This window comes from Serinus canaria, chromosome 7, assembly GCF_022539315.1.
Source record: "Serinus canaria isolate serCan28SL12 chromosome 7, serCan2020, whole genome shotgun sequence".
Classification (NCBI taxonomy): Eukaryota; Metazoa; Chordata; class Aves; order Passeriformes; family Fringillidae; genus Serinus; species Serinus canaria.
Genome location: NC_066321.1, coordinates 16,347,445 through 16,411,923, shown reverse-complemented (window position 1 = coordinate 16,411,923; position 64,479 = coordinate 16,347,445). Strand labels below are relative to the sequence as shown.

The following is a 64,479-nucleotide window of genomic DNA, read 5'->3' as shown; positions in this document are numbered from 1 at the left end:
AACAAAGATAATTTCAGTTATTTCTGTGGTTACGTCTGTGTTAGGGAGTCGTACAGTCTAGGAGGAGTAAATGTGTGGGGCTAACTTGGTGTGGTATATTTCTGTTAGCATTTTCTACTTTGGATAGCTCTACTTGTGTCCCAAGGATGAATGCCCATTTACAACCAAATTATGTGAAGCACGTTTCTGCTCTGCCATTTTTCAATGAGAGAATCTACTTCCAGCACTCCCAAACTTTGGTTTGCTGCTTTGAGGGTTTTGGTTTAAAGGCACACTCTGGATGCAAACTTAAACAATCATGTAGATGTATGATACGTGTAATCTTTTTTTTTAACAAGAATCAACCAACAATGTGTAAAGATAACATGGCACAAAGCTGGAGAAGAGTGAAATAAAATTGAAGAAGGTGAAGTCCTCCACATTGCTACACATGGCATGCCCAAAGCTCTGGGTATATACAATATGTTCTATGGAGAGCCTGAGGGACCTGTAAACTGCTAGATAAAAACCCATTCAGTGAATATTTTGATCCTCACAAGAATGTCACTTGGGAAAGGCACATTTTTTGCAAGAAACCAGCTGCCAGATGAGACCATTGACCATTGTTAAGATCTTTAAAATAAAGCCAAGTAATGTGAATTGGAGCAGTTAACAGATGGATGAATTACTTGTGATATAAGTGATAACCAAGTCAAAGCAAGGTGAGAAAAGGACTTGACATTGCAAAGAACAGCGGATATTTGCAGGGCTAGTAAAGACTGCTTCCCAAATAAAAGTGTTAGCTAGTGGTGAAAGAACTGGAGTGTATCTAATTAAAAATGCATACCAAAGCATAAAGAGAGAATACAAGGGTAAACAAATGGCAGAGACCAGACTTGTTTTCAATAGATGTAAAATCAATCACAACATGGTGAAAAGGTCCTACACAAGAGGTTCGGTGTCCTGTATACAATGAAAGCAGCCATTTTGCCAAAATTAAATTGCTTTCAACTCAACTTATAAAGATCTGCCTAAGAAAAACTATCTGTGACTGTGCTGCTGGAGGACATAACAGATGACAACGGTGATTACAGTAGCTGGTTTAAAGGATGGTAGGGGTGATGCTATTCTGTAAAATCAGATTTTCTGCTGGGCCAGAATATTTACCTTTGAAACTACCTCGCAAACAGGATTGCAATTTACAGAGTTTGAAAATTCTCTGATGGTACAAAAGTAATGAAGAATTCCTAAATAGCTTCATTCCACAGAGTTCCACGTAAATCAAATAAATCTATAGAGATTACATTACTCTACTAATCACAGAGATATAGCAGAGAATAAAGTATTTGCAGTCTTGGTGCCTCTGCAAAATAAGGTGTGTTCATAATTTGTAATTTACCCTGTTACTTGGGATGTGAGGAACCTGTACTCTCTATTTAAATAGAAACTGGAGGTAAATACAAAATAACATATCTAACTCAGACATTAAATTTGTATAAACTTGTTTAAACCTCTATATAGTCTTCAGAATAATGAAACTTACCAATCAGATATATTGACTCTTTAAGATGGTTTTAGATCTTGCAGTCCCTCAAGATATACACCGTGGCTTGTTTTCCTCTTCATTACTCTGGCTCTTTTTTCTGTCATCCTTTGTAGAATTCTCTACTGTCCTTATAAACATTAAATCATTATGGAGCCCAGTTATATTTGGAATTTTTCTGAGATAATACAAATTATTAATAGCTAGCTAAGATAAACTAGGTATTTCTCCTCCTTGATTGGTTTAGAAAAATAGCTTTTTTATTGATTAAACATATATGTTATACTTCAGCCAGTTCAGCTTTTTGGAACACAAGGCATCAGTAGAAGGAAAAGAAAAATAAAATATAACATAATTGTTTTTTGACTGTGCACAGACTGTGGAGTTGTGATCATGCCTTTTTCTCTGTGTTGATCACAGAAAAAATACTAGAAATCGATAGGAAAGGTTAGTTTCATTCTTGTAGAACCCAAATTTTCACAAATGTAGTTTTGCTGACTTTATTACACTGAATAGACAAGTGTCTTACAAACACTGAAAGGAATGTAATTTGGGTAGGCACAGTACTTGCAATTGCCAATAAACTATTCAGGTAAGGCTATATCCTTATTTTAGTGCCATAAATAAATACAGTAGTGGTTTCTCATCTCACTAGCTTACTTGACGATGTTGATTAAAGGCTATAAATTGACTTTAATTATATGTTGTAACAGTTACAACATTTACAACAGTTACAACATATAGAGACCTAAATATTTGGAGACCTAAATATTTGGGTCCATGTGGTGGCAGTTTAGTCTCCATTGTAGAAGGGATCTGGAGAAGCTTTTAGTACTGCCCAGATTTTTAATTTCAACTTCTTTTTTTTTTTTCTGTAATTAATATGCCTCCGGGGTTTTTTTTACATTTAGGAGGTCATGGTTCTTTTAGTTTGATTACTAAATACTTTTTTTTTTCCTGTCTTATTCCAGGTCCAGAGATCATTTCAAGCACCAATAGAACCTAAGCCTTTTCTCTGCAAAGGTAGGATGTGAAAAATGCAATGCATTCCAGATTTTTTTTTTGCTAAGATGATAAAAGAGTGAGACACTTTATCCATGCAGAAAAGGTGGATGTAAATATTACACTTGCACATGCTATTGTTTTATAAAATGATTTGCAATTTTTTTTAATTCCTGAGAACTGATGAGGCAACTGTCAGTATCAGGTGCTTAAGGCATCATTGATTTGTTCTTTGAATACTTTATTAAATTAAATTAAATTAGATTAGATTAAATTAAAAATTTAAAATTAAATTTAAACTTTTTTTTTAATTTAATATTTAGTTACTCTGCTAAAAAAAGTACAATTCTCTTGTTTATGCTTACTGTTAAATGTTAATCTGCACAGCACTGTCTAAGTTATTATATCTTTTTTCACGGATAAAAATGAGTCTAAATTCAGGTAAGAACAATATTCAAGGCAAAAGTAAATACAAAAGCTTCTTGTAATTAAATAAAATATTGAAACCAGATAATGAAAAAGGAGTTTTCATTAGGCCTTATAAACTGTTGTATTCCTGGTATTTAGGTTGCTGTGTTGTTAAAATGTAATACAATACACATTCTTTAATTTTGAAGAAAGAGGATTTGAATTATTATTGTAGAGAAATATCTTAAATTGCCTTGAGACCACTGACTTTTCTACCTACCTGATTAAGTCAATGTAACTGGTTTAATACCCAGATAACTTAATCCAATAACATGAGTGGCCAGTTAACGAAGTCCAAGAAACTATTTCAGGATCTGCTACATAGTTTTTGTCATATTCAAACTTGATACTAGCTCAAAACTTAAAGTTTTCTTTGGCTCTTGTTTTATTTCCAACTAGGTATGTCAGTATATGGCAGTAGTTTTCAATCTCTTTTGAGTTGGAAAGTCATAAAAATTTCAGTGGACAAGGAGCTGCATTAGAAACAGTTTGAGGACAAAGAATACTCCACTGACACTTTTTTACCATAATCCACAGGTCACAAAGTTAACGTCAGCACTTTAAAGATCCTTTGGAGTATTTGACTAGTTTTCACATATGTTTAATAATACCTGAAATATAATATGATTATTCATATGGCATATTTGCAGTAGGGAATTTTGGGGTGAAATGAATGCAATGGTGATGATCTCGAGAACCTTTTTGTAACAATAATTATACTCCCTAGTAACTAGGGAGTTACTAGGGAGTATAATTGCTGGAACCAGTTGCACAGAACCTTATACTACTTTTGTGTATTTTAGGAGCTTGGAGTTTTTGAGTAGTGTTTGTATACTTAAAACTTACACTGATGTCCTTTTGTGATATTCTTCTCAGTATTAGTCCAAAAAGCCAATACAGCTATCTGCTTCTTTCAGCTTAATTTTACACTCATTGTTGAGAACCTTTCCTTTCTCCACAAAACTTAGACATAGAAATTAATTAAATTACACATTTCCAGTTTACCTGAAAAATGTGTTTAAGCAAGAGCCATAATCTCCTCTAGCCAACAATTACATATATATTTATTATTTATATTTATAACAATTTTATATTCAACATCCTTCACTTGTTATTTTCAGGAACTGTGGATAGCCTCTAAAAAATCACCAATCCTTTGTTGCATATTTCTTTATGAGCACAGATGCTTACAACGTCTATCGAGTGACTGTAAATAACATCATTTTTAATTAGAAATGCGCTGATTTAAAACTGCCTGCTCATCTTAGCTCCATCTTTCAGGTAACTGGAGCTGCTAATTACTTTCAAAAACCCAGGTCAAATGGTCAGTGTCTGAATTCATTAACCACTCAGCAAAATATCTCTCTGCCTCTTAAAAAGAGGAAGACTTTACAAATATTTTTAAAGGTCAAATGTTGTGCTCCACTTTACCCATTGACTTTGTTCTCTGTAATAGATCTGGGATTTTGTAGTAGCAGTAATACACAAATAGTTAATACTGTTTAAATAAGTGGTAGGTAAACCAGCTTTGTTCCTTTGTAATGGAAGACAGCACAATATACTGTTAATGGTGTACATAAGCAGTAGCCTTTTAAGATCTCCATCCCTCTGAAAAACATTCAAATCCAGTTCATTCAAATTTTCTTCATGCAGTCTTTTACGGTTTTATTTCTCAAGTAAATACGAGAAAAATAATTACCAGTAATGATCATCACGTATAGACTATCAAATAATGTGTTTAAGTAAGCATAAAAATTGGGTCTAAAGCCCAGGTGTTTTAAATATTTTCTTCTGACTGTCTGCATGGGACACAATTTTTAAGGGAATGTTCTCTACTTGTATTTTTTGAGAAAACAGTTTGAAGCTGTCATAACTTTTATTTTGCTGACAGTATGAAAATTGTCCAGTCTAGGTCTCTACTTTTATTGTTATGCACACAAATATTTAAGGAACAATTTTAAAAATGCAAGGCATTCTAACTGTCTTGAAACATAAGAATAGGGTCTCTCACTGTGTGAATAGTAATTGTGGTTTGAATTCTTTGAAAATACTTTTGATATTGTAGTTAGTTTTCAAAAAACATTATACTTAAAGCTGGTGAGCTATTTACATTATTAATGAGATGTAGGCCTTCTAATTTTGTGGTGCTTCTTTCAGGTCTTCATTTTCTGAACATTTGTTAAACTTTCTTCACTGCTTGCCAGTAAAGTTCTAGCCAATTTAGATACTTCTCTTGTAATTGAAACTTGATTTCAGATATACTGGGCTGATGTGGATTATATTCATGTCATCAATACCATAGTGTAAGGTTTTTTAACTCTACTTGTTGTACTCTACTTGTGTGTTGTTATAATTATGTGTTGTTATGATGTAGTTAAATTTTATTTCTCATTGGTTCTAGCATTTTTACTACACAAATAGAAAAAAATCTTAATATCAAGTCTTTCTTCTGACAGAAGAAGGAGCTATCTCTTATATTTTGAATGAAGTGGTATTTTTATGGAGGAAGAATGCACTCTGCCTAAATTTGGACATTCAGATATTTTGTCTTTTGAGGTCTTTTTCATTTTAGTGTAGTTAATGAAAGAGGGTGCTTTTTTCCCCCCAGAAGCTAAGAGTGCTAAATATACTCCTTCCCAGAGCTTACTGAAGAACAATAGTTCTGGGGTTTTTTTACATTGACTGGTGTCAGTAGGAGGGGAAGGCATGTATTATTACACAGCATTGCACACAAATTTATTTCATGTTTTCATGAAGTATATATTTACATTTCTTCAGAAAAAAAAATGGTTCAGGTACATCTTCAAACACAAGGAAACACTGTGAATAATGCTGTCAGTGAGTCACAGACATGTTCTATGTGACTGAACCCATCCTGCCTAAATCATTCTATAATGCCCAAGGAACAGGAATCATAGAATCATTCAAGTTGGAGAAGACCCCCTAATATTTAGTCCAACAGTTAACACCTTCAACCCTTAACCATGTCCTCAAGTGCCACAGCAACATGATTTTTCATCAGTGATTTCACCAATGCCCTGGTCATCCTATTTCAGTGCTTGGCCATGCTTTCATTGATGACATTTTTCCTAATATTTTCCTAATATCCAGTTTAAACCCTCCTTGGCATAACATAAGACCAGTGTTTGGTCTTATTGGTCTATATTTGGTCGCTATTGGCATTTAAAACTTAGATGTTCCAGAGTGGCATGATCATATCAGCTGACAGTCCTCTTATTTTAGACTAGAAGTGCCACTGCCTTTCAGAAGAGCACACAGTAAAGGTCTTGATTTCAAATGGTCATCAAAATTTTATGGTATTTGGTGTAGTAGCTGAACACAAAATTCTGCTTTAGTTAATTCTTCATCTAATTCGTTGTTATGTTATTACTCATTTCCACAAACAGCAAGAAGAACTTTTTGGATACATTTTCCTTTTTGTTTATTAATCTATTGCAGATAATGGCTGTTAGACAGGTGTGCGTCTATATAGACAAAACCATCCATCCACTATAGAGCAGCACGTAAAAAACTCCAAAGTGATGGACTTTATCTTCAATTTGGATGAAAAAAAAATAGATTGCAAATTCACTAGTATTATTACCATTTACATTAAATATATATGCTAGCTGCGTTTGTTCTGCAAATGTTGGTGGAAAATAAGGCCATGCATATTCCTACAACAAAGCTGTTCATTGTATAATTTAGTTTTTAGCTGACTCTGAACTTACTGCAGGTGAAAATAAGATGATCCAGATCTGTCAGCACTGATATACATGTAGGTGGTTCCATTATTATAATTTGTGAAAAGCTCACAAGCTGTCTTTGTGAGGGTGCTTATATAGAGTAATGCATTAAAATGAGGCAAGATGTTCTACCTTATGATGGCATTGCAGTTGTGCAGTTTGTGTAAAGTAATCAAGTCTTTCTAAAACACACATGAAAAGTATTTGAAAAGGAAAATTGATTAATATTTTTATATGATTTATATGTGTGCAATGTAATACTTCATACTTTAAGAAAGAATTTCCTGTTTTTTATGGGACAGATATGTTCCAATCAAATGAACTGATAAGTATTTATAAACTAGATGCTCTTTTCGTGAGTTGTGAGTACTACAAGAATAACACCACTATTCCCTTAGAGAACATAGATGTTAGAACTGCCCCTCTCTTGAATGAAGAGTTGTTGCATTAGTACAGGTGAAATTTCTGGACTTTTCCCACTGTTTTGAGAAGACCACCCTGCTTTTTTCCATCTTTTCTTAAATTTTGCTTTCAATTTTTATTTAAATTTCCAGTGATGAGCATGTATAGGATGTGTAATAGGTATTATAACCAGTCTGCAGCTGATGAAAATAATTTACTGGCGGGGGGGAAATTACTTGAAACATCTACTTCTGATAAACTTATTAAAACATTTTTAATGTATGAAAATAAATTAATATAATTTAGCTGTATATAATCCACTACTTTATAAGATGAACTTCAGTCCTCCCTCCTTCCTCCCCTCCATGTTCAGAACAGCAGCAAAATGATATGATGAGGTTTTATTGAGACTGGCTGACACACTTAGAAAGAAATAGAGGAGCTTTTAGACTCATGGTAATTTCATAAAGTAATTCTGCTTCACTTACTTTCAGTGAAGCAAAAAGAAAGAAAAATTCTGAATTTACACCAATTTAAGCTTGTGCTCTTGTAACTCAATAGGTATGTAATTCTGGGGTTCTCTGTGGGATCCACATATGAATCCATGTTTGAGCCTAAATAATAGAAAATTACCAGCTTTCTGATGCAATAATTTTTAATGAGAAAAGAATGAGCTCACCTAAAATGTGCTGATCCTGTGAATGCTTGACCATATTCTCTACTTCAGTCACGTGATTACAGACAGCTTTGGAATAATAGAGCATTCCTAATCTGAAGAAATCACTTGATGGGCACTTGAACAAGCAGGGTATTCCTTCTTATGTGAAATGAAGGGCAAAAGTGTATTTATCTATCCCTTAAAACAAAATTCCTGCCCTTGAGCATAGTCAACTATGTAAAAAACTAAGTATTGTGCAGCCCACTTTGTCTATTGGAAATCTGAGCATTGGAACCATCAAATTTTTGTATAAGTAGCAGCTCTGCTTTTCTCTTCTTAAGTTCTGGCCAGTGTGCCATTTTTGAAATATTCAAACAAAGAAACCACAAACCGCTAGTCACACCACAATACCAGCTTGTGTTTACATTTTCAGCTCTCCAGATCATGATCCTATTGAGTGCACATAGAGCGAGTGCGTGTACACGCGCCCATCCACCATCAGGAGAAACGAAACTGTAAACACAAGCTGGTATTTTGGTGGGGGCACACTAATATGGCGGTTGGTGGGGTCAGAAGGTGGAGGGTGAATTATGGATCCAGAATTTCCTTGTATTTTTAAGTCAGGCTGCTTGCAGTATCTGCTTTTCAAAGTGAAATGTTCGGTTGTTTTATAAGACTAAGGCCTAGTTTCATTAATTCTGAACTACGCGTTCAGACTTGAAAGATGATGGATGAAAGCGCTAATGCATGACAGATTTAAACTGGACAACATCTTACAAACTGCATTACAGGGAGTCCTGATTGCTTGAGTGGAGGGTGGGCAAGAGTGATCTCACAGTTACTACCATTTATGGAATTCTTTGCTGAACTAACTAGTGAATCATCTTGCTTAATATTAAACTAAACACTAAAGACATTGTTAAAAATAATGTGGTGAGACCAAAGTGACTATCTTTAAATTTGCAGAATCTAAGATACATATTTGAATATAAACTCTTAAAATATAGAGCACTTGATGGGTAAACTGAGGAGATGAAACATATTCAATTAGATACCTCTCAAAACTTCTATATTTTATTTGTTGCTTAATTTAAGTATGCCTGCAAGTCCCTAAACTATTTTTTAATCAATTAAGTGGTATTATTTAATTAAAACTAGAGTGCCTAAACAAGTCTTTTAAGGAGAAGACTTGGTTTTGCTGCTTACAGATCAGCTACTGCCATTAATCTCTACGGAATTCTCCAATTTGAGGCTATCTGAAGTTGACATGTCTTCCTTCCTGGCCATTTGCAGCCATTTTTTCTTGTCTGCTCCTCCAAGAAGAGAATTGCTGAAAGAGTTATATTGCTGTTTTGAGAAAACAGGATGCTGCAATGCAAGTTCAAATCATGGCCTTAAGGAAGAGAAGAGAGACAAGACTGTTGTCTTCAGAAGAAAAATAATCTCCCTGTAAAATCTAAACAGTTCAATAGCTTCTCCCAGTGTGAAAACAGCATGGCCTAATTTTCAGTCCTGCTCTTGTATTAGCACGTTGTGTTAACTACAGCCTTTCTGAGCTCACTGCTTTACGTGCTATGTGTTGTTCTTTCCTCCATAGACATTCTAAAGCACTACTAATTAAATCACAATCACAGATACTAAAATATATAAACTAATGGAAAATGTAAACCTTAAAAATAATAAAATGCAGACATAATATTTTTATCTCAATAGCTATAAATCTGTATTTTAGCTGCAAATTTGATTATTTAGCACACAATGCCCATATTTGTCTGATCCTTAAAAAAAAAAAGTATGTTAGAGAGAACAACACAGTACTGAAGAAAAGCATATCATAGGCTTTGTTGTGAACTGTCTACACTTTATGGAAATTACATAACATCTTAGTTCTTAGTACAAGTCTGGTTAAATGGAGTAGAAGAAGACTGTGTACCTGCACTTAAAGAACTTCTGAAATTTGATATGTATTTTGAGGATTTGAAATCACTAACTGAGGGAGACTAAATATAATAATTGCTTATCCTTATAACTAATGTGATGATCTTGGAACAATAATATTTGGAAGACTGTAATTCAACCACAAGATCTGGAAAGATACCAGCACAAAGCTTTGAAAAAAATAATAAACATCAGGCTGCTTAGTGCAATTAAGTAAGTCTGAAACTGAGATATTTTCATCTACCCCTTTAGATAGTTCACAGAATATCAGAGAGAGATTAGAGAAAGAGACAAAAAGGGATACATTATTGGTCTTACTTCTGTCACACTTGTACTATTAAATCACTGATATTTTTTAAACGTAAGCTTTATTTGTGTGAAAAATCATGTTTTGATTTGATTTAATGGAAGCTGAGATTCTCAATGAAATCCATCACACAATATTGAGAAATTTTCAGTAAAATCCTGAAAATCCTAATGAGGGTTAGCAAACAGCTGAAAGGTTAGTGAACTAAAGCTGAAGTAGAATGTCTTGGTGGGTGGTGGGAGGTCTCATCTCACACTTACCTAAATAAATGGATAATTATCTATTGTTTTAGCAAGGTCTTTGGTGTGGGGTTCGTTTTTTGTTTTGTTTTGTCTTTGTTCGGGTTTATTTACGTTTAGATCCCCTTTCTTTCGTGCAAGGCAACAAGATGTGCCCATCTAGACTTGCTACTTATTTCTGAGGACCTTTCATCTCACTCTCTATTCATGGCCATGAAACTCATCCAACAGCAAGGAAGAACTAACCTTTCAAAAAAGCTACATAGCCTCAAAGATGAAAAGTTTGTTCTTTGGTCGGGCAGAGCAATAGAGCTCCATCAGGCTACCCATCAGTACTGCAAAGAAGATGTAGTTATGAGAGATCTGCTCAGTGTTTTTCCCAGACCTAATTATGAGAAAATTAGTTAGCAAGAAGTGATGAATATAAATACTGCTAATGTTTCTCCCATAAGCATTTTTCTAGTAGTAGGTTTTTTACTGTATTTTCCTCTAAAATATTCTTACTATGAAATCTTGTTGCTCCAATCCATAATCTTCTGATTTATGAATTAAAAAATTTTTCTTTCAAAATTCCTAAATTATTACGGTGTCATATGAATGAACATTAGACTAGAACATTAGTACAGCTGAAATAGTAACTATAACTGCATAGCCATTAGTATTAAATAGTTGCAGTCCTGTCTTGTAATAGTTATGTTTCAATACAGAGGAGAAAAAAATAAATTAGGAAGATTCTATTTCTGAATGCCACATCTGAGGAAACTGGCAGAGATTAGTCAGGCTTTAATTCCAGTTTAAAATGCACAGAGATGAAAAACCTAATAGTCAGCTAATAAGAAGAAAATTCCTAGAACTGATATGCAATTGAATGATTGGTGCAAATAGGAACAGTGTAGCCAACACTGGCTACCTGTACACACTTCTAACTTCTGTCAACCTGCTGCCATGACAGTTTTGCTTTATTTATTAATATTAACAATTATTATCATAATCTTAAAGTGTCAAACGGTGTATTGTTTTTCCTATTTACTATATATATGTGTGTTGCATATACTTTGATGCAATGTAAAGAAGAAAATAGATTCAAAGTTTTATCTCTTTACATAATTTCAAATTTTATATTAAAATTAAACAGTAGTACTGAAAACATTAATGACATATATAAATAGTATATAGTATATAGTTTTATAATGTATAAACTGATTTTAACATCATACCACCCAATAGAGGATTACTTTCTGTATTGCTTAAATGGAAAATTTATTCCAGAGAGAGCTATTCTTTTAAGAGGCTTTTACTGACATTTCAAAGTAATGTGATACATATTTACACAGAGTAAAGAGTAAAAAACTTTTAAAATGCATGGCTTTGCATTTACAGTTAAATGTTTTTAAAATATTCTTAGAAGGGTCAGATTAAATCTTGCGAAGGTAAAACTCAGTTCGGCATCAAGTATAATCAACTGGTAGACTCACATGTTGTATGCCAAGTGGCTGAAAATACATTACATGAAGTAAGTTACTATTACTATTACTATCACTGTAAATGATGTGCTTGTTGGGTTTCTTTTTCTTGGAGGAGGAGTATGAAATGACTCGCCTTATGTTTGTTTTGAGGAAGTTCCTTCAGAATTAGATCTTATTTACAGTAAATCCAAGCCTGTGGTTCCACTGAAGCTGAAGCCAATCTAAATGTTGATTGCTGCAAACCCTACTTTTGGCCATATGTTACCACCGCTTTCCCTTGAGCTCTCTTTGCTGTGCTCTTCTCCAGCATTTTCACTGGCACCTTCATTCATCTGACTTTAAACTGAACGTCTTGTAGCTCAGGGGCTTGCTTCTTGTATAGTGAACTATATTTTATAAGATTTTTTTTTATGTCTCTTTGACTTCTCTGTGGAGTCAGATCATTACCTCTGCCAGGGAGGATGGAGCCAGGTTTGGGAACAAAAAAGAAGCTGGATAATTTCTTTTTATAGTGGATTGATTTTAGACCAGCCTAGTTGTATTGTCAGGCTTCACTCTGAATAGAATTCTGCCATGAAACATCTCTGTGGGGGGACAGTGGCCTCCATACTCTGATGCAAGAGAGAAGCCAGAATCACTTGGCACAATGCACAGTGGCAGCTCAGATGCAGAGCAGTTCAAAGTGTAATGAAACTGCAGCTTTAACTAATGAAATTGTATAGTTGGCTACATCATGCAAAGGATACGTTAACTTTTAATTTAAAACAATGTCATGTTTGTAATTAAGCAGAAATAGTGTAGTAATGTTTAAATGTGTTAATTTAGGATGGCATATTAGAACAATTTGAAATCAATTGTAACTTCATTCAGTTTTTACATTATTGTACAATGATTGCTATTATTATAAATAATGTTCTGTAAATATTTTTGAATGGAAATCTGAACCTAACATGTTTTCCTTCAAATCCATGAAGTTCTGTTTCCCAGAGTAGGTTCAGTCATGCTCACAAATTCCCTAAAACTCATGGGTGACAGCATCTCACTATAGACGCCTAACTATGTGTTATGGCAGTATTACCCCTCAGATTATAAACATTTAGATCTGTCTTCCATCAAAGCTCATTCTTATTTAAGAATGTCCTGTTATTGCATCAATTGTTCCTAGACTAACAGTGCTTCTAAAGTGATACACAGAGCCTTTTAAAATTTTAATAAGTAAACACTTATTTCCAAAGTATGACAAGAAATAGAAAAGTCACTAGCTTTAATTGTATCGTATTAGATGTGCAGTATTTCATCATTTAAATTATCCTTAAACATTGTATCTAAATAGTATTAATGAGGTTAATATCCATAAGAAGACAGATTTAGAATCTCATTGCTAAAACTGGTCAAATAATTCATAATGAATTATTCACCTTGTTTTTTTCATGAACTCTTGGTGAACAGATTGTGATTTTCTCAGAAGGATTAATTATTCAAAGTTATTCACCAAAAAACTTAATAGTTCTTGGGCTCAGTTTCTTGGTGAGCAATATATTGTGAACATCTGACCAGCTCCAGTATATCAGATTATACAAAAGTGGATTTTTCCTGCTGTGACCTTTCCCGATCAGTTAAGGTCTCTCTGAGATGAAATGTTTATGATACCTTTTTTCTCATACCATCTATGGAACTGTCCCTTTAAATCTGACAGAGACAAACAGTAGCAGTCCTACAACTGACACGATATTGTTCTTTCCTTTTAGTTACTAAGTACTGTATGCTGTATTTTGCCTTTACCTAATTTCCCATTACTTATTCTTAGAGGGTTGATTCATTGTCAGTTATGTTTTGTATGGATGATGTGGGTTTATATATTGAAGTGCACATTCAAAATTTCCTTAGAATTATTGCTGAAAATGTTCTGTATGAGTGAATAATATTGCAAATAGCTTATACAAACCAAGTGAATTAATTTTAATGTTTTAATATTATATTTTCTAGTTTGCTTAATACTCGGAGGACTTTTCCCCCCCACCCCCGTAGTGGTTTACATCCATAGGCACACATTGCTTTCTTCAACTCTCAAATATGGAAGTTATCAATCTCCACTGTGATCTCTTCACTTTCTGCAAAAGCAACTTCAGTGAAATGGCTACAGTTGCTGGAATAGCCACAGATTAGCCAGGGTTAGTAAGATTTTGCAAATAATATTTAGAAATGTTGGTTCTGTCCCCCAAATTACTTTCCTGTATAGTTTCTTTCTTTCTTTCTTTCTTTCTTTTCTTCTTTCTTTCTTTCTTTTTCTTTCTTTCTTTCTTTCTTTCTTTCTTTCTTTCTTTCTTTCTTTCTTTCTTTCTTTCTTTCTTTCTTTCTTCTTTCTTTCTTTCTTTCTTTCTTTCTTTCTTTCTTTCTTCTTTCTTTCTTTCTTTCTTTCTTTCTTCTTTCTTTCTCTTTTCTCTCTTTTCTCTCTTTTCTCTCTTTTCTCTCTTTTCTCTCTTTCGTTCGTCTCTCTCTCTTTTCTCAAGAAAAATCCGGTTCTGAAGTTTACACTTTCTCACTGAAGAGCAACTTATCCTTTCCAGAAGGCAATATTCTAGAGAATGCTTTGTGGTTCTTACTTTACAGAATTCTCCTATCTTTTTTTTCTTTTGTTTTAACTTTATTAAGCAATTTAGTCTACAGTGTTCAAATCACATCCCTCAAGTGCAACAATATAACATCACCTTTTAGCATTAAAAGACTATATTACTAAAATGCTTAAATATTGTAAGAAAAGCAAAAGGAAGAAAACAGTCTTTTGCATTGGTCTCTCAAATTGAATTTCTTATGCTGGAAATAGTCAGCATAAGAGCCTGCTGGCTTTGTAACTCTTCTTTTACCATCACATTTAATGGACTTATTTTCTTCTTCAATCTTTGCTCTTCACAGCTTCTCTTTAGTAATGTCCGGAGGCATTTGTAAAAGTGCATCCAATTTTCTCCTGCCCCTATGAACAGCTGTAAAAGTTGAAGGATTGCTTTCTGCAGCACAAAAATTGATACAGCACAAAAATTTGATGGACAAAGTTCTGTATTTCACTGTAAATTTCTTTCCTGTTGTCTCAGGACCATGGAAAACAGTCCAATAATGAAATACTACAATACTTAAAGTCAAAAGCTGTTCAATTAACATTAAAACTGGTTTGTTATAGTTCTGTTTCCTGTATTGCCCTACCTACTCCTTTCTCTTCAGTATCCCAAGTTATCCTTAGGTTAGTTCTATATTCTAAGACCTCCAAGACACATTCTGTTCCTTTAATGGAACATCCCCAGAATGTTTCTGGCTTTTCCCTTAACCTCTAGTTTTGAATTCTGGCCTGCTAGCTAGGTAAGAGACATCACATGGTGAGACAGATCCAGGAGCTTATGTAGGTTTTTTGATCAATCAACTGCTGCCTAATAAAAGTTGGCTTCTTTATACCTTTCACATGGTAGTTACAAAGCTTGTTCTTATTTATAAACATGGAAAAAAAAAAAAAAACCAACACAAAACCAGTACCTTAATGTGTATTTTTCAGTCAAATTGGTTGAACTTTGCTAACAAATTTAAAAATTATTAAGCAATAGGTAATAAACCCACTTTTTCCTTTTTTATCTGGAGACGAGAATTTAAAAGAAAAAAGCCCTCAACATTGTCTCCTCAAATGAGATAAATGAGCATTTAAAAGTGTATGAGCAGAGTTCTCAGAATTTTTTTTTAAATTCCTGTTTGCACAGTTGTGTGTGTGTGTATATCTGATGCAAATGTTCCCAGATACCAATTATGTGGAAACCATACCCAAAGTTGAGAGAGAGAGGTTGTGTTCTGCAAGTCCAGATGTCACCAAACTCTCAAAGCAGTGCATGCACTTGTACAGCACCACGTTTTCCAGTATGCAGTTTTAATTAAGCGAACACAGGATGAAGGTCCAAAACCTGTTCTCCTTAATTATGGAAATAACCACATTATTTTTGCTCTAAATTTCCTGAAAGTAGTAGATTAACATGACACTGTAAACATCAAAATTGTTTTGATTAGGTTATTCCTTAAATGGTTTGAAATTATGTGTTCAATATTATCTACACCTTGTGTTTTAAATTTAGCTGATTAATGAGATTTATGTTACCATTGAAACAAAAGCAGCAAAGGATTTGTGTGAAGGCTAAATTTTTTATTTATATATACACAAACATATATATTCATGAGTAAAGTTGAAGGCCCTTCTTTGCTCAAACAAAAACTTGAAAAGCAAATTATTTCATGGGAGAAACTATTGGGTCCTATTATATTTTTTATGAACTTTGGCATATTGGCATGGGTTAATAGTAGGAAGCTTTAAAACAAACTGAAGTACTTTTGAAGGATGACTATGTTCTATGTGTTTGTGAGACATTGGAGAAAATATAGAAGTGAATTGACAAAGGTGTTGCAATCTGGAAAAAGGCATCACAAATGATAATTCAAACAAGCAGGGAGATGGTAACCCATCTGAATGTAAATACTGCTTGATGAATATCCTACACACGGATTTTCCCGTCTGTGTCCGATTGAATAGATATTTTAGTCAAGCTAGTCTTCCTTTTGCTGTACTCGACTTCAGGTGAGGTTTTGTATCGTTCTGCTTTTGGAACCCTGGTATTTCAAATCGTCCTTCTCAAATACCTGACTTTTTAAGGATCTGTGAATATATATGGGTATATTTTCCAGTTCCTGCTGAAAACCAGAACGTATGGATCTTTTTATAGCCCCGCTTTCCTCTAAGTTGCGTGCGATGTTGATTTGAGAACGGTGAAGAATTACCGTCTAAATCTAAACGTACACTCTTTGTCGGAATGCCCGGGCGCTGCTTGGAAAGCCGCGGAGGAGCTGGCAGGGAAAGGAGGGATGGAGGGAGGGAAGGAGGGAGGGAGGGAGGCGCAGCCGGGCGCGGGGCTGTGGCGCGCCCCTCGCGCGGCTCGAGCGGCGCCGGTTGCGGCTCCGTCGGCAGCGCCCGCCGAGCAGCGCCGGGAGCCGGCGGAGCGGAGCGGAGAGTTCCCGCCGCCGCGGGAATGGCTGAGCCGGGCAATGGAGAGGGATCAGACGGGAGCGCTCGCGGCCGCGGGAAAAGACGGCAGAAGTGGCGGTGCTCGGAGGCAGGCTCCCGCCGCTCGGCAGGCGCCGCGCGAGCCGCGCCACGCAAATCCCTTGCTGGGCTTCTGCCTCTAGAGAGGAGCAAACTTTCTGGCCTGCCTTCCTGGAGAATCCTAATCCTAAAGACGCTGAGATATTTAATCGTGAAAATAAGACTATTAAGAATTCACAGATTATCGAAAACATCAGTTAATCACCCCACGCCTGTCCTAGAAGAGACAGACAGACGCTGGGGAAAGCGCTGGGGACGGGCTGGTGTGAAATGCAGCAGCCTTGCAAAGTCTTTCCAGCTCCAGCCTGCTATTACAAGAAAAGGATCATGTGAGGATCCTTTGAAAGGCAATGTTCTGACTTAAGCAAGCAACTGCATTAATTGGAAGTCTTGTATTCATACTTGCTGGGCTAAATAAAGCAAGCTGGTTTGCTGCGGCAGCCTGGGGAAAATATATAAAACTAATCCTTCAATTACTTTGTCGCTGATTAGAGTATCCATAACAAATGTAATGTCCCGTGTAACACAGAACATCTTTTCAAGGAACAGGACAAGCGTCCTAAACAAAAACCAAAACGACCTAACTTTTTGGGAGGGTTTTTTTTTGACATTTGGGGGGCGGCGGAGGGAAGCACGAATCGCCACGATTCCCTGCTTTCGAGAGTTGCAGCTATAAGGTATCCCCCTTTTTTTTTATTCCCTGAAGTTAACTTTCATGATGGAGAAAAACTCGGCAGGACAACAAAGCTTTGATCTTTGTGTGAAGAAAGTAATAGAGTGAAAGTCTCTTCAGAGGGTAATTATTCTTTGGCCTCTCAGGCAAGAAGTTCTCTATCACTCTTAAGGTTAATATTAAGGTAGTTCGGCTATACTTTCCCATATTAAAAAAAAAACCAAAAACAACAACAACAAAAAAAAAAAAAAAAAAAAAAACCCAAACCAACCCTCCCCAGAATGTTATACTATTAATTGCCAATTTGCATATGTGTGCAGCTGCTGTTTTGGCTCCGATCTTCCATCCGATAAGCTTGCTGGAGGTATCACAGAGCACTTGGCAGCTTTCCTATTTGAAAAGAAAGCCTTCCTAACTACAGAACAGCTGATAGTCTATCAGTGATAGACCCTGATGGCGTGAATTACAATTACACTACTTTTCACACTAAATCTGGGTGATAGCTACTTGGAAAGAAGTTTCATCATTTTTTACCACAAACTGGAAAAAGAATTACATGGTCATGCTGTGCTTTTAAAGGCAGTTTGGTTCACTTTTGTCTATTTAACACCTAATTCCGAGGAGTCCATAGGCATCTGGAGATCTGAACGTCGCGTAATGAATTCACTGTTTAGATGGGAGATTTTTAAAATCTACCTCAAATTACATTTATTAACAAGGAGAGCAGGAAGTGTTAGAGTTGTTAGACGCTTCATCTATTAAATAATTTGTGGATATTTTCAGTTGTCATATCCAGAGTCATGGGGGTTTACTTGTTTTTTAATTAGCAATTCCAAAACAATGCTACCACAATTTAACAATTCATCACGTAATCTCGGGCTGTTCAGTTCAACCACTAATGCTAGATAATTCAGATTGTTATTTTGATCTGTTGATAACTCATTTTGTTGTGATAAGAGAACTGCTGCCTTGAAATTAAATGGCATGTTTTCCTATGGACCTTGTTGCGACCTAGAAACCAACTATATAATCTTTGTCTACCTATTTCTTAACATTATGCTTGGTATAGCAAAGCAATAGTAATTTTGAAATGTCACTTATTTGTTTTCTCACTTCATGATTAGTCTTTATTTTGCATTAATGTGTTTTCATATACCACTGTGGAGGAGGAAGACGTGGGGAGAAATGCAAGTGTCAAAGTACATTTAATTGTATAAGAAAGTAACCCACAATGATGCCGAGGTCATGATGTCTAAACTTTTTCCTTTATATGTCAGAAAGTTAATTGAGTGAGGTACTACCCTGATAGTAAAATGTAGCTGCTTTAATATCTTATAAAGGCATGGTGGAATGCCTGACTCCTGACGTAGCTAACCTAACAGAAAATAGACTTTGTTTTCCTTTTTTAGTTTCTTGCTTTATTAGACTTCTCACTCTCACAGATTATCCAAAAACTACCCATTGATTGATCACCCGTAGAGCTGCATTTGGTGTAAAGAAAAACTTCACAGCTTTATTGGCTCCCAGGAGACAAAACAAACATAACAAGATATTCGTATTAATACAAACAATGCAACAAATGAGAAAACCATCACATTTAAATAAGATGGTAAAATCAGTCCAGTGTACATCCCAGCCTCTGATATAGCAGACATGGCAGTTCAACTATTCAGCAGTGCTCTCAGGAACGGGTCCCTCTGGGAGTTGCGTTATTGCTCACAGCATCTCACCACCAGGAACAGTTAACCTCAGGAAATGCCACCGAGTAAAACTTTCGGAACCCAGTTGAATGGAATTTCACTGCAGCTTTGCAACTGTAAATATAAAGGTTGTGATTAGTCTATTTCTTCAAAAGTATTTTGAACAAGGTTTTTTTTTTGTTTGGGTTTTTTTTTGGGGTTTTTTTTTTGGTTTTTTTTTGGTGTGTGTGCTTGGACCTGGAAGCTGTTGTTTATTTATTTTAGGGCATCACATATCTGATCTTAATAAGGCATTTATTTTGGGAAGAGAAAGTGAGAAGATTCAAACTTTCTGCCATTTTTTCTGAAGACAAAGAAAGGGATGTGTCCCTTTAGCCTAGGCTAAAAAAAACAACCCAATGAACTGTTTTATTTTTAAAGAAAGAAACTTTCCCTCCCAGCACAAATACACCCACGCATGCCATGAATTTTTTTTTTAAATGAAAGCTAATGCCCTCTTAGCTTCAGTACCAGTTTTGAGGAAAGGTACCAGTTTTGAGGAAAGCAAGCTGGCAAGTTCATTCTCAGTGTTCTTTCCTCCAGAGTCTTCATCAGAAGATGCAACCAGCCTGTTACATACTAACATTTTCTTCACATTTTCTTATAATAACTATTTTAATAGAAAAGTCACTTAGGCACAGTGGGAAATATGGACCTTCTGGAATGGGGAGTCCTTTAATCATTATCATCTTGCTACCCTCATGCAAAGGCTAAGAAACTTCTGTTCTGCCATTCTGGTAATAGCCTTTTCTGGTGATCTCTGTGATGGGCTACTAAATAAACGTGAAGCTGGACTTTGTGGCCATGTGATTCTTTTGAGGCCCATAAGAGAGCTGACAGGTCTGAGAATCGCATCACTTTCCAGGTCTTGCATCCATTTTCCACTGGATGGGGAGGTCGAAAAAGGCTGAGGGGACTGCCTTTTCATTCTGTGTTTGTAATGTTCAATGGGTATTTCTTGGCATTCCTGCTATTCTGCAGGAAAGAAAAAACAAGGCTAACTTATAAATTGTTGCTGCAGTTGCACTGGTCACTTTTCAATGAGTTTGTGAGCTTGCATGCATGACCACAGGCTCTCTGCCAATGACATATATGTTGGTCTTTTTGCACACTTGACCACTGATCACTCCACATGCTCATGATGACAGAGCTTTGTGTGGAACATCGAGGGATGTCTGTGCATGTGCCATTTAGATTGCCTTTTTCATGGGTAGGTCAGTGAGACACATAAAGGAGCAAAATACACATGCTTAAATAATAAAACTTAAAAAGTAGAACTGAACTAACTTTAAAAGAATTTGTGAAGCATACAGCATTTTCTTCTCCTAGAGGAGGTATTCACAGGTTACTACATGTCTTCAAAGAGTTGCACTTGCAGTCATGGCATATAATGCCAAGTTATCACTACACAAAGTAAATTTTAAAATGATGACTCTTAATTTCTTGCTAAGGTGTAGGAAGATATTTCATAACCAACTGATATAACATTTCATTTTACTTTCCAGCTGCGTATTCTTCTCAATATTACTTGCCTGAAATACCTGTGTGTATGCACAGAATTATACGGAATAAAAACTTTGGAAAAATGCAAGGAGTAGTGTGCTGAAAGAGATTTCACAAAAGATACATAGGAATGAGATGAAGTACGTTAGAAGTAATGGTAGAAGTAAATTAAAGGTAGGAGCAAACCTGCTGTTCCTCCTCCCTGGGCAGAAGGAGCTCTAAACCTAGCAGCTTTATTCTGGAAGATTTTTATCATTCTTTGAATACTTAGGGACGCTAAACTCCCTGAATAAAGAAATCAGATGAATCCATTCTAATTAGGGATATTCCTGTTGCTGCTGTCTTGTATCACTTGAGGCAACTGGGAATCTATAAGTAACAAGCTTATTTGATTTGTATTAACTGCAGTTAAATGGACACATGGATAAGAACTCTATTAAAAAATCAGTGTATGAGATTTTGGCTGCTGAGTCTCTGTGGGCTTTCACATCTCGGATGGCATGGAGCCCAAGGTTTCTCTCCCGTGATCCTATTGAGCTTGGACGTGGCTTTTTCTACGCCCCCACCCTTATGTCCAGAGTTATGTACATGTTTCCACATATTAAAAATGCAGTCTATACTGCTCAGATTTACAACGCTAAGCCTCTCCAGACGTATCAATCACCAGGTCTATGTACACTCTGAACGGTACCATTCCAGCCAGCTAGTTCCTCTGGGCTGGTTCTGTACTGACAGAGAACTTGCATAAAACTACAGTGATATTTTTTCCTGCTCACTTCATGTTCTGTACCTCCTCCTACAATTGCTGTAATCCCTTTAACCCCACAGAAACCTCCAACACTCTATTCCTGATAAATTGGTAGGTCGGATGGCCTTTCACCTGGTTGTCACCACTGGAAAAGTGCTAATGGACATTTGTAGATAGGATTGTGACCTGACCAGAGGCTCAGTTTCTGCTGTGCAGGCATGGGCTTGTCACACAAAGCCTCTACTCCGCACCCTGTCTGTCCGTATAGTCTTTTGCATGCACACTGACCCCAGGAATAAATAGTTTCTGTGGTTTTTTCAGGGCAACTGTTATAAGCAGATGTTCTTATAAGAACATCTTATAGTCCATGAACTCAAGGACTTGTTTCATTCTGTTGTCCCATATATGTGGTGTAACCCATGTACAGGAGGCTTGTGATGGTGAGAAGGGAAGTCGATCAATTAAAAACAAACAAACCAAAACCCACAACAAACTCCACCCCTCCCCAAAAAGAAAAAAAGCCCAAACCAAAAACCAAACCCCAACAGTTATTTGTCACTCCTTTGCTGGCAGTCAATTATAAAGAAGAAACTTTGAAAGACTGCATGTCTGCATGCCAGCAAGGATAGGAGGGGCAGCAGTGCAGATGTACTGCCTGGGTCCATCCATCATTACCTAGCAAATCAGCCGACTAGCTTGTGGGCAGGTACAGAAGCCCTGGCAGGCAAGTAAGAGAAGAGATTATTTTTGCACATCTTCTGTGAATCTCCAGGGAATTCAGTGGCGTTCCTTATCTCAAAAGCTTGTAATTAAGAGGATGGCATCTTTGGGCTGGAGAATTCCGGAGAAAATCATTTTCACAGCACCTAGAGGGCTCGATGTTGTGCTTGATGACAGATGGGAAACCTTTATGAAGGCTCCATAACCTCTTGCCCTCAGAGACTGTACTTTTGACACTGCAGAAATTGGGAGGATATAGATGTTTTTACTCGGGTGATCGTGTGGTGATTTTTTAAAACAACGAGTCATTTATTAAAGTATTTTAATGAACTATACAAACAGTGAAAACCTGGCAAAGCTTGTGTCATTGCTGAGAGCGAAAACATAACTATTAGAGTGTTTTGCTTATGGAGACTTTTCTATTGCACGCAAATAAGATATAGGAAAAGACTAGCAGATAGAATTTCATGTTTCATCTTTTCAGATCGTGACCTCAGGAGTGTCATGCCACTTCCATTAATCCTTTTCTCGACTTAAAGATCCCTATGAATATGAATAAAGTTGTATTTTAAAAACGAAAGAAAAAGAGAAAGAGGAAACAAAACTCATTCACATTCCGAGTCTGCTTTCTGTCTCACACGTATTACATTTCACAAAACAGATAGAAACAATAGAGCTTATTAAGAAAAACTTGTTTTGAATGGCAAATTAAGCATAATGAAAATACACACGTTTTTACAAGTAGTTATTTTTTACACCAATTGAATATTTTAAACCTTTTAAAACTATGTACTTGTCTCTGCAAAATGTTTTTCTTTTAGCTCATTTGCACCATATCACCCTGCTATATATTTTTATTTAAAATTTTAATTTGGTCAGTTCAGAAACCTGGATGAGCGCAGCACCTTGTCTGCAGCCAGGCAGTAACCAATAGGGATGCCCTACCCTGGATATTTTTGAGCAATATCATTGCTGGCTTCTGGGCTGAACAGGCTGGTGCATGGATTGCTTCACATTATGGCTTCTTAGGCAGGGAAAAACTTATTCGATTAGAGAAAATACCTTGGCATTTGTCTTTGATCCAAATACCTTTTTAGTGCACTCTAAATCATCAAAATAGGATATAGTAGTTTGTTTCCAGATTGAAAAAATATATGAAATCAAGAAACAATCCAATAATCTTTTAATGAAAAGTAAACTTGATCTAATGGAAACTTATTTCTGCCTTTTATCCTTACGTACAAATGTATTGGTTTGGCATGGCCTGGTTTTTGGTAGCAGGGAGCCACAAACAAACATTACAACAGTTAAAAAAAATAAAGATAATAGCAAAGGCAAGTTTTTATCTCCATCCCCCATATCTCTAAATTCAGAAGGATATAAAAAAGGGTGCATAGTTTATCTCGAATTTTGCTTTATACTGTAAATGTCTTCCTAATATACACAAACTTATGTATCTAGTATATAAAATCTTTTAAAATATAAAAGACTCAAATGTAGAGCATTAAGGTGGACTGCATTTTTATATTTCTTAGGTATTACAGCGATCTGGGAATTTATTTTTACAGCCTGAGATGTCAGTATGCCACAGAAGCATGAAAATCTCACCATCTGTATGCTCATGGACAATCTCATCAAGTACACTCAACGACAGACTTAGAATAACAAAATTTAAACGCTATTACTACCGCCTAGCTGTGCATGCACTCAAATCTACTTTAAATAGCATTCAACCTGAGTTTTCATGCTGCTTACCTCAGGCCTAAACCAGTTTATTCCCTTTCAGTGTTTTTTTATCCCCATGAATCCTGCTGTAAACCAGACACATGCTATTTGAAATAACATTTGTTTAATTAAATGTGAGGTTACACACAGACTTACATTATTTAATTTGGCCAAGTGCTGATCCATAACCCAGTGAAGGTTCAGGAGTCAAGCAATGGCTTCACCTGGCAGTTTACCTCATGTGCTGGGCAATGTCCTTCTGGATACGTGTTTCTTGTCAGTGCCAGAAAGCAAGGATATGTTTTAGTTGGAACTCTGTTATAACAGACACTACATAGTTTAGATTAACTCCTTTCAGTAGTACAGCATCAATGTGTTATTGCCTTAACATAAAACATACAGATTATGTAAATCTGTAATAAATACTATTTTGAAGTGTATAGTAATCAAAAATCTTTCAGGGCAGGATGGAATGGAAACTGAGAAATATTGGAGAGTAAACATTCCAACGCTCATTCCTCTGCTTCTCCCTGGCAGAGTGGAGCACTTACTGTAGCTGGGCTGCTAATGCTCCAGCCCCGGGGCTTGCCCTGGGAGTCCTGAGGAGCATGGACTTCCTGGGAAAGCTAGGGCCAAAGCCCTAGCTTTGGCAGAAAGCATTTCTGCTGTTCTGCAGACCCTGTTGCACTGTTTGTAAAAGGAAACGGTGGTTCCTGGTCTGAGAGAAGGCCAGACCTTTTAGTACCTCCTCACAAGGCACGCACTGTGTACATGCAGAGTCATTCAGGCTTGCAAGGCCAAGCAATGCGAGAGGCAAAAGGCAGTGGTGAAGAGAGACCACTTGCTTATTACACGTTTTAGCATTCCGGCCTCTAGTTCCCGTGCAGAGCTGAGAGGGCAATGGAGCCCCTGGAGTCCATCAGTTATAGGCACAGCTCTGCATTTCCCCCAGCTCGGCGGCTTGGTCTGGGGTGCGGCAATAGATTGTCTCTCACTGGGCCACCTGCCGCGCTGCCGGCTATGGCCTGGCCTCTGGCGGGGAGGGAGCCAGGAGGTCAGCCCGCAGAACCCGCAGGGCTGGCACGAAGCGCTCCTCGCCTCTGCCCCTTGCGGGGGGCGCACTGACGGGCTACTGCCAGCCCGGGCGCCGAGGGCGCGGTCTGAAATCTACCACTGATACCCAGCAGCCTGCTAGGTCCCCCGGGTGCCGCCAGCCCCGCTGCGCGGCCCCGCCGGAACTCTCTCTGGGTTACCACCTATGCCGGGTGCGGTGCCGCCTGCTGCGGAGGGGCCGGGTAGCGCTGGGCTTGCCATGCGGCCAGCGAGAAGGAGGGATCGCGGCAGGCAGGCAGGCGGAGGGAAGGAAGGAAGGAGGCCGGGCTGATTAGCATGCAGCAGCGCTCGCAAGCCCGGCTCCATTGTTTTAACACCTCCCCTCTCCTCCGCGCCAATCTGTCACCGTTCAGCAGGCGAACGCTGCTGCCTCGAATGCTGCTCTTCTCAAATGAGACGGATAATTAGCTGCCCCGCACGAATGGCGCACTCTTCTCACCCCTGATTGCTATCACCTTCTTGCTCCTGGCAGTTTTGACACCTCGTAATCAGCCTGCTGCTTTTTCTCTTTTCTTTCCCTATTTCTGATTTTTTTCTCCCCTTTCCTTTTTTTTTCTTTTTTTTTTTTCTTTTTTTTTTTTTTTTTTTAATGCAATCCCAGTTGCCATTTGGATTGAGACTCCTCTGTTGAGTTAACCTTGTATGATTGCGGGGGAAAGGGGAATGTACGGTAGGGAGGGGAAGAAATCGCCTCCTCTGAGGCTCATCTGCTGAGAGAACCATGGGGTGGGGGTAGCAGCATCTCGGCTTGATCCTCCAGTGCTTTTGTTCGTAAGGGGTAACAGCCTCTCCTGAGCATCCTCTGAATTAATATTATCTCGGATGAGGAAGGATGTGTTGAGCGTGTTGTGTGTTTAGCGACTCCTCCGCTCAGTTAATGGAGAAAAGACTGCATTTCTATTATCTGGTTAGGTACAGCCATACGGGGAAGGGATTTTAAAAGCAAGTTCACAAGGCCAGGAAGCTCCCTCTTCCTCCTGGATAGGCAGGGGAAGGAAGGTAACTTCCTTGTCCTCTTAAAACGAATTCAGTTTCATGGGAATCGGAAGAGAGATCTCATTGGAGTGCGAGATCGGAGAGGGAATTTCTTCCCTTCTGATTCTAGAGAAATAAGAAATCTCAGTTAATGCCCTAGTGATTTCTGCGAGATTTTAAAAAAAACAGAGGACTCGCGGAATCTGTCATAGGAGCGTTTTCCTCTCCTCTAACAAGCAGTGACAGTCTAATTACTGGAGCTACGAGCAGCTGTCGAGTTAGCCGGAGAGACAGCGGAGCTACATGTGTTCTACCCGGCCGCCGGCACCGAGCCCTCGCAGCAGGCTGAGGCAGCCGTACCGCCGCAGTGTCCCTCAGAGAGCTCCCGATAGGAAACGGGAGCAGTTTGTTTCCTTGCGAGCGCTGCCTGTGAGCGCGGGGGGTTCACGCGTCGCGCACCGTCAGCGCGGGGCGGGGTGACAATGAACTCGTACGGGAGCCCTGAAACTGCTCCAGCCCCGGGGCTGCCCTGGCGAAGGCTCCGCTGGCCCTGGCGGAGTCGGAATTCGGCAGAACACCTTGGCACGAGTTTTCTGCTCTTCCTGTCCTCTCAAGTTCCTTCCACCATATTTATGATTTTTAATGACATACTACTTCCCATTTGGATTCAACCTCCTCTGCCGGGTTGAGCCTGTGTGGAAGAGGGAGGGAAGGGGAGGAATACTGAGCCTCCTCTGGTAAGTGTAATAAAGCAGATGTCCCTGCTGGCAGCAGCAGCCGCCTCCAGGAAAGCTGTATAAGAGGGGCCCGTTCAGGGACCGCACTCGCCTCCCACTTCGAGTCGCTCACAACTGCTTAGCGTGAGATTTATTTATTTAATTATTATTTATTGTTTATTTAAAAACTAAACTAGTGCTCCTCGCAGTGGTCTGATCGGTGAGCCTATCTGGATGCCTTCAGGCAGCAACAGTTTTACGCACGCAGGATTAAACAGCTTCCTAAAACGCCGCACTAGGCAGGAGCCCTCACAGTGGGAGATGGATGGGTTCTGCTGGTCGACGAGACTTTGGTCAGCCGTGTTCCCCCCACCTCCTGCCGCCCTCCCCGCTGCCCCAGGCTGCCTCCAGCAACAAAGAGCCTTGTCCCCGCGCGGGGACTCGGGCTCGGCGCAGGGCTCTCGGCTCTGCCAGCTCAAGAGCTCCTGGGGAACCGCATCCACGCGTGGGGGCGGGGGGGAGAAACAGATGACTTTATTTTCTTCAAAGGTGATTCGCAGTTTGTGCATCCCTTAATAACGCGAGCTTCTGAGCTCGAATTTCACGGTTGAGAGGACGAGTCGGTGCCGTGTGTCGGGCTGGCTGGAGACGTGCGAATCCCCTTCTCTCCTCCCGAGGCTGGAACTTGTGCCTCTCCCGGGCACCACCCCCAGCCGTGCTCTCCGGGGAGGTGCTTCACACTCCGCACGGCGCGGCCGCGGCCGAACATCGCCTCTTCAGCGCTGCGCACCGGCGGGGTTTAGAGCTCCGAAGAGTAACAAACTCTTCCTCCAGGTCACGGAGCAGACGTGCACTGTACAGCGCTGTTTATTACAGTACACTCTGTTGACAGCCCGTCACAAACATGACATGTTCAAAATAGAGAAAATAATTGCAGAAAAATCCATTTCTAAAAATTACGCAGGTGTTAATTTTCCCAGAAATTTGTCACCTGCAAACAAATCTTTAAAAAGAAAAGGTGTTGTGCTTTGCTGCTATGAAAATATTAATGCTAATTATCAATATCAGGGCTAAACTCTATATTCTGTTCAAACGCAAAAAGCAAGCACCCTTTATCATTAATTTAAAATACTTGGCAACACCCCTATTTATAAATTAGAAATCAGTAAATCCAGAAAATGTGCAAACTTTATCAGACTTCAATGTTTCAACTAAACACAAATTTTAATTGCATTGAGAAAGCCACCATATTCAGGTTAAAAATAAATTCACTGAGATTTGGATGATTAGGTTTTCCCCTTTCCTTTGTAGTCTGTACCAGACTTGGGCAATCCATCATAGCAAACCAGAAGGGAAGGCAAATAATTTTTCATATTGTTAGTTTTAGGGAAAGTTTAACCTTTTCTATCCTTCATATTAATATAACCTGCTCCCTGAAAGCATTTTTAGTAATTATTAATGCTATAAAGGTACATGAACAAGATAATTTTTTTTGTAACATGTAACAGATATTCATAAAATCATTACTGTTCCATTTTGGCAAAAGAGTCATTTATATGTTATTTTTGATTACTCGCTTTGGTAAAAAATTCATCTGGGAAAGTCAACCATTCATTTATGTTACTAGTGTACAAGCCTATCCTAATTCTGGCACACCTGGATTCAGCTATAATGATAATTTTACAGGAATCTGAATTAAAAGGTTCACTATTTAGAAATGATATAATATAAATGAAAAATGAGGGCCTATTTCTCTTCCTGTTTACTTCAGGGAGAACATAATCACATCACTGTATATTGTCAAAAAAATCCTAGCATTACTCCAATTTTTGCCAGCCAGATTAAGGCATTAATCCTGCAGGTCTACATTCATAAATATAGTCACAACTTCAGGCCTATTCAGGCAAAGATTAATTGGGAAAAAAATGTGTTTGACATCACTCTCAAAGTTATTAGTTAAGCATAACAAGCAATAATATTAATTACAGTACTGAGTGACTTAGTTTCATTCTGCCTTGTCAAAAAACAACTAAAAATGTGCTTATCTGACAAACAATTTCAGTCATGAGTTCTTGTTACAAGAAGTCTTAATTCTTAAACTCATATCTATTGAATAAAAAAATGTATATATGTATGCAAAAACAGTGAACCATTGAATTCTCATACATTAAGACTGTACTTTAAAGTGGGAATTGAGATGCCGAAGAAAATCTTCCTTAGATGTTAGAGATGGTGGGAAAACTTCTCGACAGAATTCACATACTCCACACTGATTCAGTTCAGAGTCTGCATATGCTTGTGCCAGCAAATCATTGTCTTGAGGCTGCCAAATGGGCTAAAAGAAACAGAAAATTATTATTGCTAAGGTTTACATTATGCTGTAGTTTATATTTATATTGAAAAAAATACCTGCCTCTTTAAATTAGGATTCTTTTACACCTGCCTGGCCAGAGATGTTAACTAGAGAGTTCTCATTTAAGAAAAGCAAGATAGGACTTCATTTTTTTGAAGTTCTATAAACACACTATCCTGGCAAATATTTAAAAATACCTTGGTACATATTAATGATAAATATTGCTGTGAGCAGAAGTCTGTAATATCAGTCTGGTACATACTAAAGCTTTTCTTTAACTTTGCATTTCAGTATTTTACTGTAAAAATCATAGCACACAGCAGCCATTTAGCAGAAATGAGAAAATATATTTTTACCTTAGAATAAAATGTTTCTTGTACAAAGTTAATATAATTAATATTTTATTTCCATTTTTATTCACATATAACTTGTTTTCAGTTTACTTCCAAAATAACTACAATGTCACGGCTTAAGGTACTTATTTGCTCTGGCTGCCTTTTAGTATAAATGCGTCACAAATAATCTTGTTTGGGATTCCTCCTGCCATGACAGCGTCAAACTCACTGGAACCATCTGAATATCTATCCATGCATTCAGGTGATTCTATAAACTATGTTGTATTTGGTTCAGCACCTGCACTGCTCTTGGTCCCTGAGCTAGTTAGTTTCAAGCCAGCAAGTCTGTTTATTCAACATTCAACATCAAGGCACTTAAACCCAGAGTCTAAGTGTACACTATTTAGAATCATACCAACTAGGAATCAAAAAGTCTTCTATCAGTTTTCAAAGTTAAAACTTAAGTTTCACAACTTTAGTATTAGCAACACAAGATCAAATAGTTACATTATATGGCCAGGACAATCAGGTTTTGAGTCAAATGAAAACGAAATGCATCCTGTTGTGAGTACAAAGTAGAAAGAATGGCAGCAAGCTGCTATGTGCTCTGTGTGGGGATAGAACTTAGAAGAGAGTGTGCCCTACAGGGTTTTTTTTGCTCAGTTTTTTCCTCTTGCTTCACTCTTACATGGAAAGGAAGGCAAGGAAGAATACAAAGTAATTTCTTTAGAAGTTTTAAACTTCTTTATACTGATACCCAAGATTTTTAATTGTCAGCTCTTCTTTAATTTTCATCATGCCAAATAGTTAGAATCTATTGTTTATTTCTCTCACAGCAACCCACTGTACAACTAAGCTGACTTTCACAGCGGTTAAACCTTCTGTTTAAACCACCCTGAACTTCTTGGGAGTCAATTTCCTGCCCATTCTGTATTTAAACAGTGTTTAGCTTATCACATAGCAATAGCAGACTTACTGTCTTTCATTATGGTCAGCAATCCATATAATTAAATTGACTAATTAGTAATTAAGTGCAATCACACCACTTTTTTCAGCTCAAAGAGTCTACTTATTGTATGTTGCTGGTGTAAATTGCATATTAAATCTATCTAGACACTGACACACTTAAACAAGTTAACACACTTAAACACACGACATAAATGTGTTTAGAATTATTTGTTTCTGATATGATGTAAAGCACTGTTTGAAAAAAAGATAAAATAGTATTGTAAAAACTATTTGTCATCTTGGAACAAGATGACAAGGGGAGGTACCCATCCAGCAACCCACACACGCAGGCACTTCACTTCCATTTCTTGAGTGCTAAGCTTGTGCTTAATATCCTTGTCAGAACAGGGATCTATTTAAGCAGACATTCCATTTCAAAAAGATTAATAGTGAGATTAATAAACTACTGAATTGCTTTTAAAATCATGAACATACTTAGAAGTATTTTTGGTGGAAACTTCTCCCTCAAACTGCAAATACCAATAAACATGTGCATCTATATGAAAGTCTCAGCTAAATGTAGTCTGAAAAATCCTAGGTTCACTAATATCCATGTTTATTTTAATCTACTGCTCTTTTCAGTCACGTTTTTTTTTTTTAAGTTACATTCTCAGAAAACAGTACTGAGTTTTTAGATTTAGTATCCACATAGAAGGAAAGAGCTAAATTTATTACACCAACTGAGAGCAGTTCCAAGAACTTGCTGTTGCCAAATCTATTGCATTTATGGGGTTTTCCATTTTATAAGTTAACATATGTAGTAAATACTTGAAAGTTTTATCTACACTAGGAAAAAAAAAAAAAAAGTATATAATTCTCTCCTTAATGGCTTTTCCTTCATTTTTTGGAAGGGATGATAGAAGCTGTAAGCAGCATAAGCACCCCCTAGAAAGGTGGTAAAAATACTAAGAACAAGTTTATACATAAATTTTGCTAAGGTTAACACAGTGAAAAGGGCATGTATACAAGTGACTTTAAAAAATTACTGTTTTAATCTACATGTATATTATCTGTGACCAAATCTTAAGCAAAATTTACAGTCAGAAAAAACCTCTAGAGCTAAGTCCAAGTAATTGGGAAAAATACTTAAAACCTGAAAGCAGCTGAATAAAGGTGATGGGTATTTAAATATACTGATATACACAGATGTACATTTAATGGATTCTAAAGTAATACTGGCTTGTTTTAAACAAACTTCTGAATAAGAAATAGCATTTTAATCAATGCGGTGCTATTGTAGATATGACTTTCAAATACTTAACAGTTCACCATTAGCTGTCTTTTTCTCTGAGTGCTAGCATTAGTACATTTTTCTCCACAAAACAGATCATTCACGTTTTAAATGCTGGCTCCAAAGAATTTCTTTATTTTGCAGAAATACCAGTGGTCAAAGGCTTACTGCTATTCAACCACTGTTCTGTACTTTTTAAGCTGCAGACTCCCCTATCAATTTATAACCACATACCAGCTGTTTCACTTGCTGTAATGTACAATGCAGGGTGCCATCTATTGAAAAATGAATACACAGACTAACTAGTAAAAGAATAGGCTGGAGAGGGAATACAAAAAAGGAGGATAGTAAAAAGCAATGGAGTGAATTCTTTGCACTTCCACAGGAATTTTACTAGCAGTATTAAAAATAAATGTGGTAATTTGTTTAACTCAGTCACAACTTTATCCGGGGACCCAATGAAAAATACAATGAAACCCATAATTAATAAGTTGGTAAAGAATTGAGATCTCCTGCATTACAAATAGATATTTAAAATAGCTTTTCAAAAAAAATCAAGCTTATAGCAACAATCTTTCAATGCTTTAAAATTTTCACTTAAAAAGTGGTTTGCAATACAAAATTAAACTAGACTGGGTAAATTTTAGGAGAAGAAAACATTAAAGCTATAATGGCCTACAACACTTTCTAAATGCTGGTTTTGTAGGTCATGCAGTGACCAAATGGAGAGGTAAAGCTCTTCTGCTGCATGTACCTTGTCATTAGGAAAGAACATAAACTTCATCCATGTAAATGGTAAAATTAGGTGAATTCCAAATTATCATTATTTGCTTATTCTTGTCCTTTCACAAGGTACCAGAAAACCCACAGAAATAAACAAACAAACAAACACAAATTCAGTCTATAAAGCTCCATAATTTTGCAAGGTTTCATCTGAGACAGGATGTTACACAAAAGAAGCAAAGTATTCAGAGACATGAGTGTCAGAACATGCCAATACAACTACTGGGCCTTGTTTTCAGAAGCTCCCATGGACTTCAGGCTATAACTGAAATTTAAGCCCAAATTACATACAGAAACCTAAAATAAAGTATTTTAGCAAACTTTCCTTAATTAAAAAAATATTTTTTTTTCTACAATGACAAAAATTTAAGCTTCTTAGAGCAGAGGAATAGGATGTTGTTGATACCTCAGACTGAGACAAAAAGTAGCTATTTTTTTATAGTGGAAGTATTTATCTATTTTGCTTTTTAATTGGTTCATTTTTCCAATTCTCTGCTGTCCATGAAAAACAATTAAAACAAATGTGTGCCCTATACAGCTGAGATCAAGGGTAGAAACAAAGCAATCTAGGGGGCAATTTAGGATTAATGACAGCTTTGAAATAGATATAGAAGCAATTAATATCTAGATGAACTGAAATTAGTAAAAACATCCAGTGCTTGTCTGCTTATATTCCTGATGTTTCACTGGAAAAGCATCTTGAACACATTCTGCAGTATTAGGAAGAAGAAATTACTAGAGATATTGTCTTAAAAAAAGACTGATCATCTTTCTTAGAGAATATATTAATCCAGTCTCAAACCTCTTTGCAAAATGCGTGTCTGAATCATTATCATATTTTGAAATGTAGAATATTTATAGAAAGATACCTGATGAGGACCTCTGATGGTTGTTCCAGCAGCTTCTAAGGAATAAATTACTTCAGGTACACCCTGGTTTGTGTGCTTAGGTACAAATGTGAAACCACTGTCTGTTGTTTTTAAACATGGTTTGTCACAGATATTTTCTATGGGCATCTTTGCATGATCTGAGGGGTTTGTTTTGTCAACAGCAGTTAAACTTTGTAAAGCTGAGGTCATGAGATCAATGCCATGAGCTTCAAATGAGTTAGGTTCCAATTTACTGAGGTTAACAGCACGGTCTCTGTGCTCCAGGTTAAAATGATGATCTTGAAGCATGTTTTCAGATATACCAGTACAAGGAACTGTTGGTTTTTCCTGAGTGCTCTGCAAGAAAGCAGAGTCATTGTCTGTAGGTGGAAACTTGACATTAAATTTAGAAAGTGATTCTACAGAGTTGTTGTCCTCATCTTGGCCCACTCCTCTTGGTGTGATAGATGTGATGCATGATGCACCTCTATTTATATCCTTTATAACCCGAGGCTTAAAAAGCTCTTCTGCTTGTTCATCAGTTTTATCTGTGCACTGTATCGGCATGGAAAACTGTATTTCTGTGAAGAAAGAATGAAGAAAATATTAAATAGTCCATTGAAGTATGGTTATTAAAAATGTGGTGTTGGTGTATTTTTTTTTTCTTCCCTGGTTTTTTAACTGTTTATTTTCTCTTTAAAATCAGATTGAATTCTATTCTCTTTCACAAACATTAGTTCTGACACAAAAACTATCAGAACAGAAATAAAAGGAAATACTTCCTTCCAGTAATTATATTTCTCTTTGATTTATGGCTATAAACATTTTCATTTTATTGAAAATTATGTTGTCCCATACTCTTAACACATACTCGCATATTCACTGAAGTGTTCTGGCAGAAATAGAAGCTGGAATCCAAACCACTTCACACAGTGCCAAGAACATGCTAGGCACCATGAGCACGATTTTAGAAGGTATTCAGGTACCCAACTCCCACTGTTTTCCAAATTAGTTAAATATTTAAACTGAACAGCTATTCAGAAATGGGACCATGTTTTCCCTTTTTTTCGAGAATTCACTCTTCATTTTTGGCACTATATTAATAAAAGGGTAATGGTTGCTCCTAACCAGGTCAGAACGTAACTTCAGTAAAAAACTGATTGTACAGCAGCCTTCTGACAGTGAAACATGGAAGTAACAAATAAAACATTAAATCTATTTGGCTTCGGTCATATATACCTTTACACACAGTTAACTTAAGCACTTCTTGTATTATCTGTAATGCTTACATCATGTATGGCTTTTTTCACAGTTGAGTTAGGTACTTTTTTGGGAATCAAAACCATTCTTGTAAAGTAAGTTGCCAAAGACACTTCCTCCAAAACTCCCACCCCCAAATAATGAAGTTATTAGCATACAATCAGACTACCACAATAGAGTTCAGACAGAGCAATTTGAAGCAATGAGATACGTGTTAGCACTTCATGTAACAAAACTTCAGTAATGGATGACCTAAATTAAGATCAAGTGCTGAAATCAGCATCTTTACTTCAGCTGTGTGCATTTGGCAGATTTTATTGAAATTACTTAATATATTGAGTCTGATCCTATTATTAAGTTAGTAGAGAATACCCATAGTAGCTTACATTGTATTAAAGGTAAGCATTAGCAGAACTGGACATTCGGGATCTCTCACAGTTTCAAAAAAAATCAAGCCTTCCCTATGTCTTCAGGAAGCATTAGATTAAGCTCTTTTCCTACATAAGAAAACAGTATTTAAAAGTCTGCACAAGGAAGTCTAGAAAATAAGTCCTCTGACTCTCCTCAGTCCTGCAGTTTTCCTCTAACAGATATGGGGCTAGAGGCATTCATAGCAGACATCTTTTGAACTGACAGCTAAATTAAAAGCAAGCAAGTGCTGTCATTCACACAGTATGATGGGATATCACATGTAGTAAGTGCCTGCCTCTCACTCCAAGGGACAAAACAATTACAAGAGCCATTGATGTGATGACTGTCTTTTAGAGCATGTGATTTGGAGCATTCGTCATAGAATGCCAAAACTGGCGGTGCATTTTCTTGGTGAAATACTGAGCACCATGTGAACAGACTTGAAAAAGGCAGATGGTAAACAGTGGAAGTACTTCTATGTATGTGTAATTTGCAGTATTTTCAAATATAAAGCAAAGCTTTCAAACAGTTGAATCACAATAAGAGCTTAAGTATGATATTACCAGTTTCAGGTTCTGGCTTTATCTTAAATATACTCAGTTGGTCTGTTTGTTCTCTGGCTAGCATACATATTCGATGACACTCTTCTTTCATGTCCTGGAAAATAGTCTCCAGATTCTCTCTGGAAGATCAAAATTGTAAATAAAGAGTCAACCAATTCAGCTTGTTGTGACCTTTAATCTAGTCACACATACAAACCAGAGAAAAACAATCGTATAAGCTACTTTTCTTGGATATCTTGTTCCTCAACATATGTATACATATTTTTTGTTCTCCTCAGTAAAAGCAAGCAGAAAAAGGAAATGTTGTCAAAGAGTTGTTTAGTCATATCATACACATATATATTTGAACATAGGAACTGACCCTACAAGGACTACCCCCAAAAATCCAGCCTTTCAGTTATTTCAGGTATTTTGTAGAAGAGTTTATCTTTCCCAAGGGTACTATTTCCACCTCAGTTCTAGGGAAAATAAGATGCTGCCACTATGAACATTGTTTGGTGTCATTGCCAGTGCACTTCAGACTGCAGAAGAAGGAACACACAAGCATTTGTTATCGCTCTTTCCTTCTCGGTCTACCTGGAATTTTGAGGAGGAGTTTGTGAACTCATTCCCTCTCGTTTCATACAATATGATATGACTTTTCTTCTTATTCTGAGACATTTATTGTATTATATCTTTTCCAGAGTATCATATGGGAATATGATATTTAGTTATCTGCACTGAGAATGGTAAAAATAGTTCATGCTGGTGTGAGTTTATTTCTGCAAAGGCACTGTTATTTAGTTACTGATGCATCCATAAAATTCCACTGTGAAATTTTGATAAACTTGCTGAGTAATTTATATTTTTAAGCACAATATAATGGATTTTATAAAATGAACTTCAAAGATGAAAAAGTTCGATTTGTGTTCTCTTTTGAATCTTTTCATCAAAAGATCTCAAAAGGGATTTTTCTTTAATCCAGTGGATTGCTTTCTCTTTTATAAGTGATTCATACAGCAATCTGTGTGCCTACTTCTGTTGTGTTTCTCTTTCTGAAGACACAAAAGTCTATTTGTATCTCATTTGAAATAAAGATCTACAAAAGTAGTTAAAATTATTACTGTTAACACATTCTGATGATTTTCCAGATGTTTTGATAAATACAAAATAAAAAAATTAAAGCTTCTATTCAGAACTTTAAAATATAGCTATGATTAGATGAAGCAGTCTTAATTTGCTAGACATTTGTGATACTATAATCTTATAGTGTAAGATTACCAGCAATCTTACCAGTCACATACCTCTTTCCAAGAAAACAGTAAAGTAAGGAAGCTATTTGAGAGCAGAGGGACAGAAGACAGGTAAAGGTTTTTCAATTTTTAGATATAAATCAAAAAGACAGGTCTTTCTCACATTACAGTCTTATTTCCTCTCTTTCTTATCACAAAAGAGTAGTGAGCCAGACTAAATATCCATGTGGTTCACCTAGCCTATGTATGGGAGTGGTCAAAAGCAGATGCCTAGGCAAGAGAATAAGAAGAAAGCAAGAAATTGATACTTTCCCTTAATACTCCCATAACCTCACCTTAGAGAATCTTCTATTTGACCCCAGCAAAGTTGTTAAAAAGCGGCATTACTGGCTATCCTATGAAAAATACAAACCTAAGACTTAGTTCAGTATTTTTCTGAAATCACTGGCAGAAGAGGAAATCTACTGCTTTTGCTGCCTTGGTCATAGCAGGGGCTTGCTGCCTTCAGCTTACAGACTAACTTGGTTTCAAACTATCTCATTTGGGATGGATCAGGCCAAGAATTATTTCTTCATGCTGCCTATCAGAGTGCTTCCTGGCAGCACAGCAGGCTCCTGTGCTGTGCTGCCATCAGTTAATCCATAATGGCTGTACATTCCTGCTCAGAAGAGTTAACGCAAGGCAGTGAATGCTTATCCAAACCCCAGCATTAACATCCACCACTGTTTCCCGGAGTTTAACCTCCTGCTGAACCGAGTGGATATCTCCCTCCCTCCTGGCTTAGCCCTCCATACTTGGAAAGCCCCAGCTATGATTCCACATAGCTGTTGACTCCATTATCTTCCTGCATTAGCTCTTTGACCTTTAATGCTGCCCCCTCCCGACTCCCTGCCCAGCCAGTTCTTAATGTACTGTGTAGAAAAGAGGGCAATAGCTGGCCTTATGTCATTGCAGAAAAGCCAAAAGCAAATTTGAAAAATGCTGCAGAAGTATTTACCTTTCAGGTGAAATACAAGAGATCTCGAGAGATAATTCAGGCTTATCTGGAACAACTTTCTTACTTTTCACCTTGAAGTAAAAGATGAAAATATTGAGCACGTTAGCATATTAATTTTGCGCTTCACCTTGATATGAATAAAAATGTCATGGGGTCCTTCACCTAGTCTTGTTGAAAGCTCTCAAAGCATTGTCAAAATGACAAAAGCAGTATGTGTGAAATTCCTAGTTCCTTTTAGGTTAACTTATTAACTCAGTGTGGCATTTCTCTGCTCATACTCCCTTGAAACGGAACTAGTTCTAAGAATATTGCTTGATTGTAATTAGTTTTCAGTCATGTATAAGGTAAGATTCTGTCTTTTGTATAAGCTTGTTATCCAGCTATTTTACCTCTTAAAAATCAATTTATTCACTGAAAATTTCAATGAACACATTGGAAGCTAATATGTCAGGAGTTATAGCAGTTTTTAAAATAAGTTATTAACTTTGACTACCACCGTGTGGTTCACTCCAGTATTACATAGTTTTACATCTGCCAGGCATTGAGGGAAGTTTTCATAATAACCAGTCACTAAGCTGCAGTTCCACTAGAGCTACATTACCAGATGGCCTGAGTAGTTCATATGTGCTCCAAGTCAGACACGAACTTGAGCATGCCTGCCAAATCAGCTGATTTCAAAGATGTGTAAGCTCAGAAATCTGTATAAGCTGATCCATTGCCTGTAACCACAGGCGGGTCTTACCTGTAAGGCTGAAGTGCAGCTGCAGCTCCTGCAGATGCATTTGAGCTGCTTTACACCCAGCAACACAGGATATAAGTCATTGCCACAGTAAACTAAGCAATGCTTATGAGGTCTAATAGCAACAAGTTCTGTGTTGCTGTGCTCTTATGCTTACCTGTGTTCACTTTAAATTAGGTAGCTATTATTTGTAGATGGTTAGATTCGCATCAATGACTGCATTCTAGCTATCCCACAAAGACAGAATAGCACCCTGGATGCTATTGTGTAACAAGAATAGGCAAGCAATAAAATGAAAAAATCAACTATGTTTGGTGAAAACTTCCAACTGAACATTATAAACCAGAAACGCTAATCTGGAGTTTTGACAAATATGAAAATTTTCAATACATACCATAAAAAAATTAACACACCAACTAACAAATAAGTATTTAATGGTGTTCCCTATGTGCTTTGTATAATTTGACAATTTCCTAGTAATTATAGAATGATGACATTTAAATAAATTTATCAGAATAATTAGTATGAATTCCAAACTTTTCATGTTTGAAAGAAGTAATAGTTTATAAATGTTTGTCCTTTTGATTTTATCTCTACTTGGTTTCTTATCTTACCTCCCTTTTATATGTTGGCGTCTGTATACCCTTTTGTGCTTCATTTAATTCTTGCAATTTGCTTTCCAGATTTCTTATTTTATCATCTTGATTGGAAATAATAGATAAAAGCTTCCTTTCCTTTTGATTGCTTTTGTCCTCAAGTTGCTTCAATTTCATGCTCTCACTGTCTAACTGTTCCTAAAAAATAATTTTAGAAACACCAGTACAATTAATTTGAGGCTTGTGGAATATCACTATTCAGCAGTCTATAATAAGCTAAATGTAGGTTTTGCATCATAAGTTAGGGTCAGTCTTGTTTATTGCATTTATAATTTTCAATTCATAGTAAAGATCTACTGCTACACATAGCTGTAACTCATCATAGGTGATTACTCAAAACAACTGTATCTTCTGAATTTCTGAAAGTCATATTAGTGTTTATACAAAATAAAGACACTTTCTTGGTTCACTTACTATATAATTTACATTAACATTTTATGTATATTTTTCATATATGATACATAAAATAGTATTTAATTCATTTCAATCTTATACCATTTTGAACATGTTGATAATTCTGCAAATTGAGCAAACCCAAGAACACAATCACACAATCACAGAATCCTAGAATATCTCCAACTGGGAGGGACCCATAAGGATCATTGAGTCCAACTCCCTGCTCCTCGCAGGACTACCTAAACGTAAACCACAGAACTTAGAGCATTGTCCAGAGAGGCTCAGTGCCATGTCAGCATCCCTTGAGAGCCTGTTCCAGTGACCAAGAGCAGTCTCATTGAAGGACCCTTTCCTAATGTCCAACCTGATCTTCCCCTGATGTGACTTCATTCCGTGTCCTCATGTTCTGTCGCTGCTCAGCAGAGAGAGGAGAGGAGAGGAGAGCAGCACCTCCCCATCCACCGCCGCCCCTGAGGGAGTCAACTGTGATGAGGACACCCCTGAGCCTTCTCTTTTCCAGGCTCAACAAACAAGCGACTTCAGCTGCTCCTCCTAATTCCTGTCTTCAAAACTTTTCACCATCTTGGTCACCCTCCTCTGGACACACTCCCATAGTCTGATTTTTTTTGTGGCACCCAAAACTGCACACGGTGCTGGAGGTGGGGCTACAGCATTGCAGAGCAGAGTGGGACAATCCCAGCCCTTGGCTGGCTGGCGATGCTGTGCCTGATGCCCCCCAGGACACAGCTGGCCCTTTTGGCTGCCAAGACACACTGTGGACTCCTATCAACTTGCCACCAACCCAAACTGCAGGTGTCTTTCTGCAGGGCTGCTCTCCAGCCTCTCATCCTCCAATCTTTATGTATAAACAGGATTGTATTGCAAATATTTTAGTCCTATAAAGATTTGTGGAATAAAAAGCCCTGGCTGCTCTCACTTTGATGATCCATCAAGTAATTCATGGAACTTTTAACTGTGGGATTTTTGTGGAATAAAGAAGAAAATAACAAACAATTTTTAAAAATATGCTCAAAGATAGTAGTTTCAAAAATTTTCAAGAAACAACCAACAGTTAAAAACTGCTACTATGAAAACCTTATGGTTGTTAGTTTATGAAATCTAGGGAACTGTATCAAGTGTCACAGAAAGTGTCCCCAAGCCCCATGATTGTCTCTGCAAGAGAAGTAAGCCCAAAGGGTTAACTCTTAAAGAAGAATGTATGTGAATATAGTCTGTAGACAGATAGGGTAAGATGAAGAGGAAAGGAGCAACCAAGTGCTTTTTCAAGATCTTTTGTTTTATTTTTAAATGGAACTTACATAGGGTGAGGTTGTGCATTTGGAGATCAGGTGGGTAGGGGTTACCCTGCTACATAAAGACAGTCAAAGGGATAGGTCCAGAGCTGGTTTACCAAGACACCAGCTGGCTAAGCATGGATGTGTGTACATGCAGCTGACACAACTGTTCAGCCTCAAAAAGTTATACTAACTATAGTATACCTAGTTATACTAGGATAAAAAAGAAAAACCTGCAGAAAAATAGCTTTGAAGGCCTTGGTTTATAGTCTCAATTGCAACTTTCAAGAGCAAATCGACAGTAAGAGCTTCAATGCAACTCCAGACTTGGGTGGCATCTTAAAGATCCAGATTAAGCCTCTTCTGCTCTTCAAAACATTGTCTAAAAATGGCATGTTTTAATCCCAGCAAAACTCCTTAATCCCAACTCTACTATGCTTTGCATTTCCGACAGATCAAATTCAATTTGCCATTTAAATATAAGGTAAGGGGATACACCTTCTCCTATGTTTTTCTTCATCATTATTTGCTGGAAATCCAAACTAGGAAAAAGCTTTCATCAAAGATAGCACTTGCCCTTGACGAACAATTGTATCTTAAGGACAGTAAAATAACTCACTGAGCCTGTGATATAGCATAATTTAGCTCTCTGAGACTATTACAGCTCCAATTCACATGTGGGTTTTCAAAGGCCCTCAGATAACTGGAGACTCTGCAGTAATGGCCAGTACTTCTCCCCGCTTTCTCCTAAAGTAAGGACAAGATTTAAGCAAGCAGGGAAAAAGCCACATGCAACATGTTACAGTGAAGGCATATCAGTACATGCTGATGGAAATCATCATTCCTATGCACCATCAGGATACCAGGAAAAACAGTGGAGAAACAATTACACCTTTTGGGATCTTTCAATAGCTAACAACCCTTCATAGCTTGACCTTAACACTTTCCAATACTTTGCCTGGCAGTTTGCAATGATGTCGTAACCCTTCTAAACTGGCCAAGGATTACAAAGCTAATGCTTGATAAACTTCATAAACTATAAATTTTATAAATTTGTCACACAGGTCTTTTAAGCATGCTGGTATTAGCTGTCAGCAAAGTGGTCATGTATATATTATGAACAGATCAGTATCTTTTCTTTTGCAGAGACTTTATAGGATCAGAGGATAATTGGAATTGGAAGGAACTTCCAGGATTCTCTAGCTTCTAATCAAATCAGGGTCAGTTACAATGTCTGATCAGGTTACTCAATTTAACCTTGAATTTCCCAAGGATGACGTCTGCACTTTTCCCATGCCTGCTGTCCTCATGGTGAAATGTTTTCCCCTATGTTCAGTCTGAACCTTTCCTGTTTCATCTGCCCATTGTCTCTTATCCTCCTGCCATGCACAGATACCTTAAGTTTTAACTTTCATATTTTCCACATTCTTCACTGTATCAGTATGTAACTCTGAACTTCATATAAAGTGTTAGCAAGTTCTCTTCACAGTTTTGTTAGACAAAACAATCCTTTTCCAGCCTGAGAACCAAGGACACTGTTGTAGCTTCAGGCCCAAAAAGTGTAAACAACAGCAAATTGAGGAAAGCAATCTGGGAGGATGGGACTTCATAATCTGAAGCTGTAATTGGACAATTAACCCCAATATATAAATGGGCCAAAACTTATAAAAGTGTAAAAACTCATGGTTGGGGTCCATCTTGAGTGGAGCCACGGCCAGGCTCTTGTACTGCCCAAGGTGTATCCTTTAAAGGCTTTTTAATAAATACCTACTTTATTCCTTTAACACTGTCTAGCCTCTGTTTTAGGCAACCTCTCTAGGCATCAACAACACCATTAAGAGCCTGGCTCCATTGGCCTGATAACCTGAATGTAGGTATTGGAATGCTATTAGCTTTTCCTGAAGCCACCTGACTCCAGGTTGGACATACGCAGATGTTGTACCTTCTCATGGGATATGTACTCCAGGCCCCAGTTAGTTCAGTAGGGGGCTTCTGCTGAACTCACTGTAGTTTGTCAATGTTTTTCCTGTACTGGAGGTCCCTAAGCCCAATGTATTATTCCAGATGCAGTCCAGTGAACGCTGAATAGAGGGACATACTCACTTCCCTGGGTGTGCTAGCTGTGCTCCTGTTAATACAACACAGGGAGCTGTTGCCCTTCTTTTCTGTCAGGACACGCTGCTGGCTCATGCTCAGCTTGCTGTCTAACAAGATTCCAGCCCTTTTCCAGCAGAGCTGCTCCGCAGCCAGTCAGCCCCCAGACTGCACTGCAGCAAAGGCTGGTTCCTTTATTTTTCCCTGAAGTGTGCTGTAATGGCCTGTTTCAGTGGCTTCCTAAAACAAACAAATGGTCAGGTAGTTTCAAGGAAAAACACAATTCAACTGATGAACTATAAGCGGTCTCAATGAATATTAACTGTGACTTTTAACAATTTCCTCACAAACTCCTCTTTATTATTGGGTAGAGATAGATTAAACAGATGAAGCAATAGGAGAAAAGGCTTTCAATACCAGAATTTCTTCTCTCTTATATTAGCGCCTAATCCTGCTGCATACATCATACCAGCAGCAAATAACAGCTACCTGCACAATGTTATCAGCCAGCAAAAAAATCAAGTACAGCTTTCTTTGCATTAAATATAGGAAACAAAGTGACACTAATGAAGCTGGTATGGACTGGAACATGGAACTCCACAAGACCGCTGCAGTAGCTGCTCTTAGTTACTTAAGTAATTTTAGCCCTATAATTTAGAACATAAAGATGGCTACTGTATGTCTGCCATTCCTCTGCTTATGTCCTGCAGAAAAGAGCTAAACATTTATTGAAGGAGGAAGAGTTTTGTATAACATTTGTCTCATTCATTCCTGACACACAGTTTTTTCCTCCTTTTCATGGCACAAGACACTCTTGACGAACCAGTTCCAGACAGTGTTTAATACTGAGATTCTTGAGCGAGCAAAATGGGATCATAAGCATGTTTTCTTGTCACAGGAGTTGACTTTAGCTTCATGTCTTATCAAGTTCACAAGGATTCTGATCTCTGGCCGTACTAAAAAGTAGAAGCTTGACATCATCTCATCTCTAAGGTTTTTGGTTCGCTGCAGAGCTTTGGCTCTGAGACAGTGGCTGGATCCCAGTTCTTCCTAATTAATAAAGGGGGTCTCAAAACTAGGCAGCAATACAGGCACCTTTGGTCTTCTCAAGCAGAGGGCTGAAAAATTCTGGTAATGTTGTATATAGTTGGGTGCTGACCACCAAGCCAATCTGGCCCATTCACTTCTTTCAGTGAAGACAAATGTGAACAAAAAAATCCCAAAGCCTTTTATGACACACAGGTGACAGACCTTGACAACAGCATATAAAATACACATGTATGGTCACGTACTAGAAAAAAAAGAGAAGATAGCTCCTCCCTCATTTTAAACCACTAAAATTCAAGTTCTAATCATGCACCTATTACAATCAATTCAGGATTTCTATTAACTTTACCGCAGGACAGAATACAGTCCACTGAAAAATCCCACTGGACTTAGCAAATGACAGTTTCAAAACGTTACGATAAACCCAAGCATCTTCTGCATGGGAGAGACTCTGAATTTCAAGGACAGAGTAGAGGACAATGGCTGTAGGAATAATTTATTTGGTTTAGAGCAGACTGTGGATAGAATATGATTAGAAAAATACAGGTTTTCAAATAGAGTATTCAAACTTCCAAATTTCAATACCTGAAAAAGCCAATACTTTAATGAATTACGTACAAGAAAACTCTACTGGGTCAGTGACAGGATGGTGGATTTTCAGTTTTAGAGATGTCAAAATATGACATCTGGAGAAAAAAAAGTACAAGAAAACAGGAGACATTCATGATATATCTGTTAATAAATTCCCAGATCTTCTTAGTAATAGTTTCCATCTATTTATTAACTCTCAACAGATGTCTCTTCCACGGAGTTGTCCAATTTTCCCTTGAAGCATGAATTCCACTGGCTTACTGTGGGTTTTTTTTATTCAATAAAATGATGATAACTTATGTAGAGACACTGCTGTATATCTTCCCTTGTAGCTATGAATTGCATGGCCAAGACACAGCCAGAGCTAGTACAAGTGTGTGTGCCTCTGCTGTTCTGTCTGGACATATTTGTATCACTCTTGCCAGATCAGTGCAAGTTTACTAGACACAATACCAAACATTAGGGTCCTCCCTGCATTGGAAGGATGGTGCAAATATGGTGCCTCTGCAGAAGGCAGCCTTTGTCCAGGCAAACATACTTTCTCAAGCTCCATGCTCTTTGTCCAGTAACAGGAACAGAGAATAGGCTGGGTCAACCCAACTTTGCATGGGTTTAAATCTCTGCACATCCCCTCTAAAAAGACCTTATTTGAATAGCAATGTGCCTGGGTTTAAATGCACCACCATGCAGACAGACTTATATAGTTCATTCTGCATGGAGGCATTTCAGAAATATTTCTGCTCATGGAAAAGAAGAAGTAAAATCCAGATGAAGTACCTGTTGTGAGAGGTAACTGCAGCAATGGGCTACACAAAACAAATATGCAGATAAAGAAAATAACCTACATTCCATTAGGAAAATAGCTCCAGAAATGATGATTCCAGCTTCTCATGCATTGCCTATCATGTCCTGTAGAGATCACATTATTTCAGTGTTTCCCCATAAGATGAGCAGGTAACACAGCTTTCTTTCATTCTAACTCATTATATGACTAAGTTGCTTAAAACTATTGTTCTTTAGTAAGCATTCAGAAAGAAGACTATGAAATACTAGACTTGGTCAGATCTTCATGTGCAACCAAAGATATAAATTTTATCCAGCTCAAGACAGCAAACTGCAAAAATATGCAAAGATGTTCCATCAAAGAATTAACCCTTCAGCTGTATTTTAATCCAAGTGCAAAGATTAGGAAAGAAATGACATCTTGTAATTACAGATTCTGGTGTAGAAAAATTATATAAAGACTTTCTTTTAAACAGAAAAGGAGTGTATAGAAATATTTGCTGACAGTATGTTTAAAATGTTTTCAAAGGCTTAGTCTCATATAAGATTCCTTCAGGATAACTAAGCAAACACCAGTAATTAAAGGAAATTACTTTTGGATCTAATGGAATTGCATTTCTGATTAAAAAAATGTGTTTCTGTGAATTTATCACAGTTAATTTGTTTGTAGCTTAGGAAAGAAATCCTGAAATTGACTCATTTAATTCTAATGCCTCATTTCTCACAAAGGTCTTTTTATGACCCTTACAAAGTCTCTGATATGGAGCTATGGAGATTCACATTCAAAAATAAGAGACTTTATGTTACAAGACAGCTCTCAAAAACCATAGTGAGATGATTTACAATAAGAACAATGAAACTTTGTGCATCTCTGTCACTGTCTTTTCTCAATATGTAAAATCCATTCAAGACATTTTCCAGCTATTCTGGGCTATTACTTTATTCTCATTCCTGTTACACTCAACAGGCTGTAGTGAAAATCTTAATGTTACTTCAATGAGGAGAGGCAGAAGAGACATCATTTTAACACTGGCTATTTTAAAAACCCAAACAAACAGCATCTCCAAAGCAATGGATCATTCACTTCCTACTCCACAATTTTTCCAGTACAGATTCTCCATTTCTTGCAAAAATACAGAGACCGTTTGCAATGTGAAATGCTTTCATAAAAAAGAAAAAGCCCTTTTATGGGTTTTGGCAAGTTAAGAAACAAATAATCAACTAAGTTCCTGCTTTATGATCAAAACTGTTCTAGAGAGCTTGATGGCCAAACAGAGATTTCACTGGGAAGGACCAAAGATAATGCTTAGTTCACCTAAGCAGTTGCAGTGGAACAACACTCATGCACTTCATGTGAGGTGTCTTGTCTTCTTTTTGCCAGGATCAGGATTAATGCGCGAGATGGTATTTCTTGTTCTGTTCAAAAGCACCCGTAAATATCTCACTTATCTTTTAGGTTCTCACAGCACAAAAGTGAATTTACTGCAGGTGACATACCTTTAGGAGTTTTTCTCTTTGCTTTGCTAGGTTCAGTTTTTCAGAGAGCTGCCTGAAAGGTAGGTTGGATGTTTCAATGTCTTCATGCATCAGAATGTAAGGATGCGCACTGCCTTAAAAAAAAAAAAAAAGCCACTGACTATTGCTGCATTTTTCACAGTCAGCTTCTAAGAAAAAGCAAAATTAAAAGAAGCTAGACTTATATTAACTTCTTTATGTTCTTTGAGCAAGCCTTCATATTAAACAAGCAAGAGATACTAAATTCTGTGGTTAGAGACAATGCAAGACTAAATTGGCAATAAAGAAATGTACATGTACTCTTAGAAATAAAAGTCAGCCACTTTGCTAGTATTTATGAAAACCAGGAGTGTTAGGCTAGTGTGAATAAATATTTAATGAGCATGGCAGATTAACACATGGTTACTTTGACTCTTTTCTCTTATTTGTGTAATACAGTCAAACAGTAAAAAATTATCCATCAATGACTATTTGATCTGAAAGAGAATTACCTGCTTATAAAGTTCTGGTTATGCAGTAAGATTAGCATCACAAGATTCATCTAACATAACAGACATATAATCATAGCACTCACATCTAGAACAACCTGAGATAAACTTTTTAACAGATAGGTGTAAAAATAATTATGTAACAAAAAAATGTAGCAAATTATTTGAACCCATTTTTTCTTAACTTTTATTGGCTTCAGTGTAAGCAGATTCTACCTCTATAGAAAATCTCACCATTTCTTGAAGTGGATAAAGAGAGACCCCAGAAGTGTTGAATTTTATAAATAGATCTTGAAACGGCACATTTGTGTTAACTCTCACATTCACAGGAAAGTATGATACTCATTTGAAATATGTATATTGTAAAAACTGAAGCAACAAAGTCAGAACTATTCATCAGTGCAACACAGCATAAAAAGCAATCATGTGCAAACTGGAGTACATACCTCTATTAGCATTCAGAGCAGCCAACTGTGATTTCAGTTTTGCAATAATGCTGTTTTGAAGCTCTATCTTTTCCTGCTGTTCACGTATTTGCTGCATGTAGTTTTCTGTCTGCAAATATAATTCAATTAGCATTAATCTTATTCTGTTTTGATTAGGGGTCTCCTATTTGGCATATAAAAAGCAGCTCTGATTTTTAAAGATAACAGTAGTTGTGGTCGTCTGAGTAAAAACCTTTGGCAAGTCCATCTTTTTGGGACTGTACTGATCAGAAAAGGTGTTATAGGAAATAACCCCTGAGTTTCAATAACTCTTTCAGCAGTGGAAGTTGTAAAGGGTAACTTTTAAGTTAGGATTCTTCATTTACAGATGTAGAATACATTGGGCTCAAATTAAAATTTTAGTATTCTTCAAAATACTTGTCAGTTTACCTATAGGAAAAATTAATCTTCCCCCATATATTTTCTAACAAATAATATAAAAACAGGATTTAAAAAATGTAGATTTTAGATGGAAAACAATAACATTGTTTATTCCATACAACAGATACTCTGTAAACCATTTTGACTGCCTATGAACAGTCTTGTACATTTCTTTGAATGTAGTGGACTAGTTTTTCTATCCTACATAATGGGGCTGGGGAGGAAGGTAAGCAAAAAGCCCCATCCTTTGTCTCCAAAACTACAACTCATGCTATAAACAGGCCACACAGACTCCTTTAATAATACTGCTTGTATTTCATCAAACTGTAATTTTGCTAGACAGTCCATTAATTGAATGAATGGCCAGGTGGCAGGAAGTTGCTAATACTCAAAACTATTATTTCATTAGCACATGCCTAATGCTGCAGTTACAGCAGTGCTAAAAACAAGCAAGAAAACTTGTGAAATCCCAACAAGAAAACTTTCAGGAATGCACTGAATTTTCTGAAATTAGGAATATGTCTATTACTGAAGAGGTCACCACCTGCCACCATCTGGGACAAGACTCAGCATTGTTTTCATGTCTATTCATAGTTTAGCCATAGTGCTATCTAATTATCAAATCTCAGACACATTTAAATTCTATACCCTCCTACTGTCCGCTGTGTTTGTCTGTAAAGCAGGCAGGGAAAAAATCTACAAGCAAAATTGATTTTAAAAGGCCAGGTAGTAGTTGTACTATGAGATGATTTTTTGTAGTGTTTAGGAAAAAAAAAAAAAAAAGTGATCAAGGAGCAGTACACTCCAGCAGCTATAAGAGACCTCATGAAGCAGAAAAATCACTGAGAACCAAATTGAAAATGTACAACAGCAATGTCTTGTCAACACTTCTGTACAGAGCACAGACATGACAGCTAAAACAGACAGAAGAGAAGATGCTTTTGACAGCCAGTGTGCACAAATTATTCCTTGAGTCAGATGGCAGCAACAAGTTACCAACTAGAAGATCTGCATGACAACCAACCATCCATCTGTATCAAACACCATCTGGCCGAGATGACTCTGGCTTCTGTGTGCTTGACATGGCTCCCAGCTCTAGAGACTGGCAAAACAAGTGGCCTATCGGTAACTAAAGTAGTAAACTGTTAACAACAGCATGGTGGACAATCCAACAGTGTGTGGAGGCCACACAATGAACAGAGGAAGTTACTAGAGTAAAGCACTGTACAAAGGTCATTCAAAAAACAGAGGAGTTTGGTTCAAAAAAAACAACACAAATAATAAAACCCAAGTAATTTTATTATCAACTCTTCTTGAAATAAAAATTTTGTTCTCTTTTGAAATCATAAAATTCCACTACTGAAAGTTTGATTAGGACAAAGATTTAAACTGTTAGTAATCCTTTATCAAAGACTTTAGATTTTTAATTTCTGAACCAGTGAAAATGCAGAGAGCAATCTTGCAAGCATTTAGTTCACTTGGCCCTGATGATCTCACACTTCTCTGGCTTTCTTGCATAGATCTTGGAAGGACTATCTCATCTTGTACTTGATGCCTTGTTTCTTGGTCAGAAGATTCTTTCATGTAGTTTTAGATTATTCAGGAGCATTAACTAGCTTTTCTTCAAATAGTTAATAGCTCACCCTAGGAGACAGAATTTAAAAGATCCCTAAACATTCTAAAAGTCTTGCCTTTTGTTAATTAGTTGTAATTTCAGCACAAAAATCACACTACTTATGCTTGTTATGTAAAGAGACCTCTACAGATTTACACCAGCACTGCTGCAAGACTATGAATAGAGACAGACTGTACAGTGGATGACTGCACACATGACTGACTTGAAATGTGTTTGTTCTGTGATGCCTTGGCTAGTTTATTTTGCAATGCAAGGAGATAGCAAGATTGGGCCCAGATACCAGATTATTCTCTATTAGATCCTTCCCTGCTTCCAATTCTACTACTGCTCTATAACTTGATATGGTTCATTGGCCCCTGAGCTAAATTCCAGCCTACCAGTTCTACTGAGTATCAGGAAGTCCTATAGCAATGAAAACATTCAAGCCTTCCTGTAACAGAGGTTCCATTGCTGGGCAGAATATACATGATAAAAGGACTACGACAAAGCCCAAACCTGATAGCTTTGAAATTTGCTGTCCTACTTAAGAAGTTCTAGAGGAGTTTTGACTGAACTCATATTTTCTGCAATAGACTAGAACTTCAAAGGTGCTTCTCACTGGTCAGAATGCCTCCCGAAACTTTCTGTTACTCCATTAAAGAATAAATGTACTGGTTATTTTTAAAAGAGGAATACTTATTCTAGCAACTTTCAGGTAAATTTGTCACAAATATTGTTTAGTTTAAGCTATTTACATTAATAATATTAAAAAAATTTAAGAATGCAAATTAAATTCCAAAACGTACTTTGTTAAAGTTAGGAAAATTTTATATATATCTTTGCTGTGTTTACATTAGAAGACTTCATTAATCCTCCAAAACAGACACCACTTTTCCAACCTTTAAAACTATTAAAAATACAAAAAAAAATCTAAGGTCAGAAACCAGAAACCCACTCACTAAATTCAAAGCCTAATGAGTAACTTTGCAGTGTACTGACATGGTTTCATAATGGCAATTTCCAACTTTAACAGATGCACTAAAGTGTGCATAGCTGAAGTGAAACTGGTAGCTACACGTACTGCCATCCTCCATGGGAAGGATGGCTTTAAAGATAGAATTGAGCTTCCAACACCTACTTTTTGCTGTAGTTCTTTCACAGCATGGTCCCTGTCCATGCATGCTTGTCGATAGGCTTCGTAAGCTTTGTTAAGCTGTTCTCCAATGTTTTTGTCCATAATTCCCAATGTTGTTTCATCACTGGAAAGATGGTCAAGTTAACAGACCTAAAAATTAATCAGAAGGAAAAAGAGAGAACACTAAGAAAAACTACAAACATATATAGCATGACTTGTACCACTGCTGTATTCAACTGATACGTGCAGTATGTTTGACCACTTACACAACAGCATAGCTTGAACTATAGCTCTGTTCACCTCAACATTTAATTTTATGTCCAGGGATAGGTTTAAACAACAGACAAACAAAAGCAGCTTAACTCTTAATCCAATTCTGGATGTATAGAATGTGTAAATGTATCTGTAGTTACAGTTTTTAAGTCTAAGACTTAAAATTGGTGCAGATTACCAGTTACCAGATTTTATGTGATCTCCAAAAGTTTAACATTTGCATAACTGTGAAATAAACACAGCATTAATGACCAAAACTAAACTCAGCTTTTGGCATTGTGTGGAAAAATCACACTATGAAAAGCCAGAGTCCAGAGACAGAGTCCTGAAACTTTATTTGAATAAAGGGAGGGAGATTTCCCCAGGACAAACGCCCGTGGGGTTTTCTCTGCATTTCGGAGGGCACAGCTTCCTTTTATCCTGAATTCCCAGCCACACACTGCCCTCTTTCTTTCCCCCTTGGCTGAGATGCTAGGAAGGTACTGCCTTCCCAACTCCCTACCACATTTCCCTCCTTGAACCTGTCATTTTCCCCCAAAGTTCAGAAACTCAGGCTCTTGCAGACCCTTGCCTGTTTCAGGAGCCAAACTGCGCTGTGCAACAAACTTGCTGCTTGAAGTTGGTAAAGACATTAAGATCCATTTCAAAGATCTTATCACCCATACCCTCACCCATTGGAATTGTTTGTAAATACATTAGCACACATTTTTCCCATCAGCATTAAGAAATAAAAATATAAAAACTCAATTAGGTCACACAGACCTATCCCATTCCGTGCCAAATTTGAAAACGTCAGCACAAGCTACCCTAAGGTAGAGTTAAAACATCTTTTATCTAAAAATCAATGATACCAACCAGTACGAATTATCAAGACTTGGACCTTTTTATCCAATATTATGAACTTTTTACACTTTGTGTACAGTTTCAGTCACAACTCCCAAAACTATAGCTATCAACTTTGACACATAAGACTAGAACACTATTAAATGTCAGACTCCAATTTCAAGAACTTTGCAAACACAGGTCATTTGCTTCTGTAGTAATATATGATACTAATTTTAAGATCAAAATTTAGCATAATACAAGTACAATAGAGAACAAGTTAGTGAAGTCTCAACTCCCATCCCACAGCAAAAAAAATAATAAAATCAATTTCATCTCTTCTTTATTTCTTATTTAAAGCAGTGTGGAATGCCATTATCATCTCTCACTATCTCCTGGGATTATACATAAACCACAAATACTACTAAGGAAAGTGACATGAGGATAAACCCTCAAGAAGAGTATAAGGGTAACTTGCCTTGGACACTGCTCAAAATTCTGAAGATTGCAGCTTGATGATTTTCTTCATGTTTCCTTGCTTTTGAATATATTCCCTATCATAGGGCTTGAATACACAAATGTAGTCTAACTTTTCTAGAAGGTTAACAGAGTTTCTTAGATCCCATTGCACTCATTTTTTTGAAGTTATGAACATCACACTTTTTTGTCCTGCAAATTTTATTTTACTGGTATGTTCCTACAGGAAAAGCAATTGTATCTCACCTCTGGCATGGCTGTACTTCAACAGCAGCAAAGGGAATTCTTTAAAGACTTGGAATTTTTTAGGGATCCTTTGATGTCATAAACGCTACTGAAATACAAATTTACAAGTTTTGCATAAAAGGCCTACATTGTTTCACATGAAAGGCTTTGTTTGTTTGACTTGTTTTGTTTTCCTAAACACCAGCTCAGTAGTTTATAATCCCTGACAGTGCATAGTGTCTCAATGCACTAACACAGGCTACTTCACCCACCTCCTTCCTCCCCCACATGGTATCCCTTCAATAAATGGAACATTAATGCTCATATCTGGGGCACACCTTTAAGGAAATGGGTAGGCTTTCTTTCCTCTTAAGATGGAGGACTGTTCTGTGTAGTTCAATGAATAAAATCAGATATTATATCTGCCTTCAGGGACAGGTGCTAAACTGCAGAGAGCATTGCTATAGCTGAAAGTGACTGAAAGCATGTTCTCACAATCTTTAAAAGCTTGTGAAGTTTGCATCAGTATTGATTTTGTACTCGTCTGAAATCCTCCACTGTTAACAACTTGCCTAGTAAATGGCATGTCCTATACATATGAGATAACTTCAAAAAAATGAATGCAATGGGATCTAAGAAACTATGTTCAGCTTCTAATGGAGAGAATAGGGCTCAGCTCCATGTGACTCACAGTTCACAGAAAATGAAGGTTTTAATTTCATTCATGCAAACTCAAACCCCCATTTGAACGGCAGTATTTAAAACTTATACCTAATTTCCAGCCTTTTAGTCATTCATTGTAAATGGGAACATTAACAAACAGTGCTTCTGCCATTTGGATGGTATCAAAAGTAATTGATCCAATAGGCAGAATGTAGCACAGTGCCTGATTTTCTACTTTGTATAGAAAAATAACTTACTGATAGCTCCCTAAACTTCAGACTCCATGCAAAGAAAGGTCAATGAAAGTCATTACTAATGACACTTTAAGATGGCACTGTAACTAGAAGAATTGGTCCTATATTTGCCCCATATCCTAGACATTCTTCCTTGACCTTACCCTTCCCTTTCTTCCAGCATGAGCAACCTTTCTGTGAACTGTATCAGTAAATCAATCCAGTTTAAAACAAAACATTAAATGCATTTTTGCCACATTAGTTTTAATGCAGGTCAGATCCACAGACCACTTCAAATGGCACGGTAACACAAGGAAGCCTGCGCAGGGACAGAAATCAGCAATAGGCAGACAGAACTCCTGTGTTCAACAGCAGCACTGGCTTTGAACTGTAACATGAAGTCACAGTTGTGTAACAGTGTCACAAGCCTGCACCGAGAAGGATAGGCCAGCCTTCCCACATCTCTGGCCACGCATTTTGCTGCTTAGTGGTACCGCTATCAGTACTTCTATGCTACAGCTGAGTATGCCAAAGTAGCTCCCTACTTCCTCAAAAAAGCAACAACAAACCCCCTAAAAAAACCCACCTCGGAATTAAAACTGGAGCTAGCTCACTGCAAGGCTGCTGGAGCACTACTACCAGCACAAGGAGGCAGTGGGAACATGCGACTAGCCGTGGGCAGGACTGCCGCAGTCTAGATTTAGATTGGATTAAACTACTCTGTAGTCACACCCCGGGTTGCCTGCTGCTGGAATAAATAACTGCTTCTTATGTTATCTGTCTCATATCCAGAACTCCTTGCAGTTAGAAAAACTGGCTCATTTTCCTGCTTCTCCTCCATAGGCATCAATATTTATCAGGGAATTTGCCAACTGTTCCTTGTCATTTACCCTTCTCCCTGCATCCAATGAGAAGGAAAAAACTCCCTCCCAACAGCCCTAAAAAAACCCCCCAAAAACCAACAAACCAAAAAACCCCAACCCAAATATTCCTGCTATTTTAATCAGTCATGATTAGTTATGCTCTATCCAAATGGCAGCTGGAACATAATTCAGCTCAAAGCTGACAATCCTGATCTTCAGCAACTTACATTGTGGATATTCATTAGATCCTAAAGACTTTCACAATCATTAACAGCAATATGTCAGCAGAAATGTAGCACTACAAAATGCTGCATTTATTCTAACAGGGTCAGAATTAGAAGGAGATGAGTTACAGAGATTGTCCTGCAAGTGTGAATACCTGTGGAGTGCTATGCTGCTGGAGCTATGGCAATGACAACTGGCATTTCATATTTGAGTAAAGACTGGTACACTGGATAACCACTGGGTACAGCTAATGTTGTAAGACAAACTTCTAAGTAAACAACAAACTAAACCTGCAGATTATATTAAAACACTTGCTTAAAATCAGAAACATTTTGCTGATATAGGTGGTGGGAAGAAAAGTAGTAATATGCATTTTCTTAGTCAAATGCCAAAAAAACTCCAACACAAAGATTAGCAACATATTTCTGCTGCAATCCCAGCTCACTAGAGTTTTCATACTAGCTTTCATATTGCGTCTATTGCCATACTATTTTCATACTGCCATTAAATTATGAAAGAAAGGTTTTGGCTAATCATGTGTATATGCACATTAATTCATAATACACTTTCCTACCTCTCATAGTTTCATGAGAGATGAGAACACATGTGCCATCCAACCGAAAGTACTTCTCTACATATTTCTGCTCTCAAAACAGATGTTTCAATTGCTATATTTTCTAAGTCACACTGCCATCATTTTGGGAACTTGAAGCCTGTTGAGGTAATCATTTGTGAGAGACTGAGAGCTCATTGAACTTTTCTGTGTTTTGTTTTTTCCCTTATTTTTTTCTGAGTAGACACAATTCCTGCTTTGCCCGACGGCGGGTTGCGTCGTTAACACAGCAGGAGCACAGCAGCGTTAGAGCTGGGCAGCCCTGTGCGCTCAGGGCTCGGGACGGCGATTCCCGGAGCGCTGGGGTTCGCTCCCCCCCACCGCACTGCCGCTGCCTGCGGGGGCAGCCGCCTCTTCCTGCTCCTGCGCTCGCCCGCCCGGGCCATCGCCTCCCGGCAGCGAGCCTGCCGATCCCGTCCCCCGATTCCCCGCTCCCGGAGCGCCTCCGCACGCAAACGACGCGCCCCCGGCCCCGCTCCCGAGCCGGGCCGGGCGGCGCCGAGGGGGAAGCGGCACCCCCGGGAGCGGGGGGCGGAAGCGCGGCCCGGCTCGGGATCGCCGCACTGCGGCCCCGGGCCGAGCCCGCCGCTCCCGCGGCAGCGCAGGAGCGCCTGGTTTCCAAAGCGACTCAGACTTACGAGCGCCTCACGGAGCCCGCGGCCGCTCCCGGCACAGGGCGCTCGCTCCTGCCTGGGCGCCTTAACCCAGGAACCAGAACCGACTTCCTGCCGTGCCTCTCCCCGCCCTGTGACGGGCCGTGCCCGCGCCTGCCCCGGGTCGGGGCAGGGCAGCGGCCGCCGGAGCCGCCGGTTCGCGCGGGGATAGCACCTTCCTCGTCCGCCCCGCGCAAGGATGGGTGTCTGTCCGCTCCCCCGCGGCTGTCGGGCAGTGCCTCTTCTGTCTGGCTGCAGAAGACCTCTCAAGCAGCCTCTGTGCTGCTCCCGACGTCCCCAGGCCTTTCCTGTTTCTGTCTTTCCATGACTTAGAGTGATTTGTAAATAACAATAGTTACATTTGTAAAATACTTTTCATGCTCAGGGTGGTCTCTCTTTGAAGGCTCTGTTGTAGGTTACTCCAGAGGCATTTCCCTGCCTGCGTTTATTTCATGCAGGCAGTGAATACTATAGGTAAGAATATAATGGAAACACACAGTTTTAATTTTGCTACTGCTACAAACCCTTCTCTCTTTAGGTCACACGTATAAGTACAACTTTTTTTCCTGAAGGTGTGTAGGATGGGAGCTGATGGGAGAACATGAGGCATTTGCTACATGCTTGCGCAGGATACCATTACAGAACCAGCGGCAGAGAAGCGCTACAGATTTTGAATTAATCTCGAATGTCTCTGAACCCCAGTGAACATACCCACGCAGCCGAGCTGCGGTGCTTCTTCTAGGGCAGAGTTTTTTGCTTTGCCCACTCACAGATCAGAACTTGCGTTCCAGCTATTACAACATACCTACCCTGAGCGCCTGCCCTTGGAAGTTTGAGGACTAAGCACAAAATATAGCCACAGAAAAGGTAGCCAGTTGTGGCTCTCTGTGCTCTTTTGAAGATTATTTCTGTTATAAATGATCTTTCCTGCAAAGACTTGAGCAACTCTTTTGGTCTGTTTTGGCCTGTACTAAGGCTAAAGAGACTTACAGGCTGATAGCTTAATGAGCCTATTCATATACTTCCTGTTTGGCCATTTGTAAGAACTTCGGGTGAGGTCCTAATGAACTATTAAGAGAGAGTTTGCTCTTTTAGCATAATTCCAAGAAAGGGGAATTCAATTTCTTTTTTCAGAGACCATGCTTGAGATGTCCAAGTTAAGGTTTCATTCAATGGGGTCTTAAAAAAATAAAATAGGGTGTAGGGAAAAAGGCTATTGTTTCTCTTTTAATTCTACATGTTACATTTTTAGTCAGTTTTGGCAAGCAGTTATACACTTAAAATTATAATGGATATTCAGCTGAAATGTAGCCTGCATTTATTAAATTCAGATCAATAAATGCAATATAATTTAACTGCTGCTGTATTTAAAGTGGATAATGTGCAGAAAAGTACAAGTGGGTGTTGTCTGATGATAAACATGCCTCAAATAAAATTATGGCTACCAGAATTCAAATAGCCATAACATGTATACCACCTCTGAAATACTATCGTTGCATGTTTGTTGTTTTAGGGGGAAAAATTGTTTATTTAATTCTAGGAATGTACTTAATGTCTCAAACTCAGCAACTCAAAACTGGCAACTGTCTACAAACATGACTTTTCAAATCACATGCATTAATCTCTTAGTGCTTTATCAGTTATATTCTTTCACAGTAAAGCACGGGAGAAGCTGGTTTTTCCTCTCCATTCTTTAGTGCTTTCTCTTTCATTTCCTCCCCCAATACAATAAGGTACATTTTACAAGCTTTACAGTAACCCATCTTGATAATCTTAGAGACCTCAAACCTTTGAATAAATTAAATAGAAGAAAAGAAAAATACCCATGGAAATAGTAGAAAACCTCTGTTTTGTAGCCAACTTGATCTCTGATCTTTTAGAGCATTTTCTGCTCCATGGTCAATTACTAAATTACTTTTTGTCCTTTTCTTCCTCATCTTGCTTTCTTTTTCTTTGTTTTTCTGCTTCCTTCTCTTCTGTCTCTGTACTCTCTTCCCTGCAGCTATTCCATTCCGTATTCTGCATTTCTGCCCCACATCAATATTTCACACTTTTATGTCATTGTCAAGGCAGGATTGCTTTCCTATATGTACTCCTCACAAGACAGCTGGAAAGAGGCAGCAAATATCAGTGTATTTAAAAATGATTTAGGATTTTAGGAATCTACTGATCTTAAAAACAGTTGCAAACCACTTATCTGGGGTTTGGGAGTCGTGGCACAGGGCTTCTTGTATTTTAATATTTAATTTTCCTTTGTGTTCAGAGTCAGGGAAAAATCTTTTGACAACTTAGGCTTAGAAACTTAGAGTGAGGGTTTTTTTGTTGTTGTTGGTAGGGAGTTTTGTTTGGGATTTTTGCTTTGTTTTTTCTTGGTGATTGGGAATTAGCAAGTTGATACTTTTTTCATCGTGAAAATTTGAGGTTGTGCTCAGTGGGTCAAACAGCCTATTTAAATACTTACATCATCCATATGCAGCTTACTCTTTTACATTACTTCCGAAATGGTATTTTAATAGGAATTTTATTTAGTCTGTGCTGATGTGTCGACACTGTGCTCGTTGGTTACCCTGCGCTGAGGGCTGGGGAGGAACTCCCTGCTTTCGGGAGAGGCTGCTGCTGAGCAGCTGGCAAAGGGCTGTAGTTCATCAAGGGTTTCATCTGATTCTCTAAGCTTATAAATGCAAATTGGCTTCTGCTAGAAAGAGGTTAAAATGTTTGTTGCAAGTTTTTAATGTAGCCATTCGTTCAGACGCTAGGTGGCTCACGTCAGATGTTAAACCTTTTCCAGAACTTAGAGACTGTGGTCCCAAAGGAGTGTGCTGGGTGCTGAAAGAGTCTCTGTTGCTCCGGGGTGTTTCACCGTTCTTTTAATCTGTTGCTGCTTTAACAAAATAAAAAGCGTATTTTGATCTTGAGATGCCTTTCCTGGTCAGAAAATGAGAACTGTGGATTAGTTCAGACCAAATGTTGTCGTTCCTTAGTGTGAAGGAAGTTGAGGCTGATTATTTTTTTTCCAACATCAAGAATAGTGGTTGATAAGCCTTAAGTGTGAGGTGTAAACCTTTGTAATTTGCCTATAGGTTGTAACAGACAAAGTCAGTTTCTGGGTTCCAGAAACGAAAGGATATTTAATCAAAATGCAGACATATAGTTTTGGAGCACTATAGCAACATAAAAGTAACGTCTTAGACTTTTTCAATTTATCTAAATGCTGAAGCTGGTGAGTCTAATTTGCTCATTGTTTTTGCAAAGTGTAGGAACAAAAAGTTTGGATTCTCTTTTCTCATTTCTTTGGTAACAGTATGGGCAATTTTTATGTTCCCTGGAGGAGTATCAACAGGATTATGAAATGTGGTTTTGTGCTTCTTATGACTAATATTAGCTGGGAACTTCCACTGAGAAATACCCAACTGAAGAACTTCCTCAAATGCAACAGCATGCAGAAAGTCATTCTTTGAAACAGAGATTTTAGCAGAAACAGCCTGCAAACCGGTTTTGGACCCAGTGTAACGTTCTTTATTTCTGTAAGTGATGGCAATGATTTCTGGAGGCTTCCTACCCTGGAGAAAGGGTACCTGCATGAAAAAGGAGCAGTGCATGAACAGGCAACCCTGCATGCGTGGGAACAGCTAACATACAGAGCAACTGTTGGACCATATATAATACATACTTCTTAATATGTTGTGAAGAAAAAGCCTGTGATGATAATGACACCAAAAGAAAGTAGCAACAGCTTTGGAAAACAAATGCTATTCCTCTATATAGAATATATCTATGTTACACATAGAGGGAGTAAAAGATGGGGAGTGTAATACTTCTTTGAGAAGAATTGCCAATCCACTGATTCTTAGTTAAGTTCCAAATAAACTTTATTAGACAGACCCTTAAGCTCTATTTTATTCTAATTGTGTCTCTCCCCACTTCCCCTCAAACCACTTAAACTGAGTTCTGTAGAGCAATGCAGGGAAAACACCTTGAAAAATTCATGTTCTAGCATAAGTGCCTTTTAGCCATAGAGGCAAGTATTCAGGAAATTTAACATATAATCATTAATTCCCTAGATCTGTCAATGTGAAAAAGTGAGATATTATGGTATCAACTACATTATATAGGCCTTTTTCCTTTGTTCCATGCTAAAATTCATTAAAACTTGATAGCTCATTTGTATAGAACTACATTATATACAGTATCTAATATAAGAAAACATGACTGAAGAACAGAACATTTGCACTATTTATTGAATGTTTTTTGATCCCAAGCCTCTGTTTAGGTTTTCAGTGTGGAGTAAGAGTGGAGGAAGTCAAGGAAGATGTATTTGAATTGAAACATTTAATTTCTGGAATCTTATGACCTCTTTTGCACTTCTACAAAAAGGGGAGCTGTGTCATGCAGCAAGGCCACAGATTCCACAGTATTATTTTTGTTTCTGTAGTGTCATAGAATTCCAAAGTTTGGGGAGAAGGAGGAGACAGCTGTTGATGCAAAGTCATTACATTAATGGAGCTGTGTTAGAATACCTCTGGAATTTCTTGTCAGAACTGTTTAGGATGTGAAAATTTTGGTGTTCAGGGGGAGATTGGACAAGTAAGTACTTGAGAGATTCAATGAGGGAAACTAAAGAGACAGGCAGCATCAATCTCAGGAAGTTCTCTGACCTGAAAATAGCTGGCAGCTGGGAGAAGACTCCGAGGAAGTATTACATATGCTTGCCCTGTTCTCATTCTTCCCAGGGCATTGATTTCTAGCCACTGCTGAAGAGAAGATGGGTCTGAACCAATGTGGCATATGTTCTTACGTTAATGACTTCATGCTGATACAAATGAGTAGGAATTTCTCTACATTAAACAACCTCCTGTAAAAGTCCGGATTCTGTAGAAGGGTACATGACTATTGCAGAAGCTCCAAAAGATCTTGGAAAATCCATTCAGAATTAATTCTTAATATTTTGAGAATATCCATTTGAAAGATAGAACCTTTGGGCAAGTTTTTAAAAGATATTTTATCTGATTTCTCTCAAATATGCTGTGTATAATTTGACTGTGTTTCTAGTGAATTATGATGACCAACAGATCGGCTGCATAATATCATTGTAACTGCTCACAAGGCTTAACAGAAGGTATCTCTGTGTAAATACACAGGTGACCTTCTTCTCCTGTGTAACCTTTTAACAAATCCACCATAGTAAAAATAAGTTTTTGGTATTATTAATCTCTGTCACTTTTTTTGTTTTTTAATATAGTTGTTCTAACTCCTCATTTTAATTTTTAAATCTTTGTATAAATGAAAAGGTGGTTTTGTGACTTCAACAAAGCACTTTCCTTGATTCTTACTCACAATCTTCCTATGAGAGTTTGGTGGTCTGAGCTTGACTACTTAGAGTGGCCAGACAAAATAAGAATCTCAGATGAATGTTTCTGTAAGTCTTAAAATGTACCATTGCAAGGAAGTTTTACAACCGAGTCAACAAAAAAACCCCAAAAACACCAACACAAAAGCCCCAAAAACCCCAAAACCCTAACTAAATAAAAATAAAAATAAATAAAACTGAGCAGTCATTGAGCAGTCAGGCTGCTCAAGTTTAAACTAAAATTTCTTGATATCTGCATGCACCAAGGAGAAATCAGCAGCTGTTCCTGCTGAATTTTGTGGTAAATCTTTCCCAACTCTAAGCAAAGAAAGCTTGAAGCCATGTGCTGCGTAGCTCATCGTGTTTTGACACCGTGCTGGGTTGAATAAAGTCTCATCATCTGTGAAGCTAAGAGGAGTTAATGATAATAAAAATTCAGACCAGCTTCTTGCAAATGATATTTATTCTTACCATGCAGTAAACAGGAATATATGTACAAAACATAAAGAAAAAAAATATTATTCATTGTGCGTTGTCAGTTCTAATACAGAAATTACATCAATGGTAATAACTCTGACTTTCTGGATGAGCTATCACACTTCAAGATTTATTCCCGGTGAAGCAGGGAGAGAAACACATGATCAATGGGTTTGGGCCTTTTTGCATAATTAGTGGCAAAACGCATGTGCACACACACATGCACACACTTACTTCGTCTGGCACAGCTTCAGTCTTCTGATACATCAGCTGCTAAGACATTTTCCTATCTGTAGCTGCTTCCTCTGAGTGAAAACACACCTGCTCTTCTAGCATTGTATCCACTTATTGTTGGCTTTCTGGAAGCAAAGATGTAAGAGAATTTTGGCTTGTAGTAGAGATCTGAATTAGAACAGGATAATTCCAGTCTTATATACATTATACATTATATATTACATAAATCATACATTAATTTATATTTATTAATTCCCAATTTACTTCTTTAGATACATACCAAGGGTCTAGAATGACATGTTCAAAGTGGCATCTTGCTCATATTATTTTCTTCCTTTGTATCATTTGAAAATACTCTTATTTGAGCAGGTTTTGGCCATTTTGGCAACTCTTAATATGAGGGATAAACCCAGGAAAGATAAAAACATATATGTCAAGTTAATTGGGAGTAAGAAAATTAAGTACCAGAGGATGTCCTTCCCTGGTGCTTGGTCTTACCTTTCTGTCCACACTCTGAAGTATAACCAAACTGACAGCTGTCTCTAAACCTCTCTTTTAAAACATGTGACTCACACTATGGCCTGGAACTTAAGGAAGCGTTCTCAAGTTTTTTCTCCAAATTCTTCAGAGGCAATGGACAGATAAAGTATTGTTCTATCACTCCCACCCCTCACACACTTGTATCTTCCAACCTATCCCTTCCTACTTTGTTGACAGATGGTAGAGTATCTAAAGAATCAGAAAAGGAGTTTATGGTTATGGTACCAGTGGCTTCACGGACGCTGCTACAGCCTCTGGTACATAACTTTGCTACACAGAATGTAGAGCTGCTGAAAAGCAGTGTTTTAAGTATAGCTTCTGTCTCTGGGTAATACTCTGTAGCTCTGAATCCTTTCTAGTCACATCTCCTGGAGATGAGAATTAGATTCTGCATGGACTAATTGGGAGAGATCACAGAGACTATATTTCTCTCTTGGCTACAACAATCTTTGGGTTCCACTCTCCTTTTAACAATGTTTACATGTTTTTTGGCTCAGTAGGCAGTAGGTCATTCCCAGTTTTTTGCTTTTGACAATCAGTTTTACTGACTGATTTTCTACTTTACTGGTGCCTAGAACAGCCCTCTGAAGATCCCATCCTTGCCAAAGGCAGCATCAGCTTTACCTAAACCATTTCTAACATATGTTTGCCTGTTTTGAAGATCTATATTGGTGATAAAGATTTCACAGCCTCCCAAGGGACCTTCTGTTCTTTCTTACAGATTTTTTTTCTAAATCTCTAATTATTCTTCAGTTGAACCACATTTTCCACAAGGTACAATGAACAAACTGGACAACATGATCCAGCTGACATTCCACCATAGTTTTAAACAAATATATGCTGACTGTTTTATATCTGTAAAACGGGACAAAAACTTAAGTTTTTAAGGAAACTTGTTAGATTATTTGCTCCAGTATTTTTCTCAGGAAGAAAGACAGAACAGTATGTAATTTCCTGATTTCTTCTGTTCTCTGCTCTTAAAGATAAACATGACATCTGTCCTTTTAAATTCTTTTAGAAGTATCTCTGTTCTCCACAAATTCTCAAAGATTGTTGCTAATGACTCCAAAATGTCTTTATTCTGTACTCTAAGTATCCTGAAAGGAATTTGTTCAAGCTCAGCTGGTTTGAAATATTTTATCTAAGTAATTGTCCTGTCCTGTGTTCTCTTTCCTTGTCTCTGAGACTTTTTAGCCAGCTGATTGAGGCTGACACTTCTAGTGAAGAAAAGTAAAAAAGGTATGAACTTTTTTGACACCACTTCTAATAATATTTTTTCTCCACTGAGTAGCAGATCCTTTGTCTTTGTCTTGCTATGAATGTATTGCAGGAATACATCCTTTTTCTGCATTGCTATTTCTCCCATTTTGGCTTTTCTGATTTTGCCATTTTTTACATTCTTTTACACTCATTGGTAACTTTATTGAGCTTAATTTATCTAGAAAAACCTTCCTACTGATATTTAGCATGTTGGGATTTTTTGAAGTGTATTTCTTGCTTTGTTCCTAGGATTAGGGTGGTTTGTTTTATCTCCTCTTTCTCTAAAGGAGATGGAAAATCTCTTAAACTCCTTCATTTATTTTTTTTCAAGGATCATGATGATATCTAAATATTAGGTTTAGGAGCTAAAATGTCTGTGTAGATGTAGTCCTGAATGACTTGCCAGAAATCACACTGTGCATTTATGTTAGAGATGGATCTGAAGCATAGAAATGTCTTGCTCACATCCGTGGCTTCTGATTCCCACTTAATGTTTGATCTTATTAAAGTAGTATTTTGTTATTATC

The 64,479-nt window shown here is 37.7% G+C and overlaps 1 protein-coding gene across 3 annotated transcripts; it reads right to left on the bottom strand.

Annotated features, from left to right (window-relative positions):
* Nucleotides 1-27,620: 27,620 nt before the first annotated feature.
* TANK (TRAF family member associated NFKB activator) lies at nucleotides 27,621-56,197 on the bottom strand. Of its 3 annotated transcripts, XM_030241797.2 has the most exons (10): nucleotides 56,080-56,193; nucleotides 55,403-55,541; nucleotides 51,051-51,197; nucleotides 47,878-47,986; nucleotides 46,926-47,038; nucleotides 39,181-39,360; nucleotides 37,828-37,898; nucleotides 35,599-35,717; nucleotides 33,365-33,945; nucleotides 27,621-29,120 (listed from the first exon to the last, which is right to left on the bottom strand). In XM_030241797.2, the coding sequence occupies exons 3-10, from the start codon at nucleotides 51,147-51,149 to the stop codon at nucleotides 28,953-28,955; spliced, it is 1,440 nt and encodes a 479-aa protein (XP_030097657.2). In that variant the 5' UTR covers nucleotides 51,150-51,197; nucleotides 55,403-55,541; nucleotides 56,080-56,193; the 3' UTR covers nucleotides 27,621-28,952. The 3 variants fall into 3 exon arrangements, with proteins under 3 accessions (XP_030097657.2, XP_030097656.2, XP_018767006.2); XM_030241796.2 differs by lacking the exon at nucleotides 55,403-55,541 and having other exon boundaries at nucleotides 56,080-56,197; XM_018911461.3 differs by lacking the exons at nucleotides 51,051-51,197; nucleotides 55,403-55,541; nucleotides 56,080-56,193 and having other exon boundaries at nucleotides 46,926-47,034.
* Nucleotides 56,198-64,479: the final 8,282 nt, after the last annotated feature.

What these genes read in the sequence shown, in the direction of transcription:
- TANK (XM_030241796.2), bottom strand. Translation starts at nt 51,149, where the DNA reads ATGGACAAAAACATTGGAGAACAGCTTAACAAAGCTTACGAAGCCTAT. An exon ending in TGCTCTGAATGCTAATAGAG is followed by an intron (nt 47,039 to 47,877) that starts GTATGTACTCCA and finishes TTTTTTTTTAAG; the next exon opens with GCAGTGCGCATCCTTACATT. An exon ending in CGCCAACATATAAAAGGGAG is followed by an intron (nt 37,899 to 39,180) that starts GTAAGATAAGAA and finishes TTTTACTTCAAG; the next exon opens with GTGAAAAGTAAGAAAGTTGT.